General features: G+C 38.1%; 1 long non-coding RNA gene across 1 annotated transcript; it reads right to left on the reverse strand.

Annotated features, from left to right (window-relative positions):
* Window positions 1-34,758: 34,758 nt before the first annotated feature.
* On the reverse strand, window positions 34,759-36,070 carry LOC149192534 (uncharacterized). Its single transcript, XR_016254890.1, has 2 exons — window positions 35,510-36,070; window positions 34,759-35,430 (listed from the first exon to the last, which is right to left on the reverse strand). It is a non-coding gene; the product is annotated as an uncharacterized LOC149192534 (long non-coding RNA).
* Between the last annotated feature and the right edge of the window lie 36,019 nt (window positions 36,071-72,089).

Raw genomic sequence — 72,089 nt, forward strand, 5'->3', positions numbered from 1 at the left:
ATACCTGTGAACCAACAGATCAAGGCAAGTTAGAATCAATGGATAATGCAAATGTGCTTATGCTAAGAAAAAATAATTATCAAAAATGGAAAGGAAATATGAAGAATAATCTAATGAATCTCGATGTCTAGCATCTAGTGTGCAATGGTTACACCAAGTTTCCTGCATCAGAAAAGGAAGTGCAAAATAATAGTAAAGCTTTCAGTAAGAGCCATCATGGTAATGTTACTCTTGGAACTAATGTTTCAACAAAAGTTCTAGAACAAGGAAAAGCGAGAATTAATAATTAACTAGTGCAGTGACTGATGCTTTATTAGTTTAAGGGATAAATAATAATATTCCAAGTGTAGGATAAATGGAAGATAAGGGAAATATAATTTTGTTTACATTAACCAAGAGTAAGGTTACAAATGAAGTATTTGGAAAAGTCATAATAAGAGGATATAGAAATTGAGAGAAATTATGTGTTTGAAGAATCGAATTCTCATAGATATGAGAAAGGTTCAGACTAAGAGTAAAAGAAGATGGTGCCTATTGCAGTCTCTTATTATTAAATGAATATTTCTAAGTTTGACTGTAGAAGTGGTGAGAGTTACTTGATGTCATCAAAGCCGAAGATAATTATCACGTCCTCTAGATCAATGATATGTAATCTCAGAGGGAGTAATACATGTGTTGGCTTGATGATGACTCCCATGGTTGATTTTTATTTTCATGCTTCTTATCCTACTGACAATGGCTCTGGTGTAGTAACAGTGCATACGTAGAGACATAACAGACTTAGGGGGAGCTAAAGGTGTGGAATTTCAGTATTTCACTTTCTGTATGTGGATCCTATGAAGAAAAGTTGTGTGTATATGCAAGTTCTGAACTGAACAGTCATGTATATCTTGGTTTGATGAAGAAACAGTGGGACAGACTCAAGAGAAGGGTCTGATATGCTTTAGTCAATTATTGTTTGGCTTTTTTTCTTTGATGGTTGATGGTTACAGTCTGTTGATGCTATTTAGAAGTGATTTTGGTCTTTATAAGTTGTTGATACCTTGATGGATGATTGGTTGATGAAGATACTTTGATGTCCTAACTGATGGATGAAATGATATGATCAGATCTGACAATGAACAATTGGCATAGGTTCAGGGGGAGCATTTTCTATGCTTCTAATAATGCATTGTTGGAATTATGTTTGTTTCATACATAATGATTCTTTGGTGATGCTTCTTATGAAGTTCTTGAATGATGAACTTGTTATCTCATACTATGATGAATAGTTGATTATGTCTTCTTAAGTTGCATATTGATGAAATAGCTCTTGATGAAATGGTGTTGGTGTGATAATTCTTCATTATGAAGAATTTGGGCCAAGAGAATGATGTTGCGAAGACATGGTTATATGCTACTGCTACATCTGTTGGATGATACTTGGAAACATGGCATATTGAAGAATGATGCTACATTGTCCTATCTTACTTTATGATGATATTCTTGGTTCTCTCTTATGATGTTGTGGCTGCATATTTGGTCACATGTTGGTGATATTGAAACTACATTATCTTATCTTGCGAATTGATGATGGAAACGAATAGTTTGTTGTTCTTGGTGCTATTGACAAATGCTTATGGTGAAAATATTATATGGTGTATGATAGTCGTTGATGAATATGATGATCTTATTGAGGTCTTTTGTCTTGGTTATAAATGTCTTATCTATCATTTGATGTAAGGGTCATGTAAAGACCTATGATGTAATCATTGTAAAATTTAGTCATGTATGGACTATATTAGTCAAGTCCTTTTGGACATGTGATGTAATTGTTAATACCTTTATCTTGGGGAGTTGATGTAATAATGATGTCAAATATGTAAACCCACTATGAGTGGTGCTTGATGTAAGTTTGAGTCGTTGGTGATAGGACAAGTCATAGAGTCATTTACTTTATTGTACATCCATGAGAAACTTCAGAATGTGCTCAGGTGGAGCTTGATCAATGCTCATACTCAGTAGTTCAGATATGGAAGTATTCATTCAACATTGGTTAGCCCTTTTCCCTTGATGTCAAAGGGGGAGAGTAGCTTTGTGTTTGGAGAGTAGCTTGGTTTGGTGCTTGGGTTTACAAGTTGTGGTCACCGAACACTAAAGTGGTTGCCATCAAGTCCAAAGGAGGAGATTGTTGGCAATATGAATTATGTGTTTTCCGTGATGGAAACCTACTTGATGAATGAAAACCTACTTGGTGAATTGTCTCTTGATGGAAACCTACTTGTTGAAGATGTAAACAAGATGTGACAGAGTGTTTTGACAAAGGCATAACAGTTTAGAGGCAGAGGTATGATAACGTTGAAATTTCAAGAAGTATACGCGAGTATGAAGCAACAAAGGTGTGCACAGTTTCTGCAGCATGGTATTCTAAATACAAAGGGTACTTACCATGGTATTTCCCTCTGGTATTGAGTCTAGTAATGAATGTTTTGATCCCATTTAAGAAAAACATTAGCTGGAGTATGTTTTTGACCTATGGTATTGGATAAAGGGTAAGCTATATAATGTGATGAACATCAAAGTGGTAGAGTGTGAAAGTGATGGAAAACTTATGAATAGTTAGATCTTAATCAAATATGCATGTAACGGGCTATTTATGCTTTTCTTGATCTAAAATTAAGTATCCACCTGGGAATTTGATGATGGATCATATCCAATAGATATGAGATGACAATCATGATTATGAGATGAGTTGATTTGTATTGATAACATCTTAAGGCATGATTTTCTGTGTATGCCTAGCTCTGGGTGTGTCTGAAGTTCTGTGTTGTAGCAAAGATTTGATTTTGAATTCGCAGATCTGTACACGAGTTTTATAGCTTGCAAGGCACGTACCCATGCTAGTGTGGTTCTGGTAAATTGCATACACACGAGTTAGTTTCCTGAAAATCACGCACACTCACATATATTCTTTAAGGAAAACGCACACAGAAAGTAGGGTTTTGATGAAAAGGATGTCTGATCAGTTTAATTATTCTTGATGTGTTTCTGTTGTTTGTTAATGACGTCTTCTATATGATTTGTGTTTAAACATTAATGTTTTGATTATGGATTGGTTGATTGAAGAATGTTGAAGTTACTTGCTGATTGTGATTGAACATAAGTGAAGTTTATGTGGTTATTTCAAAATGTTGTAGTAAATTCATGTATCATTCAGTGTTTGTTTTAGAGTGACAGTGGTCCAGTTTTCAGGTTTCAGTGGTTGAAGATCTGTACACAAGTATGCGTAATGAAAGGCGTGTACACACCTGTGTTTTCTACTCCAAAGTAGCGTACATATTGTTATAGATGGTTTATCAGGGTTTGCAGTAAGAAAATCTAATTTCTATGATGTGCAGTATGATGTTTAGTATTCTGGTTACATTGATGTGATTGTTCTAGTTAATAGGTTGAGTTTTGGTTAATTTAGTGATTGGGTCTCAATGATTGGTTTGTTCTATTGGTTAAGTCATTGGTTGGGTCAATGGTTGAGTTGCAGATATACGTTTCAGTTTTGATGGTTGATTTTGAGCTTAAATGTTGGTAGTGGTCCATTTTGAAAATTTGATGAAAGGTCACCTACAAGTTATGATGTTGTGTAGCAGGTGGATCTAGTATGAAACTTTATGAAACGTGGTCCCCAGAGATGGGGGAGTTGGAGATTCCTTCCAGTGGTGGTTGGTAAATAAGATCAGGAGGTTGGAGATCCCTTCTATTAGGACCTGGAAAAGGAAGGAAGGTTGTAGCCTTCTGCAATGGGTACTTGCATACTGGTATAAGTTTACACCAGTACAAGATTCAATGGGTTGGAGCTCCTTTCTAGTGGGAGTTGGAGAATGAGCGAAGGTTGTAGCCTTCTGTAGGTGGGTGTATGTGTACTAGTATGAGTCTGCACTAGTACAAGGTTGTAAAAACATTTCTTTATATTAAAAAGGAGGCAGAGATGACAACAACATGTCATTTTCTCTCGCATTAAATTTCCACCTTAAATCATGGTGTTCATGTGTGTTTCTTATGTGTGATGGTTTATTTTGTTCTTACTGCACAAGGTTACTGTTAGATCTGTTACAAGCTTCAGTAGTTGGGGGACAAAATACCAACTCCGCCGTGTTGTTTGTGATTAAAGAAAGCTTGCTGTAGTCTTTTCCTCCCTCCTCCTTCATTTTTCTCATACTCTCTTCACTCCCATTGTTTCTATTTTCCTCCAAAATCCTTCGTAAACCTATATTCCCCTTCGCTCCTGCTTAATCCTTTGAATTCCGCTGCCTTTGTTTTATCCTCCTAAAACCCTACGTAACCTTTTTTCCTTAAGCTCGGGCGCTTGACCCTTGAATCCGGGCCCATACGACCTTGCACGATTGCACGATTCCACGCTTCCTTAGCCCTTTGTCGTTCTTTAATCTCTGCCGTTGATCGCCTTGATCTAACGGTCTCCGCACTTTCCGCCCGCACGTTAAACCTCATGCATGTTCCCCTCCATCAGACTGTCTGTTGCATGATCTGACGGTGATCGCTCCTCCCACCGCCGAAACTTGCCTGCACGTTAGCCTGCGGGGTCGGTGGTTTTCGTCAGCCACATGTCATAGTTTTACTGGACGCGCCCTCGCATATGGATACCGCCTACCTCCCATAGGCGGTGCATGGAAACCTCTTACCGCCCGTAACCGCCATTCTCCCATGCACTATCTCCCGTGCACCTTTCGCACCCAATCGCTGTTGGATCTGCCCGACCGTGGTCTGACGGCTCATAATGATCTCTGCCCGCTTCCTCCCGATAGCTCCCTCCGATGTAATCTCAGCCATTCATCCCGTGATCTGACGGCCCACACTTGTTTGACCCGCTTCTGCCCAATTTTTCCCTTCGATAGATCCCCGCCGTCGATCCACGCGATCCAACGGCTGAGTTTTGTCCCCGTCGCAGTCATGTCTCCGCCATTCTGTCTCTGTCCATAGCCTGTCTCGTGTACCCGAGGGAGAAGGAGGCCAGAATCCAGTACCCTGTGTAATAAATCTTCAACAACTGCAGTTAAAGGAAAGCATGGCCGAAGAGGAAAATGCAGAGTTCGAGCAGTCAAAGGCATTTACCATTTTATGGAGTTTCACTCATATAGCACTCCACCTGCCCTAGAAGGACTGCAGAACACCAGAGAAGGTTGAATTCATGCGCAAACAAAGTCAAATCATGGCAGAGGCCCGTTCTGAAGAATTAATGTGGTTGTTGGTTCATTATGATCTTTCCTCGTATAGCATAGCAGAGTGCTTTTGTAATCAACCTCTATATATATCCAGAAGACAAAATGTAATAGGTTGATGAATGTTATTTTGATGTAAGGTTCAACTTTTGGAGACTGTAACTACTGTGATACCTCCAACGTCTGGTCTTCATTTTCAGCTAATACAAGCTTCGTTTGCTGTCAATTGCTCACTTTCCACTTCTTCTTTGTTCCAGGCTGTGCCTGTTATGCATTTTTCATGTGCTTTTGATGTTTGGCATTAGAGGGGCTGTCATCCCACCTCTGTGTTAGGATCTAGTAAGTATTATTGAATGTGTAAGCAGGTATTTGTTGTTTTAATGCCAGAGAGTTGTCATCCTGTCTGTGCATTAGGAGATAGATTTGCAGACCTCTTTACTGGTTGTAGCTGGCCATCACAGGGTCTTGTGCATCTGCTAGTGTGATCAATATTCTCCATTTCCATGTAAATCCTCAAACTGTGAGTAATTGGTGGTTTAAATCCTTGTAGTCTGGGGGTGTTCACCCATGTTCGGGGTTAAGCATAGTAGAAGTGGTTATCTGGCTTGAATATGCATCATTTCCTTGCATTCATCCACCATTTTCCAACATTTTTGTTGAGTTTGTAATGTTCCCGATCATCTCCGATATACAACCTACGAGAGTTTCTCGGGGTGATAACATTAATTGGCGCTGTTGCTGAGGGGAGGAGATTGAAGCTCAGCTTCCCCAGGAGAACGACACAGTTCCAGATTTTGATGATAGACAAGGTCTGGGCACATTTCTGGCTGTAATCATCTATCTGGCCACTCCACTGGAGGAAGACCAACCTTTGGCGACTCCACAATGCAGTTCTGGCTCAATTTGTGAGGTATGCTTGAAGAAATCCTCAGAAATCACCAGCTGAACCAGTGCCTGATCCTGAGAAGATCGTTAAGCAGAAGAAAGTATTGTAGAAAGGAGCATCAGGACTAGGTAAGCCTTAGATATTCCATGTATCTCTGTTAGTGAAAGTCACCTTCAGAGATTCATTTAGCTCCTTAGTCATTCATCTCCCTTTCGGATTTCAGTTCAAAGAAAGAAGCTTCCATGTTGTCCATCATATTCCTCTGTCTCTGTCATTCTTTTCATTGATTCATACCACTCAGTCCACCAGTATCCTTTCATATACCCTATCCATGGCAGGTCAGAAAGCCCTCACAAAGATAGAAAGAATAGTTGCTGCTAGGTATGGACCCCTGGTCTTGCCTGTCCCTTTGAATGCCATGCCTGTAGGAGATTATCAAGAATTTATGCCTAAGTTTACTGGTACAGAAGGAGTATTAGTTGAAGAGCACCTTGAATCCTTTTATAGTTATGCTGATAATCTAGATATCAATGAAGAGGATGTGTGGATGAGGGTTTTTGTCCAAAGCCTAGATGGGGAGGCTAGAAAATGGTTCAGAAATTTACCCCCTAGGTCTATAGCAGATATTGAGGCCTTAGATGATGTGTTCCCTGGGGAGATAATAAAGATCTGCTCTATTATTATACTGAGTTTGGGAACTTGCAGAGGGAAGAGGGTGAGCTACTGTTTGATTTCAACAAGAGATTCAACCATATGTACAGTAGAATACCGTGTGAAATAAAGCCTACCCCTACTTCTGCTATGATTACTTATGCCAATGCTTTCGATTCTTAGTTCTGCCTACTGTTGAGAGAAAGAAGATCTACTTCTTTGGCTGATATGCAAGATGCAGCCTTTGAAGTAGAATCAAATATCATAGCTGCAGAGAGGCTCGAAGATAATGCTGATAGCAGAAGACAAGGGGGTGAGTCCTCATCATCCTCAGATCCCGAGATCGATAAAATGTCCAGGATGATTGAGTTTTTGGCCTCTGAAGTTTCCAAATTAAAGGCTGAACAGTATTCTGAGGAAGTAGGAGCTCCTTGTTCCTTTACTCTTTCAAAGCCAAATCCATATAGAAGAGCACAGGAGAAATTGCAGGTTTTGCAGAGAAATTAAGATGCAAACGAAGATCAAAGGGTGAAGACCATTTTTCAGAATATAGTCATGGAAGAAGAGCAGCCTGAAGAGGAGGAGGTCCATGGTTTGGAAGATAAGGGAAATGCCCCTTTCTTAACAAGGGCTACTTGAGAAAGCAATATGCAAAGGCATTGCTCGTGAGCTTGTTGTAGCTGCAGAACAACAAGCTGATCAGCAGAAGCAGTCAGCAGTAGGTCCTACCAACCTCCAAGAATTTGTGCCCAAAGCCAGCTCATCTTCACATGGCTATGAAGATCTACAAATTTTCCGGCCTTCTTTGGTCCCTAGTCTAGTGATTAAAAAGGGAAAGGAATGCTCCCCATCATCTTTTGTCCCTCTACCTGCTCAAAAGACAATCCCTCAAAGTTGCCCCCTGAACTCTGAGGCAGGCCATAATTCAAAGCCCAAGGCTGATACTGATCATCTCAGTCTTGATATTCTGATGCCTGCTCAGATGGCCTTCATACAGATTGAAAAGGCAGCTGGTCAGGTGACAGAAGAATAGGATGCACAGTCTTGGAACTTCTACTTGGATGTGGACTGTTTTAAGAAAAATGGAGCAGATAATGTCTTTGTGTCCCTTGCACAAGAATACATTGGTTTGCCATTCATATTAATTGTGCAGGCCACAGATGACAAAGACAAGTACACAACAGCCATGATTATTCAGCGGGTGTACAAAAGCTCCCATGAAGAACACCCAAGGAGGAGAGCATACAGAAAGGGGATGAAATTTGATCCATATCTGCCTATTAAGGTCAAATGTTCTAAAATCTTTGAGGTAGAGGATCAAATAAATCCAGTTTTGCTACTTTTTTATCAACCGGATGAGAAGAGGAGAAACAGTTTTGATGGCCCAACAGATGGCCAGTTTTTGAAATTTTATGTTGTTTAAGGCTCTCAAGCATTAGTGATTGTAATCATGCTCTTTTACAGGTTTCTATTGCAGGCTTAGTTTGACTCCATGCCCAATGGATACTAGGCAAATGTTTTTAAGATGGTTTTGGAAAGGCATTGATCTGTAGGTTCTTGAGACCTCACAAGGAGGATCTCATCCCCGGAATGAGCCAGTGTTAGCTCTGCTACAAGATTCAGTAGTTGGGGGACAAAATACCAGCTCTGTCGTGTTGTTTCTGATTAAAGAAAGCTTGCTGCAGTCTTGTCCTCCCTCCTCCTTCATTTTTCTCATACTCTCTTCACTCCCACTGTTTCTATTTTCCTCCAAAATCCTTCGTAAACCTATATTCCCCTTCGCTCCCGCTTAATCCCTTGTATTCCGCTGCCTCTGTTTTATCCTCCTAAACCCCTGCGTAACCTTTTTTCCTTAAGCCCGGGTGCTTGACCCTTGAACCCGGGCCCATACGACCTTGCGCGATTGCATGATTCCACGCTTCCTTAGCCCTTCGTCGTTCTTTAATCTCCACCGTTGATCGCCCTGATCTAACGGTCTCCGCGCTTTCCGCCCACACGTTAAACCTCGTGCATGTTCCCCTCCATCTGACCGTACGTCACATGATCCGATGGTGATCGCTCCTCCCACCGCCGAAACCTGCCTGCATGTTAGCCTGCGAGGGCAGTGGTTTTCGTCAGCCACGTGTCATAGTTTTACTGGATCACGCCCCTACATACGGATACCGCCTGCCTCTCGTAGGCGGTGTGGGGAAACTGTTTACCACCTGTAACTGCCATTCTCTTGTGCGTTATCTCCCACGCACCTTTCGCGCCCGATCGCTGTCGAATCTGCCCGACCGCGATCTGACAACTCATAATGATCTCCGCCCGCTTCCTCCCGATAGTTCCCTATGATGTAATCTCAGCCGTTCATCCCGCGATCTGATGGCCCACACTTGTTTGACCCACTTCTGCCTGATTTTTTCCCTTTGATAGATCCCCGCCGTCGATCCACGCAATCTAATGTCTGAGTTTTGTCCCCATTGTAGTCATGTCTCCGCCATTTTGTCTCTGTCCATAGCTTTTCTCGTGTACCCGAGGGAGAACAAGGCCAGAATCCAGTACCCTGCGTAATAAATCTTCAACAACTGCAGTTAAAGGAAAGCATGGCTGAAGAGGAAAATGTAGAGTTCGAGCAGTCAAAGGCATTTACCATTTTATGGAGTTTCACTCATATAGCACTCCCCTACCCTAGAAGGACTGCAGAAGACCAGAGAAGGTTGAATTCGTGTGCAGACACAATCAGATCATGGCAGAGGCCTTTTTTGAAGAATTAATGTGGTTGTTGGTTCATTATGATCCTTCCTTGTATAGCATAGCAGAGTGTTTTTGTAATCAACCTCTATATATATCCAGAAGACAGAATGTAATAGGTTGATGAATGTTATTTTGATGTAAGGTTCAACTTCTAGAGACTGTAACTACTGTGATACCTGCAGTGTCTGGTCTTCATTTTCAGCTAATACAAGCTTCTTTTGCGGTCAATTGCTCACTTTCCACTTCTTCTTTGTTCCAAGCTGTGCCTGTTATGCATTTTTCATGTGCTTTCGATGTTTGGCATTAGAGGGGCTGTCATCCCACCTCTGTGTTAGGATCTAGTAAGTATTATTGAATGTGTATGCAGGTTTTTGTTGTTTTAATGCTAGAGAGCTGTCATCTTGTCTATGCATTAGGAGGTAGATTTGAAGACCTCTTTACTGGTTGTAGCTATCCATCACAGGGTCCTGTGCATCTGCTAGTGTGATTAGTATTCTCCATTTCCACTTAAATCCTCAACCTGTGAGTAATTGGCGGTCTAAAGCCTTGTAGTCTGGGGGTGTTCACCCATGTCCGGGGTTAAGCATAGTAGAAGTGGTTATCTGGCTTGAATATGCATCATTTCCTTCCATTCATCCACCATTTTCCAACATTTTTGTTGAGTTTGTAATGTTCCTGAGCATCTCTGATATACAACCTAGGAGAGTTTCTCAGGGTGATAACAGTTACTATCTATCTAATGTTTAATAAAATATTGATTCACTAGCGCAAGATAAGCAGATGATGAATTAACTGAAACATAAGTCTTTTGGATATATGGTAGTTATCTTAAGAACAATCGTGTAGGCATGCAAGATCCCTTCAGTAAAGTTGCATACATAAATTAGGAAATAAAATTGAAAAGTTTAGAATTTTAAAATACTGATTCACCCCCCCTCTTAGTATTTGTCCCAAGAGAAGGTACTAGAGTAGGTTCTTTGACTAAATCTTGATCGCTTGAAGGAGATCGGTCAAGATTTGTAGTCACAAAGGAGTATTTTCTATCAGACCTCCTATATTTAATGGAACTAATTTTGTCTTTCGGAAAGTTAGGATGAGAACATACTTGCAGGCATTAGGAGCTTATTTATTGGAGATTGTTGAAAGTTGATATCAATATCCAACCTCTATTTCACCAGTTATTGTAGGAAAGAAATAGTATGAAACCAATGAAAAATTTGTAAATACCATCTTCGGAAGTCTAGCTAAGACTGAGTTCGTGAAGATAATGTAGCTAAACAAAACCAAGGGAATATCGGATAAGATTATCTAAAGTTATGAAGGCGACACCAAGGTAAAAAGTGCTAAACTTCAAACATTCAGAATACAGTATGAGACATTGAAAATGCATGATAATGAAAGCATTGCAACATTTGTTATTAGAGTAGATTAGCTTGTGAATTCCATGAGAAATATTGGTGAAGAAATAAAAGATGCTTCTATTATTGAAAATATTTTGAGACCTATAACTTTGAAGCTCAAAACCAAAGTATCTGCTATTGAAGAAATGTAATATCTGAAAAGTCTCACACTTGATCAACTCCATGGAATATTGACAAAATTTGAGATGAGGAAAGGTGCTCCTTTAGATATGAGAGAAGCAATGTTCAAAGCTACTGCAAAAGGAAAAGAAAAGGAAGAATCTAGGTATGTATTAGAAGAAGAACATACAAACTTCATAACGAAACTCCAAATGGTTACTCGAAGATTCAAAGGTAAACTTCCTTTCAAATATTTTTCTTGTGGTAGATTTGGTCATTATTCTGCTAAGTGTCCTTATAAAGAAAATTAGGAGAAAGGAAAAGAAGCTTCCAAAATAAATAGGAAGAGGTTTGAAAACAGGGGAAGCTTTTATACACATGAAGACAGTGATGGTCTTTCAAATGGTGAAGAAGGTGAGTCTGATCAAGATTGCCACTTACTTATGGAATTTAAAGATAAAAGTAATAATAAGTTTTATGGTCTAGAAGAAAAGGGTACTTTTATTGAAAACTTTGACAAGAATATATCATATGCAGTAATAGTTACAGATGCTAGCAAATATTCATCTTTGGGAGCAACCCGCTTTCTAGTGCTCAACAATGAAGAAGATGAAGCATCATTAGGTATGGATTTTTGTTCAAAATGCGATTCATTTTCTTATCTATGCAAGAATGACAGTGATGATGATAGTGAAACCACTGAGCTTGCACTTATGGGTAAAAGTGAAAGCAATCCTCTTGAAGCAGCAGATCAAGGCAAGTCAGAATCAATGGACAATGCAAATGTGCCTATGCTAAGCAAAGATAATTATCAACAATGGAAAGGAAATATGAAGTATAATCTAATGAATATCGATGTTTGGCATCTAGTGTGCAATGGTTACACCAAGTTTCCTCCATCAGACAAGGAAGTGCAAAAGAACAGTAAGGCTTTGAGTAAAATCTTTTGTAGCATATTTGATTCAATATTGAATAAGGTTATGCATTATACTACTGCAAAGAAAGTGTGGGATAAGTTACAAGAAATACATGAAGAACTCCCAAAGGAATATTTCTCAAGTAATCTTATATCTAACAATGTGTCCAAAATGACATATGGAGTTTCTTTGAAAAATATTTTTAATATTAATGATAAGTTGCAGGATTACGACAACAAGGATCGTGTTGGCATGGTATCTAACCAATATTAAAAAGGTCATGAAGATGAGGTTGTATCTCTAAGAGCAGATCTTGAAAAATCAAATAAGTGGAATGAAGAAGTACTTCAATCATTTGAAGAACAAAAAAATGGGGTGAAAGAAGAGAGTCTCAAATTAAAACAACAAGTGGAGGAGAGAAGAAAGATTGAAGAAATTATGAAGAAGTAGGAAAAGTAATATCAGGTTGAGGTAAATATGTTGAAAGGTAAATTATAAGAAAAGGATAAACATTTGAGTTTTCAAGATAGCACTAATATTTTGGATAATATTCTTAATAATCAAAGGTCTCATGCCATCAAATTTGGTCTTGGCTTTCATGAAACTGTTGAAGGAGAATCTAGTTCACAAGATGAGGCAATGAATTCTAATGAAAAATCTATAATGCTCAACAAGGAGATAAGAAGTCAACCTCATCAACAACCAAGGAAAGAAAATCTTCAAAGGAAACCATTTTGTCATTACTATAGAAGTGTTAATTGATTTTCTTCTCTGGTCAATAATGTTGAATGTTATATATGTCATAATTATGAACATGTTGTAGAATATTGTAGGAGTAGAATGTTTGAAGCTAGTAACCGTCTCCCAGAAAGATCATCATCTTTGAGGTACTTTAAGGAATATTGTTTTGCTTGCAATATTTTTGGTCATAAGGGCATTAATTACAATGGAATAAATATGAAACATATAAGATGTTATTCTTGTAAAAAGTTTGGGAATGTAGAAAAAGAGTGCAGGAACAAGTCTATGGATCGTCACAGACAACATGGTAAGAAATCAAATAAGAACATTAATATCAGAAAATATGAAAAACTGGATCCACCAATAACCAAGAAAAAGAAGAACATATAATGTGTGGTCTTTCTCTTTTCTCATTTGAAGATGAAGATGAATGGTACATAGATACTAGATGTTTTCATCACATGACTAGATATAAGAGTAAAATGGAGTCTCTAAGGAAGAACCATCATGGTAATGTTATTCTTAGAACTGATGTTTCAACAAAAGTTCTAGGACAAGTTAAAGCCAAAATTAATAAACTACAACAGAAACTGATGCTTTATTAGTTCAAGGGCTAAAGAAGAATATTTTAAGTATAGGAAAAATCGTAGATAAGGGAAATATAATTGTGTTTACATAAACCAAGAGCAAGGTTATGAATGAAGTAACTGGAAAAGTCAGAATAAGATGATATAGAAATTGAGACAAATTATATGCGTTTCAAGAAAATAAATCCCATACATATGAGAAAGGTTAAGACTTAGACTCAAAGAACATGGTGCCTATTGTAGTCTCTTATTCTTAAATGAATATTTCTAACATTGACTGTAGAAGTGGTGAGAGTTACTTGAACTCATGAAGATAGAAAATAATTACCAGGTGCTCAGGATAGTTGATATGTAATCTCATGCGGAGTAAAACTTGTGTATTCTTGATGATGACTCCCATGGTTGATTTTGATTTTCATGCTGCTTATACTACTGATAGTGCCTCTGGTGTAGTAACAATACACAGGTAATAACATAATAGACTTAGGGGGAGATGAAGGTGTAAAATTTCAGTTTTCACCTTTTGTATGCGGATCTTATGAAGAAAAGTCCCATGTATACGCGAGTTCTGAACTGAACAGTCACGTATATCTTGGTTTGATGAAGAAATAGTGGGAGAGACTCAAGAGAAGGGTCTGATATGCTTCAGTCAATTATTGTTTTCCTTTTATGCTCTAATGGTTGATGGTTACAATCTATTGTTGCTATTTACAAGTGATTTTGGTCTTTATAAGTTGTTGATACCTTGATGGATGACCGGCTAATGAATACACTTTGATGTCCTAACTGATGGATGAAATGATATGATCATATTTGACAATGAAAATTTGGCATAGGTTCGTTCAGGGCACAGGTTCAGGGGGAGCATTTTCTATGCTTCTAATAATGCATTGTTGAAAGTATGTTTGTTTCATACATAATGATTCTTTGGTGATGCTGCTTATGAAGTTTTTGAATGATGAAATTGTTATCTCATACTATGATTAATAGTTGATTATGTCAGCTTAAGTTCCATATTGATGACATAGCTCTTGATGAAATGGTGTTGGTGTGATAATTCATCATTATGAAGAATTTGGGCCAAGAGAATAATTTTTTGAAGACATGGTTATATACTACTGCTTCATCTGTTGGTTGATATTTCGAAACATGGAATATTGTAGAATGATGCTAAACTATCCTATCTTACTTTATGATGATACGATTATTTCTCTCTTATGATGTTGTGGCTACATATTTGGTCATAGGTTGATGATATTGAAGCAACATTGTCTTATCTTGCGAATTAATGATGGAAATGTGCAAGTTGTTGTTGTTGGTGCTGTTGATAGATGCTTCCGCTACAGATCATATATGGTGTATGATAGTTGCTGATGACTATCATTATATTATTTAGGTCTTTTGTATTGGTTATAAAAGTCTTATTTATAATTTGATGTAAGGTTCATGTAAAGAATTATGATGTAATCATTGTAAAATTAAGTCATGTATGGACTATTGTGGTCAAGTCTTTTTCAAGATGTGATGTAATTTGTAATCCCACTATGTTTGGGAAGTTGATGTGATAATGATGTCAAATATGTAAGCCCATTGTGATTGGGTGCTTCATGTAAGTTTGAGTCCTTGGTGATAGGACAAGTCATAGATTCATCTACTTCATTGTACATCCATTAGAAACTTCAGTATGTGCTTAGGGGTAGCATGATCATTGTTCATACTTAGAAGGTCATATGTGGAAGTCTTAATTCATCATTGGTCAACCCTTTTTCCTTGATGTGAAAGGGGGAGAGTAGCTTGGTTTGGTGCTTGGGTTTATAGGTTGTGGTGAACAAACACCAAAGTTGTTTCCGTCAAGTCCACGACAGATTGTTGGAATTATGAATTATGCATTGTCCTTGATGACAACCTACCTAATGAATGTAAACCTACTTGGTGAGTTGTCTCTAGATAGAAACCTAATTGTTGAAGATGTAAACAGGAGGTGACAGAGTGTTTTACAAATGTGACAAAGTGTTTTGACAAAAGGCATATAAATTTATAGGCAGAGGTATGATAAAGTTGAATGTTCAAGAAGTATATATGGGTTCTGTTAAGCAGAGCCACCTGCACACACAATTATGAATAAGCAAAGGTGCATATAGTTTCTACACCATGGTATTCTAAATACCAAGGGTACTTACCATCGTATCACCCTATGGTATTGAGCCGAGTAGCAGATGTTTTGATCCTGTTTAGGAAAACCATTGGTTGTAGTATGGTTTTGACTTGTGGTATTGGATAAAGTGTAAGCTATATAAGGTGATGAAGATAAAAGTGGTAGAGCGTGCAAGTGATGGAAATCTTATGAATAGTTAGATCTGAAGAAAATATGCATGTAATGGGATATTAATGCTTTTCTTGATCTAAAACTAAGTATGCACCTGGGAATTTGATGATGGATCATATCCAATAGATATAAGATGACAATCATGATTATTAGATGATTTAATTTGTATTGATAGCATCTTAACATGTGATTTTTGGTGTATGATGAGATCTGGGTATGTCTAAAGTTTTGTGTTGTAGTAAAGATTTGATTCTGAATTTAGAGATATGTACGTGATTTTTATAGCCTGCAAGGTGCGTAGACACACTACTATGATTCTAATAAGACATGTACACGGGGGTTAGTTTCCTGAAAAGTGCATACACACGTGGATATGCTTTAACGAAAGTGCATACAGAAAGTAGGGATTTGATGAAAAGGGTTTCTGATCAGTTTATTCAGCCTTGATGTGTTTTTGTTATTTGACAATGAATTCTTCTTGATGATCTAGTTTTAAACTTTGATGTTTTAATTATGGATTGATTGATTAAGGAATGTTGAAGTTACATGCTGATTATGTTTGAAGGTCATTGAAGGTTCTGTGGTTCGTTTAGAATGTTGTAGTAAATATGTGTATGATTCAGTGTTTGTTTCAGAGTGACACTGGTATAATTTTTAGGTTTTAGTTGTTGAAGATTTGTAGGTGGGTATGCTTAATGAAAAGCGCGTACATATGTGGGTTTGTTACTGCAAAGTAGCGTACATATTTTGACAGATGTTTGATCACGGTTTGCAGTAATAGAATTTGATTTCTATGATCTGCAGTATGATGTTTAGCATTCTGGTTACAATGGTGTGACTGTTCTAGTTGATTGGTTGTGTTTTGGTTATTTCAGTGATTGGTTGGTTTTTTTGGTTGAGTGATTGATTGGGTCAATAGTTCAGATACAGAGATAAGTTTTAGTTTCAATGATTGATTTTGAGCTTAAATGTTGGTAGTGGGTCCAGTCTAAAAATTTGATGAAACATGGCCTACAAGTTATGATGTTGTGTAGAAGGTGGATCTAGTATGAAAATTTATGAAACATGGTCCCCGAAGATGAGGGAGTTGGAGCTTTCTTCCAATGGTGGCAAGTAAATAAGATCAGTGGGTTGGATCTCTCTTCCTGTAAGATATGGAAAACAAGTGAAGGATGTAGCCTTCTGCAGGTGGGTGCCTACGTACTAGTATGAGTTTACTCTAGTACAAGATTCAGGGGGTTGGACCTCCCTTCGAGTAGGAGTAGGAGAACGAGCGAAGGTTTTAGCCTTCGGAAAGTGGGTGCCTGGATATTGGTATGAGTGTGTGTGAGTACAAGATTGTAAAAGCTTTTATTTATATTAAAAAGAAGAAAAATATGACAAGAGCAAGTGGGCTTTTCCCACATTGGGTTTCCACCTTAAATCTCGGTGGTGATGTGTGTTTCTTATATGTGATGGTTTATTTTTTTCTTATTACACATGGTTACTATCTATCTAATTTTTAATAAATTACTTATGCACTGGCTCAAGATAAACAATTGATGAATTAACTCAAACATAAGTTTTCTTGATATACGTTAGTTGCCTTAACAACAGTCGCGTACACACACGGGTTTCCTTCAGTAAAGTTGCATAGAAAAATCAGGAATTAAAATTGAAAAGTTTATGATTTGAAAACACTGATTCACCCCCTCCCCCCTCAATATTTTTCCCAACATTAAGGTCAATCAAGTATATCACAATGAACAAATTTACCACAATTTAAGAAAAATATTCTTATCTAGTAACTTCTTACAATAGCTATCGAAATAACTTGGAAAGAATGATTTTCCTCCCAACCATCAACCTTCTCTTATGGTTCTCCCCCATGCTAAGATCCTCCTTCTTCTAGTATCAACGACCCCTATTTTTCTAGTAAAGGAATTTTTATGCCTCACTTTCCCTAACAGACTTTCCATAACGACGTCTGGTTTCTCTGGGTTGTGTCAATCCCTATAGCCTAGGATTTTCCTATTTCTTTTCTACAATGATTTGTTTTCTTCCTTTAAAGCCCATATTTTCCACCACGGTTCTTTATACACCCATTCTAGTGTTTTTTTCCCCAGAGTGGATGATTTTCCTAGATTTTTCACTCCTGATCTAGTCAATCACATAATTTGGCTCCAAGGTTATTTTTCTTTTTTTGGAGTGTTTTGGGAAAGTTTTATTTCCATACTATCCATTCACCTTGGACCATGGATTGGAATAATGGTAGGTGTTATTTATACATTTTTATTATTAATCATTATTTAATTATAAAAATTTCACCAATTAGATTATATATATAGTAAAATTCATTGGCCAATCTTAAACTATAAATAAGCTATAATAAAAAAATTGGTCAAAGATAACTAATAAATAGTCATTAAAAAATTAAATGGTTTATACATTTCCTATGGCATGATTAATAACAACCAATGGTATCATTAACTACACTAAATATTATTTTAAGGCTTAATATAATAAAGTGAAGGCCATTAATAGGTAGAGTTGGTTAACGCAGATGTTGAAGATAATGGAGAATATCCTAGAATAGGTAGAGTTGGTTCAGGTAGCCTCAGGATAGGAATTAGTTTCTATTTCTTAGGATGTTGTTCTAACTTCCCTAAAACCATGTATTCTATTTAATGTGTAATGTTGATGAACAATGTAGAGCGTTCTACAGAGCCAGACTCTCCTGGTTCAGACTCTCTTTCGTAGAGTTGACCAGTGGGTTTTATTTTAATACAAACATTGCCATTTTTATCATGGTATCAGAGCATCAGGGCTGACGAACCTATACACTGGCTGGTGGGTGGTTCTTTGAACCGAAATCGTCTCAGATTTTGAGTGGATAGCTGTGACGATAACATTATTATACTTCTCAAAAATTTTAATTTTCGATCGTCGTAGTTTTTCAGTGTATAGCTAATTTCGATCGTCGTAGTTTTTTAGTGTACAACTGCAACGGTCTCAGAAATTAGTGTATTTCTGCAATCGTCTCGGATATTGGGTATATATTTGTGACTAGTCTCAGAAAATTGGTGTATTTCTACATGGTCTTTGATATTGGGCATATATCTGTGACGATTGCATAAATCAAAGAAACTGCATGAGGGAGCCAAGAACAAGGCTATAGCTGTCAGAGAAGCTGAGTGGGGAAGCCAAGAACAAAGCTATAGTTGACAACAGGAGGTTGTCTGGAGGATGAGAAGAAAGCCACGGTGATCTGCGCTTGTGTTGTGAGATCAAAAAATAGTGATCTATCTCTGTCACAGATCTGGGGTAAATTTAACATCTTTTACCTATCAATATTTTTTGTATATTTTTTATTTTTTTATTTTATTTATTTTTTATTTTTATTTATTTTTTATTTTTTATTTTTATTTTTATTTTTTATTTTTATTTTTATTTTTTTATTTTTTTTATTTTTATTTTTATTTATTTATTTTTTTAAATTTTTATTTTAATTTTAATTTTTTAATTTTAATTAATTAATTAATTAATTTTATTTTTTTTCTGAATCACCAAGATGAATAACAACATATTTGAAGCATGCATGAATGAGCATAACAAGCTTGATGGTTCCAATTATGCAAATTGAAAGTTTAAGATGCAGACTCTACTAGAAGCGCAGAGTGCTTGGACGATTATGAATGGGGATGAGCTGAGACCTGCGGCTAGATCGACAACAGTCCCAGATTGGGAGAAATGAGAAATCAGAGCAAGGACAACGTTAAATATGTCAATGAAATACTTCATTATACTGCACATCAGAGAAGGTAAGTCAGCTAACGAGATCTAGGGAATTCTAAAGGAATTGTATGAGATCAGTAATTCAAATCGTCTTTTGTTCCTCAAGAGTAAGATCCTATCCATGAAGATGGAGGAGAATGAAATGATTGCTTCATTCATAGCAAGGATCAAGGATCTAAAAACAAAATTATCAGATATTGGTCATACAACGGACGATACAGATCTTGTAACCATTACAATGAATGGTGTCACTTACAATTATCAGATGTTCATCATAGGGATCAATGCCAGAGAAAAGATCGCGCATTTTGAAGAGCTGACAGGTATACTGATGTAGGAAGAAAAGAGGAGATCGACTCTAAAGCGCCAGAGTGCCGATCTTGCATTGGTGGCAAGGAAAAACTTCGACAAAGGGAAAGGAGGTCCACAACGGTGAAACAGAGCAAGTTCACATAAACGGCCAAATCTGACCCAAGGTATGCACCCGAATAAAAACTACTATGAAACTAAATGTTTTTATTGCGGAAAATTGGGTCATATTGCCAGGGAATGTAGGAAAAAGAAGTATCATGAATAACAGTAGAAGCCAAAGAGACATGTAGGTCGTCTCATGAATGGTGATCAGGTGCAGAATTTGAGGTTTTTCATGGCAGATCGTGATGAAAATGTTGATGTAGACATCTGGTATGTAGGTTCAGGAGTGTCAACACACATGACAGGGAACAAGAACTGGCTGGAGGATTTTAAAGAGATCAACGAAGGTGCACAGATTTACCTAGGTGATGACAGAAGTCATCAAATCAAAGGATGTGGGAAAGTTTCTGTCATTCTACCTGATGGTAATATCAAACAAATTTATAATGTAATGTATGTGCCTGGCATAACAAAGAACTTGATTTCTGTATCAATGATTACGGATCAAGATTTGAAAGTTGAATTTTTAAAATCTAACTGTTACATTAAGGATCTGCTAGATGGAATGAAGACAATTGCTATAGGAATCCGAATAGGAGGACTGTACAAGTTGGATGTGAGACCTGCATCGGTTTGAGCATTGACAGCAGCGAGCCTAACTACAGAAGAGATTTGGCACCAGAGATTCGGCCACATCAATTACAAGAATTTGTTGTTACTACAGAGGAAAGAAATGGTAAGAGATCTTCCTATGCTAAAGCAAGTACATAATGATTGCGATGCTTGTACTTTAGGAAAAATGCATAGAGAAGAATTCCCTATTAGAGTAGAAAAGAAACAGAGGGATAGACTGGAGTTAGTGCACACAGACCTTTGTGGTCCCATGAAGACAAAATCATTAGGAGGTGCAGTGTATTTCCTAAAATTTATTGATGACTCTGCAAAGTTTTCTTGGGTGTATTTCTTAAGTAAGAAGAGTCATACATTCGAATACTTTAAGCAGTTTAAAAATATGATTGAAAGACAAATAGGGAAACAGATAAAAATTCTCCGTTCTGATCAATGGGGAGAATACAGGAAATAAGAGCTTATGAGATATTGTAAAGATCATGGAATTTTGTAGCAGTTCACAGTACCCCATACTCCACAGCAAAATGGAGTGACATAAAGAAAGAACAGAACATTGGTGGAATGTGCTAGAAGTATGCTAAAAGGTAAGAATCTTTCAAATGGTTTTTGGGCTGAAGCAGTGAATACTGTGGTTTATTTAAAAAATAGGAGTCATAGAAGAAGTCTTGAGTTTAAAACTCCTTTCGAAGCTTTGTATGGATATAATCCTGCAGTAAAACACTTAAGAATATTTGGATGTAAAGCATTTTCCCACATACCCAAGGAAGATAGAAAGAAATTAGACCCAAAAGCCATCAGATGGACTTTTATAGGGAGTTGTTCCTCATATAAAGCATACAGATTATTTAATCCCTCTACCCACAAGATCTTTGTTAGTAGAGATGTTAAATTCCATGAGCATGATAGTGAAGAAACTGATGAGCACTATGATGGATGGGACATTCCGTACTTTGAAGAAGAGGATGCAGAGAACAATCAAGATCAACAGCAAACAAAGGCAGAGGATGAAGAACAGCAGCAACAGCAACAACAACAACAACAACAACAACAGCAACAACAACAGAAGCAACAGCAACAACAGTAGCAGTAGGAAGAAATAAGGTTTAAAACCACCACCCCACCACTCAGGAGATCAGGTAGGAAAGCTCAAATGCCTGCAAGATATAGGGAAAATGCATTTATAACCAGTATGATGAATGTTGTTGAACCATCTAGTTATAAAGAAGTAAATGAAAGTAATGAATGGAAAATAGCCATGGAACAAGAATATGATTCAATAATCAGAAACAACACTTGGGAATTGGTAGAAATCCCTAGAGGAAAACAGGTCATAGGTTGCAAATGGTTATATAAATTGAAAATTAATGCAGATGGAACTATAGAAAAACTGAAAGCTAGGTTGGTTGCAAAGGGGTACACACAAAAAGAAGGGATAGATTATGAAGAAACCTTCACCCTTGTAGCTAAATTTAATACCATCAGAATGTTAATTGCTTTAGCTACCAAGAAACATTGGATGATGCACCAATTAGATGTAAAGTCTGCATTTCTGAATGGAGAACTGAAAGAAGAGGTTTATTTAGAGTAACTGGAAGGGTTTGTCTAGAAGGGAAAAGAACATTTAGTCTGTAGGTTGAAGAAAGCACTCTATGGACTAAAACAAGCTCCCAGGTCGTGGTATGAGAAAATTGATTCATTTTTTCCACAAGTTGGCTACAATAGAAGTAAGAATGACCCTAATCTTTAGACCATGAAAGATGAACAAGGGTGTGTAGTGCTGATTTCATTATATGTAGATGATTTGATAATTACAGGTGATGCTATATATCTAATTAATGAAATCAAGCAGCAGATGTCACAGATGTTTGAGATGAAGCATCTCGGTGAACTCAAATACTATTTAGGTCTCGAGATCTAGAGAGATTCAGGTCAAACATTTCTGTCTCAAGCAAAGTATGTCAAAGGCCTGTTAGAAAAGTTTAGAATTGATCAGTGTAAGCTGGCACCAGTACCATTGCAGCAGAACATCAAATTGCAGTGTGAGGATGGCTCAAAAGTGGCGGATGCAACACTTTACAGACAGCTGGTTGGGAGTTTAATCTACCTAACCACCACTAGACCTAATTTGGCTTATGCAGTTAGCGTGTTAAACCAATTTATGTCTAAGCCACTTGAAAGCCACTAGAATGCAACGAAGAATGTTTTGAGGTATCTACAAGGTACTGTAGATTATGGAATTATTTACATTGACTCTTCTGATGTTAGACTGGCAGGATTTGCAGATTCAGATTGGGCGGGAAATGTAGATGATCGCAAATCTATAACAGGTTATGCACTCAGTCTTGGATCCGAAGTGATCACTTGGAGCAGCAAGAAGCAGAACACAGCCTCCTTTTCCTTAGCAAAAGCAGAGTATCAAGCCATGTGTGCAGCAATGTGCGAGGCGGTTTGGTTGCGGAGACTTCTCTAGGATGTTGGGGAAGAATAGACAGTCGCAACAACAATCAGATGCGACAATCAAAGTTCAATCAAGCTGGCCAACAATCCGGTGTTTCACAAAAACACTAAACATATTGATACTCAATTCCATTTTGTTAGGGAGAAAGTGCAATCTAAAGAAATTCATCTGGAATATTGTAATACATGTGATAATGTTGTGAACATTTTCACTAAGCCCCTTGGAAAAGTAAAATTTCAAATGTTTAGGGAGATGTTAGGCATATATGTGAACCCATTCTCCATTAAGGGGGAGTGTTGAAGATAATGGAGAATATTCTAGAATAGGTAGAGTTGGTTCACATAGCCTCAAGATAGGAATTAGTTTCTATTTCTTAGGATGTTGTTCTAACTTCCCTAAAACCATGTATTCTATTTAATGTGTAATGTTGATGAACAATGTAGAGCGTTCTGCAGAGCTAGATTCTCCTGGTTCAGACTCTCTTTCGTAGAGCTGACCATTGGGTTTAATTTTAATACAAACATTGCCATTTTTATCATTTACCACATAAAATCATTTTGTGTTAATGTGTGTTTGCATTCAGTTTCCATTGGGTTTTTTCTTCCATGTATTTTTCTTTGGTGTTTAATCTTATTAAATAGATTAAAGTTCAAGATCCATTTTCGTAGCTAGTTTCTTTGATAGGCATTGATGTAGAGAATTATAGTGATCTTCTATTTGCATTTAACTGTTAAAAAATATGAATGAAAAGTGTGATTGGTGAATGTCAGCATATCTAAACACGCACATTAAACCTTTTACCATCACAATTTCTTCATTTATATCACAATTTCTCTCTCACACAGATGTTAAGATACTCCTTAGGATCAAGAATCCATCATCTCACATGAGTGTGAGGATATTAAGGTATTATTCGAGATTTATATATAGACGCATGTGAGGTTATGTAAAGTGGAAACACATAACGTTGTGTGACATCTCAACATTGTTCAATGGCTAATTCAATGTGGAGTGTTGAAACAGCCACATCACACCACATGATTTCATACTGACAAGTCTCGATTGAAGGCCAAAGATACCACATGACACCACATGATTTCATACCGACAAGTCTCAATTGGAGGCCAAAGCCACCCGCCAGCTTATATAGTCTAGATAGCGAACATCTAGTAAAAGGGTTGAATTCTAGTTTGATCATAGAAAAATATTAATACTTCTTGATTGAACCATATGTAGCGGTATATTCACTTCCATAATATAAATGAGTCAATGGCTTTTATGAAAAAAAAAAACCAAAATATGTAAATCTATTTTTTAAATGCATTTTACGTGAAATGATATATATATATATATATATTATAGATTGTAATAAATTTTTAGATATATTAATAACCATTATTATTTTATTATTGTATATAAATAATTAAAATATTTAATTAATAAAAAAAATATTATTATAATTTTATTACAAAAATAAGAAATTAAATTTCTATACAATAAAAAAATAAATAAAAAGAAACAGCAATTAACTTTCAGTGACCTTGTACTATCAGGTCGAATACATTGCAAAGTTGTCATTCACCATGACTAAATTTTTATAATATAATATGATAAATCATTAAACTATCCCTTGCATGTCGATGATGTCATTCACAATAAATAAATTTCATATGATTCGATAGGTCCATCATAATAGAAATTAAACATATCTCATATATAAAAATAAAAGTAATAAATATTTTTATTCATATAAAAAAAATAAAACGTGGCGAGTACAAACCTCCCTATTAGCCATGAGAAAGCGGCTCACATGTAAGCATTATAAAAAAACAAAGTAAATGTCTCACAAGCATTTATTTGACATTCTGGTGGAGGCACTCGATATCCTTATTTATCTTCCCAGTAATTGTGTATCATATGGTTTTTTTTCACCGAGTCAAGCTTACTATTTTGAGCAGGTGTTAAGGGCTCCATGAACGATGCTGCTAATTGCGGTAACCCGGGACAAACGGAGTGTAATACCAATCGATTTTTACAAGACTTCATTGACTTGCATAGCTGTCCCCATTCTATATGCTTGAGAAAAAACTCTAAAGGCACCTCATCAACCATAAATATGCAAGTTTATCCAAACAAAAAATTATATATATATATATAGAAATGAATCTATAATTTTAAATAGAATTATTTTATAAATATTATACATGGATTAATCACAATATAATATGTCTAGAAACTTAAACCCACCAAAAAAATACTTAAATGAAATCTAAATCTTTTAATATGTTATATATAAATTAAACATTATACACATACAAATATGCAGCGTTTCAGATAACACCGTAGGTGTGGAATTTAGTGGCTAAAATCTTTAGACTTGTTATATGTAAATTGAACATTATATGCATACAAGATATATGGAGCGTTCCAGATAACACTGTAGGTGTTGAATTCAGTGGCTAGATCATTGGTTACACAAATGGAAAGGCGACTCCGAGCATCTCTCATCACACGACTCGAACCACTAAGCACTAGATTCTGAGTTTCAGGGGGATAAATCTGGACAGTCAATCAATCTTCAAACTCGGCGAATACACCTTGAAGTTTTCATCCCAATTCTAAAAGTAAGTATATTTTTAGTTGTAATCATTGTTATTACAGATGGCAGTTTCTGGATCAAAAAAAAAAAGCTATAATGCAATTTTCCCTAACAACAACCACCCAAAAAAAATATCCAATATACTTACACTTAATCAAATTAATATAAAAAACAAGAATCTTGAAATATTACTAACATAACAATTAAGAGGAAAAAAAATCCAATAGAATTTAGCTTTCATCATAGTATAACCCATAATAAAAATCATCAAATAAAACTGATATTTACAGTGAATTTGCATTAAGAAAAAATTGTTCTCTAAACTGTTCAATCCTAATTCACTTTATGAATGTGAAGGAAGAACTTCCTGTTGTATGGAGCAAGCCTCCAAATTATGTCTGCGCATTCAAATTCCTTTTTTATCAGAAGCGCCACATAAAACCACCCCTTCTCTACCTTGTACCTTACTGATGTGTTTCATGGCACCCACGTATATAGTTACAAGAAATCACAACCTCAAGATTTGAACCTGAAACCCGCGTATATGGTTGAAAGAAATCACAACCTCAAGATTTGAACCTGAGACCACAATAGGGAAATAGCACATAGTCACTTAGAGATCTCATAACAGAGCATAGTGTTGAAGGTAGGGTAGGACGGACACCCTCAACCATAAAGAAGGAAAAAAAAGGGGCGCAACGAATAACAGAGAACCAATCGTGTCGCATCACAGCCCGAAGCAGTCCGAAATGTTAGAATCGGCGAGTCGTCTCTCCCGCACAGAAATGAATATGAGTCTTTGAAACAACATGCAAGAACTTTCCCTGTAGTAAAGATTGTTGCTTTCCTAGAAAGGTCGATCTCCCAATAATGATATTTGGTATGTGACACTCAAAATATGTACCAGAGAAATGTTTTTATGGAGTAATCATCAAAAAGCCCGTTAAGCTATCAAAAGAAATTTAGCGAGAATAAACTCAAACTGTTAGGTTTTTCGTAACTATTAAGTAATTAACTATTAAACTCATGTTTTAGAAATCTTCAATGGTGTAACATTTCATCCAAGGATGCATGAGTTGTTTTCAAAGGCACATCTTATTAAGATAATATGTTGGGTTTGTCAATTCATTTCGTGTATAATATTAATCCCTTGGGTTTTTATTTCCTATTGTTATTAATATTAATTAATTGAGTTTATTGATGACTTGTGTTTATAATTCCTAGAGCTTATAATATTAATTCCTTGGGTTTATAATATTGATAATCCCATGGATTTATCAAACCTTTTAGTTTGTAATATTAGTCCCTTGGATTTATTAATCCCTAGCTTTTAATATTATTTGTATTAGTTTCTAATCTATTTGGTTTTCTAGTATGAATAATCTCTTGGGTTTGTAATATTCATGTCTTGGGTTTATAGTATCAATCCAAGTGATTTATAATATTGATCCCTTTACTAACAATATAATCTCTAGGGTTTATAATATCTTGGGTTTATAAATCCCTTAGATTCTCAAGGATTTATAATGTTAATCGAGAGATTTATGATGTTAATCCATCGAGTTTATAATATTCCTAATCCAATAAGTTTATTAATCGATTGATTTTATAATATGAATCCCCTAGGTTTATGATTAATATTAATATATGTGGCTTTACTAGACCTTTCCAATTCTCTATTTGTTTATGATATTAGTCCCTTGGGTTTTTAATCTTCAATGTTTATAATATTAACGTCTTGGGTTTCTTAATCTCTTTGGTTTAAAATATTAATCCCTTAGACTTTCAAGCAGTTGAGTTTATAATATTAATTTCTTTAATTTATTATTATTATTATTATTAATTATTGTTGTTAATAATAATTAATATTAACTATTTTTATTATTTATTATAAATTAATTATTGTTCTTATTTATTATTATTATTATAGAATGTTTAATTATTAATAATAAATATTAACTATTTTTATTACAAATTAATTATTGCTCTTATTTATTATTATTATAATTATTATAGAATGTTAGAATAATATTAGAAATCACATTTATTATTTATTGAGAGCAGATTTAGGGGAAAATCACATCATCATTCTTTTGTCCACTCGTTTCGAACCAATAAGTGTGGTATAAGTGTGGTTCATCATGATGACTCGATGACCACACTTGTTGGTTCGAAAAGCCTCCACAAATGAATGATGATCCTCACGATGAACCACACTTGTTAGTTCGAAAAGCCTAGACAAATGAATGATGATGTGATTTTGGCCAAAACCCTTCTCAATAAACTTGTTATGGATCACAAAAGCCTAAATTCAACAATCACATTTATTATTATTATTATTATTAATGTGAATTTAGGAGACTTTTTCTTTTTTTTCCAAAGGAAAAATCTGTAACCCTTTATTTAAAAAATGAAAAGTTACAATTGCAGATGCATTGAAGCATTTCCATAAGCTGCCCATTGGGCACAGGTGCTTTCGCACCCTTCACAATGTTGTACAGCTAACGTGCAAAAATGAAGAAAAAGAAAGAGAGAGAGGGGGAATAGAAGGAAGCAGAAAAACTGAATTTCATATGTGAGTAAGACTCACTCTTCAGGTTTTCCTTCCCTTTTTCTTTTCGACCTTGCGCCATTCACCTTGTGTGGGCTCGATCGAAGCTATGACTAATTGTGTTTCTGCTTTCTGCGTGCCTAATTCCTTATCTGAATCTGAGGAGTCTGATTGGTGAAGCTGTTTGATCCCTCCCATGCTCTGATCCTCGTTTGTCTTCTCTGCCTGATTTGGGTGAAATTGTGAAGCCTTGTTGTCTGATGTATTTTCCTTCTGGGTCCCTGTTTCTTGGGAAACCGTAGCATTCTCTGTGGGGATATCATCCTCTTCTGCTTCTGATTCTTCATCCTCTGAATTAGGGGGGGAGAATTGCCATCCTTTCCTCTGCTTCCCTTTCTGCTTTCTTCTGTTGTTTACTTTCTTGGCTTCTGGACATGTACTTTGCAAGTGTCCTGTTTGTCTGCAGAGCCTGCATCTGAAAGCGGTATTTTCATAGTCTAATGCTTGCAGCCAGTTTTGTTGTTTGTAGATCAGCCTTATGTTGTCTGGCAGCCCTTTGCTTAGATCTACTTCCACACATATACGTGCAAAAGTGAAGACCCTTTCATCAATCCTCTCCAGATCTGTTTTGATGTATTTCCCTATGCTGTTTCCGATTCCTTCCAAAACTCGTTCACCCCAAAAGTGGAGAGGAATGTTATATAGCCGAAACCAAACCGGTACTTTGGATACAGTCATTTTGTTTGGATCAAAATCTGTAAACCATGGGGTCATGAACAGCCTCGCCGTTCCCCAGAACCAAGGCCCAACACTGATGATTGTATCTCTGACTTCCCTGGATGCAAATCTAACTATGAAGAACCCTTTGGAACATAAATGTATGTCACATTCCATGGTCCAGGTGGTATAAATCCAATGAAATAGGTTCGATGGTTTTGGCCAAAAGCTGTTGAAACGGCATATTAGAGCCTGCGTTTCATAGGACTTGACATAATCATCAAGCCCTGTGGAATCAAAGTTAAGGGCTGGAGTTTGCCCTAACTGGTCTACTATGTATGGCCTGGGTGTATATCCACCCTGATCTGGAGAGGATCGAGATTCTCTATTACCTTGAAGAATGTTTTTGTAGGAGATACCTCCCTTAGTTTGATGCTGGGGTGCTGTCTTTTTCCCCTTGTCTCCTCCTGAGCTACTTGGCTGTCCCTGAGGTTGAGCCCCTCCTCTCAGCCTGAGGTTCAAAACAATGGTGTCTCCTGGACTAATCTCATAGCTTCCCAGGGTTCTGTTGTCCTGGAGAGACCACCTGCCACTAACTAAATGTTGGATCTGACCAGGATAACCATTCAATGCCCAGATTTGCTGCTTTAGCTGCATAATATTGCTATCTGCATGTACCCAAACCAAAAAAGATTTCTTCTCAGGGGTTTTAATGAAAATCTGAAAACGGGATTTGGTTACCTGTTGTTCACGTTTTGGCTGAGTTTATGCTTTGCCTGAATCGGTGTCGTTGCAGATTGCCATATGATCTGGCTGTATGCAATCTTCCAGATCTGGCCTCCTATTGGTTCGATCTTCCATTTGCATGACAGGGTCTGCATACCCTCTGCTCAATCTATGCATTTTCCCACCGATCCGCTGCCTAGGTTCTGGGTAAACTTGAGACTTGCTCAGATCGGGTAGATCCGGCCTGTGGCTACAGAGATTGGGCCATGCAGTTGTGTGATGGAGCAGATCTGCTACATGCAAACCCCCATCTTTGCATGCAAGAGACGTCAGCAGGGAGATAAGCCGGATGGACGGCAGGCTGTCGTATCCTGCATAAAACGAGCCAAAACCTAATGATTTTCCGCCCCCGAGATGGGTTTTGAACCCAGAAACGCAGGTTGTCCGCGAATCTCTGATCTCGTACTGCTTGTCGAACTTCGCCTTCAGGTCATCCTTTAAAATGTTTAGCCCTTCAAGCAAAGCTGCTATGTCGAGGGCGTCGAGTATTTTCCTGGCGTTGGGCCATAAAAACAAAACCATACCGGCTGTTTGAAGGGATTCAGAATGATCCAGCGTCGCGTTCTTGAGGCCGCTCCTGTAGAGAGCTATGGCTGTGGCCGACCCTGCCTCGCCGCCTCCAACGACCGTATTGCCGTTGAATCCATTCCCATGGCAGGAGAAGCTCGCTGCGTTGGCCATCTTCAGAACCCTCCTGTGTAGTTCGGCCCCTTCCCCTTTAGATTAAGACTTCAATTTAGGAGACTTTCAATTGTACATCTACTTCTAATATTAATTTTTTGAATTTATTATTATTTGTTATTACTATTATTATTATTAATCCCTATGGTTTATAATATGAATTTCTTAGATTTATTATTATTGTAATATTTTTTATTTTTTATTCATTATTAATATGTGTATTTTAATTGTTATTATTATTAATTAAATTAATATTATTTATTTTTTAATAATAATAGTAATTTATTATATAATAAATACTTTTATATTATTTACATTATTGTTGTTATATATTTATCAATATCAAATAATAATATTAAATGTATAGCATTAAATATTATTATTGTGATTAATTAATTAATATTATTAGTATAATTAGTTAATATTTAATTTATTATTATTATTATTATTATTTTTGTTGCATCATCATTATCAAAATTATAATATAATATTAGCAATTATTTTATATAATAATAATAATTATTATTATTATATATTTATCAATAGCAATTATAAATTAATAGTAAATTAATATTATTAACCTCCGGATGTGGGTGACTGAAGCGGTTTTAAACTTGACAGGACTGGGGTGGGGCGAGGCGGCTCGACACCTGCCCACCCAGTACAAGGTGTTAAATGTTGGTGATAGGAGTTACGCCTGGCATGCGCGCAAGCAGGTTTATTACATCCCCCCGTCAGGTGATTCAGGCTCATTCTCTCTGCCCACTGCAATGGATCCTCCCTCCACACGCTGCTACTTGCAAGAGATGACGGCGATCATCAATGCAACAGTTATGAATGTGGTTTTTCGTGACAGGTTTGGCAAGCTTAAGGAGTGGCAATGCCCTGCGCTCAAGCTCATTCCTTGCGAATTGTTAGTTTGGGATCATCCCATCGCCTCTGTTCGAACTCCGGTTCTTTCGGAAGTTCCTGAGCCTTTGATAAGGAAGCTCTATTTGGCCTTCCAAGGGCAGCTCCTTTGGCACATACCTTTCCATGGGAGGGCTCTGGGTCTAAGTCTGAAGATTCTCGGGTTGGTTTATTATCTTGTTTTCTCTGTCCTGGCCGCCGGTTCTTATGGAATGCGTCTGAGTAATCCTTTTACAGTTTGCGTCCCCCTGTTCCACTATTTTGTCTTCTGCCCGGTCTTCAAGCTGGGAGGGAGGGAGATTGGTCTAGGCAATTTATCTGGTATTCTAAGGCATTCTCCCGGGTCTCCGCGCATTTGTTGTTCTGAGCACCAGGCGGACTGCAACCTTCCCATTACCCCTTCTTCAATGGCTCGTCTACGTCAGAGAATGGGGTGCCGTAGAGGGAAACCCTGGCGCGCTCCAACTGGTTCTTCCTCGGACTCGCCCGCCCCCACCAGTGAACTCTTCACTGGTCGTTATCTTGGAACCCGAAGTGGGCGCGGGAGACGGCAGGCTTCCAGCCATTATCGTGGGCCTCCATCCTCGACAGGCTCAGCCATTTTCACTTTCAATAGCTCTCTGCATCAGCCCCGGATAACTGCCCACATATCCGTGTTCTTCTATGAAACAACTTAGTTGGAAGGTTCAGATTCTCATTCGGTGGGCTCGGGAGCAGTTGCTGGTCCTTCCTCTGCGATTCAATTCGGCATTGGAGTGGCGCCGCTGCATGTTCAGGAAGCCCCAGGATGCAGCACTCAGGATGTTGAGATGGTGCCAGCGGATCCCAGACCCTCCAATCAAATCGTTGCTCCTGTTGATGATGTGCCAGATTTCGGTTGGTGCCAAATCGTGGAAGAACCGCCTGGTGACTAGTCTGTTTTGTTGTCGAAAGACGATGGTCTGGCTATGTTTTTGCTGTTTGGGTTCATGTGGTTCTCCAGAAAAGCTTCATCCCACGTCTGCTACTAGTTTCATATCTGCATTGTTGGGAATTTTGGCTCTTTTCAGAGCAATGCATTGACTTCGGTCCTTATGTAGATATTTTTCCTCTTTTTTAATAGATTTAACTTTACTAAAAAAAAAATAAAAATAAATTAAAAATAAAAAATTAATATTATTAATTTTAATGGTGGTATTTCAATCACATTAGTTAATGTGGTTGTAGTTATAATATTTTTTTTTGATAATTTTATTAATAACCAATTGATTTGCATTAAAAAAATCATAATTAATGATATTGGAATAACAACTAAATATTTTTGTATTTCAAGAAATTTATGTATAAAAAGAAAAAGAAATTAATATACAAAAATTAAATAAAATGCATGAAACAGATTTAACCTAAATATTTAAACAAAATAATGAACATATTGAACAAAAATGTTTACAGCGAACTTTTACTATTTATTAGGAAAATGTCTAAGCTTTAACCAATCATGATGATTTTTTTTTTTAACTTTTTATTTCTTAGCCAAGCTAAACAAGAAATTCCAGGTTGTACATAATCATGATCAATTTTTCCTTCATTCAGAATCTAAACAAGATGAAGTCTAAACCTCAGGAGGGCAAAGATGAAGTTTTTTAAATTTTCCAGCAAAAATGCATTCTAACCTTACAAAAACTTTAATATTTAAGTTATAAACCTTTAATAATTTTAATCTACAATTTCCTTCATTTTGAATAAAGGGTATCTAAACCATAGTTACCAAGTTCGAATTCGAATACGAATACGAATTTGATTCGATACTTCGAATCTCTAAAATTCTACAATTTTTTTCATTCTAAATAAAGGGTATCTAAATCATAGTTACCAAGTTCGAATTCGAATACGAATACGAATTCGATTCGATACTTTGAATCTCCAAAATTTCTTAAACTATTATTAATAATATTTTTTCTTAAATTTTTAATAATCTAAATTAAAATTAAATTAAATTATAGAAATTACAAATAAAATTAGATATTGAGATTGGTAGACACCAGTCCTCTTCAATGGAAGTGAACTTCCTTTGACTTATATTATAGAAGTGGCAAATAAAATTAGACATTGAAATTAGTAGAAACAATTCCTCTTCAATGAAAGTGAATCAGATATTGAACTTAGTAGAAACAACTCCTCTTCAATGGAAGTGAATAAGATACAATGAGGAGAACAAACTTTTTAACATTAAAAAAAGGAACCCTTAAAATTCTCAGTTGGTCAATCAAAAGATAGTAACTAATGTTGTAGTTTTTTAATGATAAATATTTAGGCAATTTCCTAATTACTAAAATAAAATATAGATAAAAAATCATCAAATTACAACTATCAAAAATCATCAAATTAGAATTCTTGTAGTTTTCCTAATTGTTCAAATGGAAGTGAATACGATATCGAAATTAGTAGAAACAACTCTTCTTGGTCAACCAAAAGATAGTAACTAATGCTGTAACTTTTAATGATAAATATTTAGACAATTTCTTAATTACTAACTGAATAATATATATATATATATATATATATATATATAATCATTAAATTAGAACTATCTTTTTTTCCTAATTAGAAACCATATAATAGATTTTCCTTACAATTTTTTTAAAAGCAAAAAACTAAATTACAACCAATTTTATTATGAATAAATAGTTCCGATTTCATTATTCACTTGTCAAAAAGTTATATGAAAAAAAGATTAAAATTTAAAACAATAGGTAAAAATATATTTTATTGTGAAACTAAGAAATTTAAATTTTAAAAAGACAAAAAATTAATTTATTATGAAAATGAAAATTTAATATGCCAATTATTTCTTTAGTTTTTATATCTATTTTTAGAGAAATTTTTTATTTTTAATATAAAAAATAAGAAACATTTTTTTTTCAGGACAGAAAAAGCATGATTGTATTTATATAAGATATATAAAAAAGCCAAAATGTACATTCTCTTGAACATAGTATATGTCCCAAAAGATCTGGATCAGCACAGAAAAGAGCCATATTCAGAAAACCACGGAGCTAGAGCAGAAACACCAGCACCATGATAAAGCCATATCAAGAGAAGGCCATCACAAAACAAAATCTGGACAATTAACCCGCAGCATGCTTCCGATGAGAAACATAGGATACAAGTATGAGTCGTAAGTTTGAGTAGAAACCTGCGGAGGAGAAACAAGAACCATGGAAACAGCATCATATATAACAAAAGAAAAAACAGACATGGAGAAATATGTAGCAGAAGAGAAAACCAGAGAGAATCCCATGCTCTGCAATAGAGAACTAAAAGTCAGGAGGATAGAATTCCTGAATGGGAAAGATTTTTCCTCTAGAAAAAGAAACCTGTAGATACCAAAACCTGTAGATGCCAAAACCCAGGAAATGCTTGGAGACCCTTTTTAGATAAAGTGAAAAAAAAAAAAAAAAAAAAACATTAAACAAACGATGTAAAAATTAATAACACGTCACAGTTACTAACACATCAAAATTAACTTTGATAGAAGTGCGACTATAAATTTTTTAATCATTAATCACACCTGTAGTTGCAAAACAAACCGTCAGTAACATCCTTGTTCCTTTATCTTCAGTATTGTCTAACTGGATACATCTATCTATATAAATGGAGAATTACGTTCAGCCGTTCAAACGTTCAGCCGTTCAATATCTACAACTGCATGACGAAACTCATGCACAAGTCAATAACATCCTTGTCCCTTCTATCTTCAGTATTGTCTAACTGGATCCATCGACCACCAGGGAGAATTAAGTTTTAATGGCTGAATATTCTTAAACATCTATATAATGGAGAATTACGTTCAGCCGTTCAATATCTACAACTGCATGACGAAACTCATTCACAAAAAATGGAGGACGACTTCTTGAACAACACAAATGGCAGAAAATTAAAAAAATAATTTTGAGAGACTGTGATGTGTCCTTACCGAATTTTAGGGTATTAATGGCCGAATCGGACCGAATTGCCGAATTTTCGAATTCTTCAGCCCGGTTCGGCCGAATTTGGTAACTATCATCCAAACCAACCGACATGCGACTCCAACTTCCCTTGTTTGTGATAACATCTTGATTAAAATAAACTGTACAGAACCATAAGAGTTGAGCTCATCCAAGGCATACAATGATAACGGCCGCTGCTCTATCTTCATCGTCCATCGTTTGGGTTCAGTGGCGGTACTCCCTAGACGTGTCTGGAAAAGTTTAAATCATATCGGTTTGCCGAACACCTAATATTTCCTGACAAAGGAGCCCTTCGAAACCTAATATTTCCTGACAAAGGAGCCCTTCGAAACCTTTCCAGTCTCGATTCTGCAATCACACCAACAATTTTGATAAAGAAACAATCATACCCATTAATAATATCAATTAACTACACAAATTATGTTACCGAATAAGTTATCTGTTCAAAAGGCTCCGAAACACCAGACGCAAACGCAATGAATACCGATTCGTTCACAGAGCGTTCCATTATCTATTTTTATCGTACTCGCCTGTTTGAACGAAAAGGAGGTGGAGTAGGAGCTCATACCCATTATTAGTACGGATCTCAAACAATCTCAACATCTCTCACTCACCGTAAACCCTTCGCTTCCACTGTGTCGAGTTCTCTTCAATTCATTTTCCCATTATTCAAATTATCCATAACACAGAACTGAGAAAATGAAAAAATTGAACAGAAGCTGGACATAGTGTACGTCAATCGAGATGTTTATGATCCCGTCCATAATATTGGCATGGATGCGCTGCCCCTCCGCCTCCGCCTCCTTTCCGTTCAAACGGGCGACCACTAGAGCTGGGCACGATGAGAAAGGAAAACCATGAGCAAAGAATGAAAATCCAGGCACTGTTCAGTTAGATCGGGTAGACACAGATTTCAAACGCAACCAAACAACACCACACCTGTGCAGGCTAACTCCGAGATATACATAGATATATAGGAAGAATGGGATTTAGGGAGAATATTAAAGTAGAGATATGGAATATATTATAAAAAAATTATATTAAGTTTTAAGAAAAGTTTTATTTAGATGGAGTAGACGGACTTCAAACTCGAGCAAACAAGTACATCACACTTTTTTTTTTTTTTTAATTTAAGTTATTATAGTTTATTATTTATATATTTTTTTTATTTATTTAGGTTTTTTTTTTTTATGATGTGGGTTTTAATAGTTATTATCAAAATGGGGTGGGCGGAGATATTAAGTTATTCTAGTTTATCATCAGTATTTTTTTATTTACTTAAAATTATATTTGTTTGATGATATGCTTTTTAATAGTCATTATCAAAGTGGGGTGGGTTGATATGAGGTTGTCTGATGAGAGTTTTAAGAGTGAGGTGGGTTGAGATATTATCATCAGTATTTTTTTATTTACTTAAAATTATATTTGTTTGATGATATGCTTTTTAATAGTCATTATCAAAGTGGGGTGGGTTGATATGAGGTTGTCTGATGAGAGTTTTAAGAGTGAGGTGGGTTGAGATATTATCATAAATTTAATACTAGGTTGTTTGATGATAATAATTTTAGTAATACTAGGTTGTTTGATGATAATAATTTTAGTAGTCATTATCAAAAGTGGGGTGGGTTGAGATATTTATTAAAAACTTATAGGAAGAGTGAATCGTGATCATTAAGATGTGTACCTTTAAAGGGAAAGATATGACACATTACTAGCCACTTTAAAACAAAGTACAATTTATTTATTTATTTTGTATACTTATTTTAATAATTAATGAGTTTTAGTGAACCATATAAAAATAAACTTAAAAGAGATATAAAGATAAATTTATATAAAAATAAAATAATAAGGAAAAAAATATTAAAGCAAATTTAACTATGGAAAACCATTTGTTATAAAAAAATATGAATTTAAAAAAAAATATTATATAAAAAGCCTAGTCTAACCATTATGTTTTTTTGCCTTTAAAGTTATGGAAATTAAGGTCATATTTTGAAAAGTTTTAGTAAATATTTTTGTAAATCCAAGTAAAAGCTTTCAAAATTCTTAATTTTAGGTACTCTAGATGTTTTGATGTTTTTGGTGGTCCTGAATTCATTTCCACCATCAAAAACATGCTTCAAACACTAAGTGTACATGATTTTTTTGAAAATTTTTGCACAGATTCTGATCATTTTTAACCGTCCTCACAATTCCTCAACTCCATGTAAAAATAAAACTAGAAATGATACTTTAAAAATTGTTATAAACTTAACAATGTAAATAAAAAATATTATAAAAAGTGTAAATGTTAAGTGTGAAGCCAAACTCATGAACATTGTGCCGATGACTGCACCAATTCTCCGACAGTCCGTAGTCTCAACCATCACTGCCACACTCACGTGAACCTACTACACTGCCATTAGTTTCTAGATCTCCATCTGAATCACATGCAGGATTCTAGATCCTCCTTCAGCCTCTATAAATTTGTAATTTCTCTGGCCAAAGCATGCAAGCCAAGGGCGAGGCCTGTTATGTAATGTTAAGTGATTTCTACCTCCAGTGATTGTTTTATCTATTCTGCTATTTCTGACTGAGTAATCTTGTTGTTTCTCTATTTGTTTGTCTCTGTAATTATTCTTTGCTATTGCCATCTAAGTCTCTGAATATAAATCTGTTGTGCGTTATGTATGCTTTGAACTGACAACTGGTATCAGAGCCAATGTGTGAGGGATTAGTGAAATCAAACCAGTGTGTGTTGACAGTATACCTTGGGTTACAGTGTGTTGCATACTTGTTGGAGGAAATGTAGCCCGCATTGTCAGCTGTGAGAGCCCGCTGTGTGGAGAGATTGTTGTGCAATTGCATTGGCGATGCTGTTTGGAGCAAAGAATTTCTATTGCAAATTTGGTGGTCCGAAAGTGGCTCTGAAAACATTGATGGTTATCAAATTGTATCGGTTGTTGTAGTTCTACCACCCAAAAATATGCACTTGTAGAGGCTAATTGACCAAGGGAATCGGCATATAAAGAAATCGTCTACCTATTGTGAAGAGTTTTGTTGAAGTATTCTTCGCCGAGCTGACAGCCCGTTTGAGCTTTCATGTGGAGGACGGTTGTTGTCCTTGGAGTGCGAAACGTGGAGTTCTTAAGTGTGGTGGAGTATGAAACGTGGAGTGCGTAAGTGCTTTATGTGGAGTTCGTAATTGTTTTTTTCACATCAGGCTGGCACTTATACGTCAAGTTTTTTCTCAAACCAACATATGTATGTGTTAAATGTGAAAAGGTTAAAACATTATATATGTTTTTTATATTTAATATGAAACATATATAATTATATGTGGAAATTTTGAAAAGTATATTTTTAAAGGGGGGACAGAAATTTTGAAAATGATATTTTAAAATGGAGGAAGGTTATTCTTTTTAAAATTTTAAAAGAGATAATTAAAATTTTACTTTTAAGTGGAGTTTTTTTTGTGTTTTGGGGCACGAATTTGATTGAAAATGGAGACAACAATTATAGATATGGAGAAGTTGAGCGGGGCTAATTTTTCCCTATCGAAATCACAGATGGAGGATATATTGATTTTAAAGGATCAGTATTTGCCGACTAAGGGCACAACAAAGAAACCCTCATCAATGACAGATGAAGAGTGGTCTAAGCTAGATAGAAAGGAGATTGCAACAATCTGCCAATATTTAGCAAAGAATGTGTATTTCAATGTGTCCAGAGAAAAGACGGCAGAAGGATTATGGAAGAAGCTCCATGATCTCTATGAGAAGAACACAACATCAAACAAAGTGTTCTTGATGAAGAAGCTTTATAATCTCAAGATGAAGGAGGGTGCTTCAGTTGCTGAGAACTTGAATGCATTTAATATTATTACTAATCAGCTTGCCTCTATTAAAATAATTTTAGATGATGAAATTAGAGCTATTTTGCTAATGTGGTCTATGCCAGACAGTTGGGAAAATTTAATTGTAGCTATGAGCACTTCAACAACTACAGGGACCCTAAAGTTTGATGATGTCAACAGCAATTTAATGAATGAGGAATTGCAACGCAAGTCAATTGTGGAAAAGCAGGGAGGAGAAGCTCTAGCTCTAACTGATCGTGGTAGGAGAATGGATCGAGGCCAACAAGGGCGATCAAGTTCGAGAGGCCAATCAAAATCAAGGAGAGGCAGGATCATCTGCTTTCATTGTGGCAAACCCAGTCACATGAACAAAGAATGTCGATTCTGGAAGAAAGGACAAAAGGATTAGAGACCGTCCAGTACAAATCACAAGTCATCTAGCACAAATGAAGGTGAGACTATTGCTGTAGCCACAGATGGTGATGTGTTGTTTATTGTTTTAGTAGAGGATGCATGTGTATATACATCTAGCAGTATCTTTGATTGGATCCTTGAATCTGGGGCATCTCACCATGTAACCCCATGCAAAGATAGTTTTGTTTCATGTAATCCTGGTGATCATGGTAGAGTGCATTTGGGGAATAATCATTTTTGCAGTATTTTTAGAGTGGGAGATGTCCAGATCAAGATGAAAGATGGAAAAGATACATTGTTGAAACAGGTTAGGCATGTACCAAAAATGCACATGAGTTTAATCTCTATGGGACGACTGGATGATGAGGGCTATTCCACAAGCTTTGGAAAAGGAGGCTGGAAAATTAGCAAAGGAGCATTGGTCGTGGCCAAAGGACCCAAGACAGGAACATTATACACATTGAAGGCACTGATAGGAAAATCAGATTTGGTTGTTATCACAAAAGAAGGAATTTCAACAGATCTGTGGCATAAGCACTTAGGTCACATGAGCGAGAAGGGATTAAAAATCCTTGTTGATAAAAATTTATTGCCAGGTTTGAAATCCTACAATATTGATCTTTGTGAGCATTGTATATATGGTATACAAAGAAGGGTTTCATTCCATAGAGGTGGCCATGATAGAAAGAAAAATGTGTTAGAATTGGTACGCTTAGATGTGTTTGGGCCTGTTAACATCAAATCATTAGGAGGAGAATCATATTTTGTAACATTTATAGATGATGCATCCAGGAAGGTTTTGGCATATCCTATGAAAAATAAAAGTGAAGTGTTTGGAATATTTCAAAAATTCCATGTTGTTGTTGAAAGAGAGACTCACAAATTGCTGAAGTGTTTAAGAACAGATAATGTTGGAGAATATTGCTCAAATGCATTTAAGGAATATTGTAACAAGTTTCACATAAAGCATGAGAAGACTGTGCCTAGTACTCCTCAACAAAATGGTGCCACAGAAAGGATGAATCGCACCATTATGGAAAAGGTGTGAAGTATGTTGTCCAATTCTGGTTTGGAGAAGAATTTTTGGGCTGAAGCAGTCAAGACCACTTGCTACCGCATAAATAGATCTCCAACTACAACCTTGGATGGTGGTATCCCTGAAGAAGTTTGGATTGGTAAGAAGTTGAATTATTCTCATTTGAAAATCTTTGGATGTGAAGCATTTGTACATATTCCCAAAGAAAATAGAACTAAGCTAGATGATAAATCTATGAAATGCATTTTTTTGGCATATGCGAATGAAGGTTTTGGTTATCATCTATGGGATCTAGTCAAACATAAAATTATTAGAAGCACAGATGTTATATTTAATGAGTCAGAAATGTTCAAGAGGATTGTAGGTGAGTTGGAGGTCAAGAATGTTATTGACAGGTTTGAAGAGCAACAGGAAAACATCCCACCAATGCAAGAAAATGAATAGCAAATTCAGGAGCATGAAGAACAACAAGTGGAAAATGATGAACAACAAGAAGAAGAAATCTTGCAGGAACCCTTACAGGAGATTCAACCTGATAATGCACCACCACAGTTGGTTCACAGATCTTCTAGGCCTCATAAGCCTTCACAAAGGTATCCTCCTTCAAACTATATTTTGTTGACTGATGAAGGTGAGCCTAATTGTTTTCAAGAAGCTTGTAAAGTTGGGCACAGTAAAGAATGGAAGAAAGCAATTAAAGAAGAAATGAACTCTTTGCAGCAAAATAAAACTTGGGAGTTGGTAAACCTCCCGAAAGGAAGAAAGGCTCTACAAAACAAATTGGTGTATAAGATTAAGCATGAAGGTGACGAATGGAAGGACAGGTATAAAGCATGGCTAGTGATGAAAGGATTTGCCCAAAAAGAAGGTATTGACTTCACTAAAATTTTCTCACCTGTTGTTAAAATGTCATCCATTAGAGTCATTCTTGGTATAGTTGCTACTTTAGACTTAGAATGTGAACAGTTAGATGTAAAAATTGCTTTCCTTCATGGTGAATTGAAGGAAGAAATTTATATGGAGCAACCAGAAGGCTTCATAGAAAGAGGAAAAGAAGACCTTGTTTGCAGGTTGAAGAAGAGTCTTTATGGGTTGAAACAGGAACCTCAACAATGGTACAAGAAATTTGATTCATTCATGTTGGAACATGGTTTTCAAAGGTTGGAAGCGGACCATTGTGTCTATATCAAGAGGTATGATCAAGGAAAGTATATCATATTATTGGTATATGTGGATGACATGTTGATTGTTGGGCATGATAAGAATAAGATCAATAGGTTGAATAAAGATTTGGATAGCAAATTTGCAATGAAGGATTTGGGACCAGCACAACGGATATTGGGCATGCGGATTATGAGTGACAGGAAAAACAAAAGGTTGTGGCTGTGAAGGTGCTCGACAGGTTTAATATGAAGGATGCCAACCCAGTTGGTACACCCCTTGCAACCCACTTCAAGCTAAGTACTGAATTATGTCCTAGTGATGACAAGGAGAAAGAAGAGATGAGCAAGATTCCTTATGCTTCAGCAGTTGGCAACTTGATGTATGCCATGGTATGCACACGACCAAACATTGCATATTCAGTGGGAGTAGTGAGTAGGTTCCTTTCCAATCTAGGCAAATAACATTGGCAAGCAGTAAAATGAATTTTGAGGTATCTCAAGGGTACTAGTCATTATTGCTTAAGTTTTGGTCATGATGACACTGTGCTTGAAGGATTTACAGATGCAGATATGACTAGAGATATGGACACCAGAAAGTCCACTACAGGTTATTTGTATACATTTGTAGGTGCAACAGTATCTTCGGTGTCAAGGCTACAAAGAAGAGTAGTCCTCTCTACAACAGAAGCAGAGTAAATAGCTGCAACAAAAGCTTGTAAAGAGATGCTGTGGATGCAGAGATTCCTAGGAGAGATAGGAATAAAGCAGGACACGTATGTGTTATATCGTGATAGTCAAAGCGACATCCACTTGTCGAAAAACCTAGCATTTCATTCAAAAACCAAGCACATTGACTTAAGGTACCATTGGATTTGACATGTGTTGGAGGAAGAACAATTATCCTTGGAAAAGATTCATATAGATAGGAATCCTGCTAATATGCTCACTAACATTCTACCATGAAATAAACATTAGTTATGTAGAGGCATGGTAGGACTTGTTGTGACTTGATTCATGACTCTTATTTGGCTTCAGTGGGAGAATGTTAAGTGTGAAGCCAAACTCATGAACATTGTGTGGATGATGGCACCAACTCTCTGACAGTCCACCATCCCAGCCGTCACTGCCACACTCGCGCCGAACCTACTACACCGCCATTGGTTTCTAGATCTCCATCTAAATCACAAGCAAGATTCTAGATTGTCCTTCAGCCTCTATAAATTTGTAATTTCTCTAGCCAAGGCATGCAAGCCAAGGCCCAGGTCTATTACGTAATGCTAAGTGATTTCTGTTCTCCAATGATTGTTTTATCTATTCCGTTGTTTCTGACTAAGTAATCTTGTTGTTTCTCCATTTGTCTGTCTCTGGAATTATTCTTTGCTATTGTCGTCTAAGTCTTTAAGCGTAAATCTTCTGTGTGTTATATATACTCTAAACTAACAAAAAATTAAACTAGAAATGATACTTTAAAAACTGTTATAAACTTAACAATGTAAATAAAAAATATTAAAAACTCTAAAAAAAAGTTGATTAAATATATGAATTTAGTGATACCCACTATTAAGTATATTTAAAAGCTTATACTAAAAAATTGACATTGACATAAAAAGACTTTAAAACTATTTGATGATTTACACATCCACATCCACATCCACATTACATTTAAAGTTGTTAATTTAACCTGTATGTAAGTGGGCATTTAAAACACCTGCTGTCAAATACCTTTTAATTAGGACAATACGTCCCACATGACGTCAAAAGCGAAGACATGGGGCAGCTGTGTGCGCATGACGGTTTCGCTCTATTTGTACACGATTTTGTTTATCATTAAGATGATTTATTATAATATTTAAAAGCGGGTCCATAGTAATATCTGGATGATTTATATTAATATTTAAAAGCGGGTACGTAGTAATATCTGGATGATTTATATTAATATTTAAAAGCCGGTAGATAGTAAGATTTGAATGAAGATATTTTTATTTTTACAAAAGGAGATTTCGTTTTGGGTTGGAATTATGTGGCATATTATTTTGATATTGGTCTTTTTGAAGTTAGAATGAGATTTTTTAGGTGGAAGTAAATGAATTTCATGATCATATTTACTATTTAAAATTTTAAATTATTTTTTCTATTTTTAGATGGCTATTGATCTAAGCAAACTCTACAAGTTTTTCTATTTTTAGATGGACTATTGATCTGAGAAAATTTTGCAAAAGGATATTTCACTTTTTTCATTGAGTGGCTTTAGAGAGGGAATTGGACACTTCGATTCACAAGGTCATATTTGACAAACAAGTTGATCATTATCAATTATTTGGATGATACGAGGAGATCAAAAGGACCCTCAACATCATAAGGTACAACTTGGATGACTTAGTCTCCACAATGAAGCTTCATGGTATGTGACTCACATTCTCACTGGCACTCCAAATGAAGGCATGAGCATAAGAAATACCTCAAGGAAACTCTAATGCAATATGTGTAGTTATTGTCTTAGACTAGTACCTAAAGGCATATCTAATGCAATCTCTCTAGTTATTGTCTTAGACTAGTACCTTGATGCAGGAGCATCCAGCTAAGGGCACCATGACCGAGTGTTTGGTCTCATCCAAGGAGGAGAGGTTCATCATCATTTGATTTCATTTATGTTTGTTGGTTAAAACAGTGTTAGGAACTTGTTTTTTTAATTTCATTATTAGTTAATAGATATTTAGGGATAGCACAGTTAGGTGAAGGTGGTTACAGCCACACTGTTGTTTTTTTTTCCTTTTCTTTTATTTATTTTACAGTTGTTTACTTTAAGAAAAAAAAACAAAAAGATATATATCATCTATGTATTCCACATAACGAGAAAACTCAAACAGCAAAATAGTTATCAACTATGTAACTGAAGAAACAACTGCAAACAGTTTGAATAACTGTATTGTAACAATACTAAAGCAAATGTACCACATTGTGGAAAAGGTTCGAGATACCAGCACAGGAAAAGTAATACAAAGAGAGACAATTTCATTTTGAATCCATCTGTCCGAGACTTGTTGTTTTATCTAATTACTATCATCTGTAACAAATAGACAAACTGTGTATTTTATTTTACTAGAAATCCTTCCAGACAAGCAGTGACGAAGTTCTAGAAATCGAGTGACAAGCAGAGACGTAATTACAGAAATCGAATGATAGGCAGAGACACCATATTAACGCGAGACTGAGCAGGCAGTTCCAGCCACATCAACAATTATAGAAATACAAGAACAAGCAACAACTGTAGTCGCTAACTAAACAAATAAAACCACAGTGAAATGCATTCATAAGAAAGGTAACCCTGTACCTTGAAATTTCTTTTTTATTCATCTTTAAAAGCCTTTCAATGTCAAGACCAACATATAGTGTATAAGTACAAAGTTCTAAAGTCCAACAAGCCATAACGCCGAACAAACCCTCTTCCGAGAGAGAGACTGTGAACGAACGTTAGGGTTATAACCCTGAACAACTACAGTCCGTCAAAAAACAAACAAGATTATTTGCAATTGGGCCCGAAGGCCATTTGACATCAACCAATAAACAAGACAACAGAGTCTCAGTTCCTAGCCTATCGACCGACTACACCAAAGAAGAAACTGACTTGGGAAACCCTCAAACAAACAAACTGTAATAGGGAACGATTCTACCGGTTCTGTTTGGAGGAAGTCCGAGTAGCGGTCCGACTAGGAGCCATAAAAAACCTGCATAGAGACCACAATAGAGTATTAACGTTGTCATACTGAAAGTTAAAGGAATGAACAATAGACGATGAGGGAGAAGAAACGCCAAGAGAAATTACCAGCTTATTAGTTAGCGTTGGACGAATGAACCCACATTTAGGTCACGGCCCCTGAAGGGGAGCCTACTCATGAGGAGAAAAAATTGTTAGTTCTTTAGAAAACATGAGGAAATAAATTTTAGCAAGGAAAGAGTAGTTTACCTTGCCAGAGCCAGACGATGTAGAGGAAAGGGTCCTTCGTGGCCACGCCCTGCGTTCACAAATAAATTGTAGACAAGTTAAATAGATAATGTAATGATATAGGTAGCAAAAAAACAAATGCCGTTGAAGAATCCCAGCAGAATGCATTAAGGAACAAAAGGAGAAACAGTGACCACCGGAAGAGCACCAGACCATAGTGAAAATAGAGAAACCCTTGCTTAAAATCAATGAAGCCAACGACATAGTAACAGAGCCGAACTAATAATATAACGAAGACAAATACTAAGCATAGTTATCCAACCAACCAACAAACGAACCCATATCCAGGTTTAGACAGAGCATCGGGCTCGAACTCATTACAGTCAACAACAAACCAGCAGACGGAGCTCTCACCACTGAACAATGCAAAATGGAAAATGCCAGAGTGAATGAAGTGAGGGTTAGGGTTTATTCCGAGAGTGGGAAGGAAACCCGAGACCAGGACAGTTGTCCTCTCACCTACCGACATACCAATCATCAATACAACCATTAATACCAACAAAATATCTGCATTAAACTTTGAATATCGACTAATCACAAATTCGTTGATTAAATCATTTGTGTTAATCATTATTGTTAGTGTTAAACCTTAAGTCAAGGGCTGGTCCCATCATATTGTGGTATCAGAGCAGGATTTGGAGTTTTCCTAAGAAATGGAGGTTGGAAGGTGAGGTCATGGAAGAGGTGCTTGGAGAGCAGCAAAGGAAGGATTGCGGGAGGAAATCAAGATCCTTACTGCCCGTTTGGAGGTAGTTGAAGCAAGAAGGAGAAGGGATCCAGAGGTAGGAGATGATAACGAAGAAGAAGCCATAGTTACAAAAGATGGATCGGATGGAGAAGGGCCGAAAATGAGATTGTTGAGGTTAGTCCTATTGACTAGTAGCAAGCCTAAGCCATAAATTCCAAATTATAATGGAAGCTTGTCCACAGAAGTTCTGTTGGACTGGATCAACGAATTGGATAAATATTTCGAGTGTGAAGAGGTTAGTGAAGATCGGAGAGTTAAGTTCACTGCAACAAAGCTGAAGGGACACGTAGCCTTGTGGTGGGACAGTGTCCAAGCGGAAAGAAGAAGGATGAACAAGTTGCCAATAAAGAAATGGCCAAGAATGGTGGCCAAGTTGAAGGGCAGATTTTTGCCCAAAGATTACCAGATTGCACTGCATCAGCAAGTGCAGAATTTGAGGCAAAAAGGGATGATAGTGAGAGAATATACTGAAGAATTCTATGGGTAAATTTAATAGCTGGTTACATGGAGGACACTCTGGAAAAAAACAACAAGATATGTAAATGGTCTGAGATTGGAAATATTCGATGAAATCAACATTCTTTCCCCGAAAAATATAGAGGAAGCCTATCAGAGTGCCATGAAGGCAGAGGAGAATATCACCAGAAAACAAAATGCTAGGAGAGTACGGAAAACCGACAGAGGAAGAGGACAATCCTATCGCAGATGACAAACTCCCAGCAATAGTGAAGAAGGAAACAGTTCCAAAACTTCTGGGAAAACAGAAAAAGGAGATAACACTAGGGGTGGAAGGCCATATCGGTGAGGAAGAGGAAATGGCCGAGGCAGAGGAGCTAACTATTAGTGCTACAGGTGCCACAGTGGGGGCACAGGACTTTTGAATGTCCTGAAGTGGAACAAGCTGGTCAAAGAGGAGCGTTTGTTGCACAGCTAGAGGAAGCAGAGGCACCACCTCAGGAAGTAGAAAATGTGCCGTAAATAGGGGAAGCCTTAGTTCTGAATAAAGTGTTGTTAAAACCAACCAAGCAAACAACTGAACAAACTCAAAGGAAAGCATTATTTCAAACAATTTGTAAGTTGCACGAAAAATGATGCAAGTTTCGACAGTGGGAGCACAGATAATCTAGCTGCCACAGAGATGGTAGAGAAGTTGGGTTTGAAGCAGCTGAAGCACCCCACTCCCTACAAGGTATCATGGTTTTTAGAAAGGCCATCAGCTATTGGTTGAAAAACAGTGTGAAGTTGAGTTCCATATTGGAAGGTATAAGGACAAGGTTATTTGTGATATTATGCCAATGGATGTATGCCATATACTGCTAGGAAGGCCATGGCAGTATGACCGAAAGGTAGTGCATGATGGGAAGACAAACTATTACAAGTTTGTCAAAGATGGGATCAAGCACACACTTGTGCCCATCAAGGAGGAGGAGACAACAGAAACAAGCGGGACGAAAGTGTTACTAATGGGTGGAAAATGGTTTTTGAAGCAGAATGAAGATAGTGAAGTGAACTATGCTATTGTGAGAAGGGCAAAAACAGTGTTGTTACACACAGAAGTGTCTGATTTTCCTACAGAAATTCAGAAAATGCTGCAGGAATTCAGCGATATAGTAGTGGATGATTTACTAGATAAATTACCTCCTAAGAGAAGTATAAGTCATCATATTGACTTTATACCTGGAGCAAGTCTACCGAACAAGGCAGCATACTAGATAAGCCCCAAAGATAATGAGGAAATTAGAAAATAGGTGCAGGAATTGCTAGATAAAGGGCTGATACGGGAGAGTTTGAGCCCCTACGCAGTTACGACAGTTCTCGCTCCCAAGAAAGGAGGAGAATGGCGAATGTGCACAGATTCAAGGGCCATCGACAAGATTACCATCAAGTATAGATTTTGACTGCCATGGATGGATGATATGATGGACTGCCTTAGCGGGGCAGCATACTTCTTTAATATTGAATTGAAGAGTGGCTATCATTAAATTCGAATCAGGGAAGGGGATGAGTGGAAGACAACCTTCAAGGCCAACGAAGGGCTGTATGAGTGGCTAGTAATGCCATTCGGATTAAGTAACGCCCCTAGTACCTTTATGCGACTGATGAACGAAATGCTGAAAGAGTTCATTGGAAAGTTTGTAATAGTGTATCTTGATGATATATTAATTTTTAGCAAGACTAAGGAGGAACACTTTCAACATGTTCGAAGTGTGCTAGAAAAATTGTTGCAGAATAAGATGCTGATAAATCTGAAAAAATGTACTTTTCTTCAAAGAGAACTAGTTTATCTGGGTTTTGTGATTGCAGAGAAAGGGTTGAATATGGACACAAAGAAGATTGCATCAATCGTTAACTGGCCATCCCCAAAAACTCTGTTTGAGGTACGTAGTTTTCATGGGCTGACAAGTTTTTACCATAAATTTATAAGTAATTTCAGTGAGATTTGCGCACCTATGCTGGACACTATAAAAAAGGAAATTCAGCCTTTTCATTGGACTGAGGCAGTGAAGAAGAGCTTTCAGCTACTGAAGAAGAAGATCACAGAAAGACCAATCCTAATATTGCCAGATTTTTAAAAGTTTTTCAAGTTCGCTATGATGTAAGTTGTACGGCCATTGGAGCTATACTTAGCCAAGAAGACAAGCCTATTCCGTTTTTCAGTGAGAAGTTGAATGAGATTAGGAAAAAGTATTCATCCTATGACAAAGAATTCTATGCTGTCGTCCAAGCACTGAAGCATTGGAGACACTATCTGCTGGGAAGTGAGTTTGTTTTATTTTCTGATAATTCTGCCCTGCAATACATGATGCAACAACATATGCTGAATCACGAGCATGTTAAGTGGGTTGAATATTTACAGAGTTTCACCTTTGCATTGAAACACATTAGTGGGCAGGCCAACAAGGTGGCAGATGCGTTGAGCAGAAGAACATTTCTCTTGCAGGAGAGTACGATACAAGTACTGGGCTTTGAGCATTTGAAAGACTTATATCAGACCAATGCGGATTTCAAAGAGGCTTATGAATCTTTTTAGAATCCTTTGCTAAGAAACAATAGTCCATGGTTGGACTATAATTTGCAGGAGAAGCTATTATTTAAAGGGGGATAGTTATGCATTCACGATTGTTTGATGAGAGAGAATATCATTCATGAGAAGCACAGTGGAGGTTTAGCCAGACATTTCGGCATAGACAAAACATTAGATCAGCTGAGCCATTTTTATTATTGGCCAAGAATGCGGAGGGATGTGCAGAGATTTGTGACCAGATGTAGAGTGTGTCATTTGGCGAAAGGACATAGTCAAAATACGAGACTCTACACACCATTGCCCATTTCGAGTAGACTGTGGGACTCAGTTAGTTTGGACATCGTCTTGGGTCTACCAAGGACATAGCGGGGTTATGATTTGGTGATGGTAGTAGTAGACTGGTTCTCAAAGATGGCACATTTCATCCCTTCTAAAAAAACCAGTGATGCCACTCATGTGGCCCACTTATTTTTCACAAAGATCATCAGGATACATGACCTACCTAATTCCATTCTTTCCGACAGGGACATGAAATTTACAGGGCACTTCTAGCGCACCTTGTGGAAAAAGATAGACAAACAGTTAAGTTTCAGCTCTTCTTATCACCCGCAGACCAACAGGAAAATAGAGGTGGTAAACAGGAGCTTAGGGAACCTGCTACGAAGTTTGAATAGGGAAAATTCGCGAATGTGGGATCGTGTACTCCGGAATTTTCCATTTTGCATTGTTCAGTGGTGAGAGCTTCGTCCGCCGGTTTGTTGTTGACTGTAATGAGTTTGAGCCCGATGCTCTGTCCACACCTAGCTATGGGTTCCTCTGTTGGTTGGTTGGATAACTCTGCTCAGTATTTGTCTTCATTATCTGGTTAGTTCAGCTCCATTACTATGTCGTTGGCTTCGTTGATTTTACGTGAAGGTTTCTCTATTTTCGCTATGGTCTGGTGCTCTTCCGGTGGTCACTGTTTTCTCCTTCCGTTCCTTAACACGTTCTGTTAGGATTCTTTAGTGGCATTTTATTGTTGGTTTCCTGTATGATTACATTCTCTGTTTGACTTTTCTACAATTTATTTGTGAACGTAGGGTTCTTTCCTTGCTAAAATTTATTTCCACGGGTTTTCTCAAGAACTAACAATTGTTGCTCCTCGTGAGCAGGCTCCCCTTCAGTGGCCGCAACCCAAATGTGGGTTCATTCATCCAAATCTAACTAATAAGCTGGTAAGTTCTCTTGGGGTTTCTTCTCCCTCAATGTCCATCGTTCATTCCTTTAAGCTTCAGTATGGCAATGCTAATACTCTGTTGTGGTCTCTGTGTAGGTTTGTTATGGCTCCTAGTTGGACCGCTACTCGGACTTCCTCCAAGTGGAACCGGTAGGACCATTTCCTGTTACAGTTTGCTTGTTTGAGGGTTTCCCAAGTCAGTTTCTTCTTTGGTGTAGTCAGTCGATAGGCTAGGCACTGAGACTCTATTGTCTTGTTTATTAGTTGATGTCAAATGGCCTGCGGGCCCAGTTTTAAATAATCTTGCCAAGATTCTCTCCTGAGCTTAGTCTTTCGACATCTCTCTAATTCCCTCCTCTTGAACCAATTGAGCACTCCTGCTCTAGTTTTTCTACAATCTTCTCACCTTCACAAAATAAAATAAAAATTACAAGCTTACAAATTTTCAGCAAAACTGTACCTCTTCTTTCTTCGCATCCAAAAACTCCTTTCCACAGGAAATCTTTTCCCACTCTGATACCAATTGATGGGGATGGAATTCTGGTATCAGAGCAGGATTTGGATTTTTCTTGTGAAATGGAGGTTGGAAAGCGAGGTCATGGAAGAGGTGCTCGGAGAACAGCAGAGGAAGGATTGCGAGAGGAAATCAGGATCCTTACTGCCTGTTTGGAGGCAGTTGAATCAGGAAGGAGAAGGGATCCAGAGGTAGGAGATGATAGAGAAGAAGAAGCCATAGTTACAATAGATGGATCGGATGAAGAAGGGCCAGAAATGAGATTGTTGAGGTTGGTCCTATTGGTTAGTAGCAAGCCTAAGCCATTACGATGGCAGCTTGTCCATAGAAACTCTGTTGGACTGGATCAGCGAACTGGATAAATGTCTCGAGTGTGAAGAGGTCAGTGAAGACCGAAGAGTTAAGTTCGCTGCAACAAAGTTGAATGGACACGCAACCTTGTGGTGGGACAGTGTCCAAGCGGAAAGAAGAAGGATGAACAAGTTGCCAATAAAGAAATGGCCAAGAATGGTGGCCAAGTTAAAGGGCAGATTTTTTCCCAAAGATTATCAGATTGTACTGCATTGGCAAGTGCAGAATTTGAGGCAAAAAGGGATGACAGTGAGACAATATACTGAAGAATTCTACAGGGTAAATTTAAGAGCTGGTTACACAGAGGACACCCTGGAAAAACAACAAGGTATGTAAATGGTCTAAGATTGGAAATATTGGATGAAATCAACATTCATTCCCAAAAAAATATAGCGGAATCCTATCAAAGTGCCATGAAGGCAGAGGAGAAGATCACCAGAAAACAAAATGCTAGGAGAGGACGGGGAACTGGCAGAGGAAGAGGATAGTCCTATGGCAAAGGACGAACTACCAGCAATAATGAAGAAGGGAGTAGTTCCAAAACTTCTGGGACAGCAGAAAAAGGAGACAACACTAGAGGTGGAAGGCCATATCAGCGAGGAAGAGGAAATGGCTGAGGCAGAGGAGCTAACTATCAGTGCTACAGGTGCCACAAGTGGGGGCACAGGTCTTTCGAATGTCCTGAAGCAGAACAAGCTGGTCAAAGAGGAGCATTTGTTGCACAGCCAGAGGAAGCAGAGGCACCACCTCAGGAAGCAGAAAATGTGCCGGAAATAGGGGAAGCCTTAGTTCTAAATAAAGTGCTGTTAAAACCAGCCAAGGAGATAGTTGAACAAACTCAAAGGAAAGCATTATTCCAAATAGTTTGTAAGTCGCATGGAAAATGCTGCAAGTTGATTATCGACAGTGGGAGCACGGATAATCTGGTTGCCACAGAGATGGTAGAGAAGTTGGGTTTGAAGTGGCTGAAGCACCCCACTCCCTACAAGGTATCGTGGTTGCAGAAAGGCCATCAACTGTTGGTTGACGAACAGTGTGAAGTTGAGTTCCATATTGGCAGGTATAAAGACAAGGTTATTTGTGATATTATGCCAATGGAAGTATGTCATATACTACTAGGAACGCCATGGGAGTATGATGAGAAGGTAGTGCATGATGGGAAGACAAACTGTTACAAGTCTGTCAAAGATGGGATCAAGCACGCACTTGTGCCCATCAAGGAGGAGGAGATAGTAGAAACAAGTAGGACGAAAGTGTTACTAATGGGTGGAAAACAATTTTTGAAGTAGATTGAAGATAGTGAAGTGAACTATGCTATTGTGAGAAGGGAAAAAAATAGTGCGGTTACATAGAGAAGTGTCTGGTTTGCCTGCAGAAATTCAGAAAATGCTACAGGAATTTAGCGATATAGTAGTGGATGATTTACGAGATAAATTGCCTCCTAAGAGAAATATAAGTCATCATATTGACTTTATACCTGGAGCAAGTCTATCGAAAAAGGCAGCATACTAGATGAGCCCCAAAGATAAGGAGGAAATCAGAAAACAGGTGCAGGAATTGCTGGATAAAGGGCCAATAAAGGAGAGTTTGAGCCCCTACGCAGTTCCAATAGTTCTCGCTCCCAAGAAAGGAGGCTAATGGCGAATGTACACAAATTCGAGGGCCATCAACAAGATTACACTCATGTATGGATTTCCACTACCACGGATGGACGATATGATGGACTGCCTAAGCGGGGCAACATACTTCTCGAAGATTGATCTGAAGAGTGGTTATCATCAGATTCGAATCAGGGAAGGGGATGAGTGGAAGAGAGCATTCAAGACCAATGAAGGGTTGTATGAGTGGCCAGTAATGCCATCGAATTATGTAACGCCCCTAGTACCTTTATGTGACTAATGAATGAAATGCTGAAAGAGTTCACTGGAAAGTTTGAAGTAGAGTATCTTGATGATATATTAATTTTCAGCAACATTAAGGAGGAACACTTTTGACATGTTCGAAGTGTGCTGGAAAAATTGCAGCAGAATAAGCTGTTGATAAATCTGAAAAAATGTACTTTTCTTCAAAGAGAACTGGTTTATCTAGGTTTTGTGATTGCAGAGAACGAGTTGAAGATGGACCCAGAGAAGATTGCAGCAATCGTTAACTGGCCATCCCCAAAAAGTCTGTTTGAGGTATGTAGTTTTCATGGGCTGGCAAGTTTTTACTGTAAATTTATAAGGAATTTCAGTGAGATCTGCGCACCTATGTTGGACACTATAAAAAAGGAAAGTCATCCTTTTCGTTGGACCGAGGCAACAGAGAAGAGCTTTCAGCTACTGAAGAAGAAGATCACAGAAATACCAATCCTGAGATTGCCAGATTTTAAAAAGCTTTTTCAGGTTCGCTGTGATGCAAGCGGTATGGCCATTGGAGCTGTACTTAGCCAAGAAGACAAACCTGTTTCATTTTTCAGCTAGAATTTGAATGAGAGCGGGCAGATGTATTCATCCTACGACAAGGAATTCTATGCTATCGTCCAAGCACTGAAGCATTGGAGACACTATATGCTGGGAAGTGAGTTTGTTTTATTTTCTGATAATTCTGCGCTGCAATACGTGGTGCAACAACATAAGATGAATCACAAGCATGCTAACTGGGTTGAATATTTACAGAGGCCAACAAGGTGGCAGATGCGTTGAGCAGAAGAACCTTTCTCTTGCAGGAGAGTATGATACAAGTGTTGGGACTTGAGCATTTGAAAGACTTGTATCAGACTGATGAGGATTTCAAAGAGGCTTATGAAGCCTGTCAGAATCCTTTGCTGAGAAACAATAGTCCATGGTTGGAATATAATTTGCAGGCGAAGCTATTATTTAAAGGGGGACAGTTATGCATTCCCGATTGTTCGATGAGAGAGAATATCATTCGGGAGAAGCACAGTGGAGGTCTAGCTGGACATTTCGACATAGAAAAAACATTAGATCAGCTCAAGAATTTTTATTATTGGCCAAGAATGTGAAGGGATGTGCAGAGATTTGTGACCAGAGGTAGAGTGTGTCAGGTTGCAAAAGGACACAGTCAGAATACGAGACTCTACACACCATTGCCCATTTCGAGTAGACCATGGGACTCAGTTAGTTTGGACTTCGTCTTGGATCTACCAAGGATGCAACAAGGTTATGATTCAGTGATGGTAGTAGTAGACTAGTTCTCAAAGATGGCACATTTCATCCCCTGTAAGAAAACCAGTGATCCCACTCATGTGGCCCACATATTTTTCACAGAGATCGTTAGGCTACACGACCTACCTAAGTCCATTCTTTTCAACAGGGACGTGAAATTTACAGGGCACTTCTGGCACACCTTGTGGAAAAAGATGGACACATAGTTAAGTTTCAGCTCTACTTATCACCCGCAGACCGACGGGAAAACAGAGGTGGTAAACAGGAGCTTGGGGAACCTACTACGAAGTTTGATCGGGGAAAATTCACGAATGTGGGATCGTGTACTTGCCCAGGTGGAGTTCACTTACAACGACTCACCCAATCACAGCACGGGTTACAGTCCTTTTCAGATCTTATATGGCATGCATCCTCGCAGAGTGCATGAGTTACGAGATCTAGGACAGCAGGAAAGACGGAGTGCTGATGGGGAAGATTTCGCCAAAGCAATGAATGATCTACACGAGCAGGTAAAAATGAAGTTGCAGGACAGCAGTCAAAAGTATAAGCAGCGGGAAGATCTGAAATGGTGAGAGGTACAGTTTAATGTGGGGGATGAAGTCCTCACGCATTTGCGCAAGGAGCATTTTCCTAGAGGTGCATACAACAAACTGAAGTACAAGAATATTGGCCCTTGCAAAATTCTCCGAAAATTTTCAGCCAATGCTTATGAATTACAGCTGCCACCAGGAATAGGCATCTCACCCATCTTCAATGTGGTAGACTTGTTTCCATATACTTCCAGTCCTGAGGAAGACAGTATAGCACGACCTACACGGGACACACAGGAAGGGAGTGAGACTTGGATGAGACAAATGCCTTCAGCTCAGCCCCTTGAGATCGAGAGAATCCTCGACACTCAGGTGGCCAGGCGAACTCAGCGGAAGGAATACCTACAGTATCTGGTCAAGTGGAAGAACCGTCCCATTGAGGACAGTTCATGGCTTAACGCCAGACAAATACAGCAGGCAGGCTATTCAGTCGAGAAGCTCATGGACGGGAGTCATGAATATTTCTTACCCCGGGAGCCTAATGCAGGAGCACCTAGCTAAGGGCACCATGACTGGGTGTTTGGTTTCAGCCAAGGAGGAGAGGTTCATCATCAATTGATTTCATTTATGTTTGTTGCTTAAAACAGTTTTAGGAACTTGTTTTTTTTATTCCATTATTAGTTAATAGATATTTAGGGACAACACACTTAGGTGAAGGTGGTTACAGCCACACTGTTGTTTTTTTTTCTTTTTTTTATTTATTTTACAATTGTTTACTTTTAAAAACAAAAAGAAAGGAAAAGATATATATCATCTATGTATTCTACAGAACAAGAAAACTCAAACGGAAAAATAGTTATCAACTGTGTAACTGAAGAAACAATTGCAAACAGTTTGAATAATTGTATTGTAAAAATACTAAAGAAAATGTACCACATTGTGGAAAAGGTTTGAGATACCAGCACAGGAAAAGTAATACAAAGAGAGACAATTTCATTTTGAATCCATCTGTCCGAGACTTGTTGTTTTATCTAATTACTATCATCTGTAACAAATAGACAAACTGTGTATTTTATTTTACTAGAAATCCTTCTAGACAAGCAGTGACGAAGTTCCAGAAATCGAGTGACAAGCAGAGACGTAATTACAGAAATCGAATGACAGGTAGAGACACCATATTAACGCAAGACTGAGTAGGCAGTTCCAGCCACATCAACAATTATAGAAATACAAGAACAAGCAACAGTCGTAGCCGCTAACTAAACAAATACAACCACAGTGAAATGCATTCATAAGAAAGGTAACCATATACCTTGAAATTTCTTTTTTATTCATCTTTAAAAGCATTTCAATGTCAAGACCAGTATATAGTATATAAATACAAAGTTCTAAAGTCCAACAAGCCATAAGGCCGAACAAACCCTCCTCGAGGAGAGAGACTGCGAACGAGGGTTAGGGTTATAACCTTAAACAGCTACAGTCCGTCGAAAAATAAACAAGATTATTTACAACTAGGCCCGAAGGCCATTTGACATCAACCAATAAACAAGATAACAGAGTATCAATGCCTAGCCTATCGACTGACTACACCAAAGAAGAAACCGACTTGGGAAACCCTCAAACAAACAAACTATAACAGGGAACGATCCTACCAGTTCCGTTTGGAGGAAGTCCGAGTAGCATTCCAACTAGGAGCCATAACATACCTGCATAGAGACCATAGAAAAATATTAGCATTGTTATACTGAAGATTAAAGGAATGAACGATGAACAGTGAGGGAGAAGAAACCCTAAGAGAACTTACCATCTTATTACTTAGTGTTGGATGAATGAACCCACATTTGGGTCGCGGCCACTGATGTGGAGTATGCTCACGAGGAGCAACAATTGTTAGTTCTTGAGAAAACCTGAGGAAATAAACTTTGGCAAGGAAAGAGCAGTTTACCTTCCCAGAGCCGAACGATGCAGAGGAAAGGGTCCTTCGTGGCCACGCCCTGCATTCACAAATAAATTGCAGACAAGTCAAACAGAGAACGTAATCATACAGGCAGCCAACAAATAAATGCCACTGAAGAATCCCAGCAGAACGCGTTAAGGAATGGAAGGAGAAACAGTGACCACCGAAAGAGCACCAGACCACAACAAAAATAGAGAAACCCTCGCGTAAAATCAATGAAGCCAACGACATAGTAAGAGAGCCGAACTAACTAGATAGCGAAGACAAATACTGAGCAGAGTTATCCAACCAACAAACAGAGGAACCCATAGCCAGGTGTGGACAGAGCATCGGGCTTGAGCTCATTACAGTCAACAACAAACTGGCAGACGGAGCCCTCACCACTGAACAATGCAAAATGGAAAATGCTAGAGTGAATGAAATGAGGGTTAGGGTTTAGTCCGGGAGCGGGAAGGAATCCCGTGACCAGGACAGTTGTCCTCTCACCTACCGACATACCAATCATCAATACCAACAAAATATCTGCATTAACATTTGATTACCGAATAATTACAAATTCGTGGCTGAGCCAGAGGAACTAACTATCAGTGCTATATGTGCCACAAGTGGGGGCACAGGTCTTTCGAATGTCCTGAAGTAGAAACAAGTAGTGACGAAGTTCCAGAAATCGAGTGACAAGCAGAGACGTAATTACAGAAATCGAATGACAGGCAGAGACACCATATTAACATGAGACTGAGCAGACAGTTCCAGCCACATCAACAATTATAGAAATACAAGAACAAGCAACAGCCGTAGCCTCTAACTAAACAAATACAACCACAGTGAAATGCATTCATAAGAAAGGTAACCCTGTACCTTGAAATTTATTTTTTATTCATCTTTAAAAGCCTTTAAACATCAAGAGTAGTATATAGTATATAAATACAAAGTTCCAAAGTCCAACAAGCCATAAGGCTGAACAAACCCTCCTCTCGGAGAGAGACTGTGAACACAGGTTAGGGAAGGATTGCGGGAGGAAATCAGGATCCTTAGTGCCCGTTTGGAGGTAGTTGAAGCAGGAAGGAGAAGGGATCTAGAGGTAGGAGATGATAGTGAAGAAGAAGCCATAGTTACAACAGATGGATCGGATGAAAAAGGGATGGAAATGAGATTGTTGAGGTTGGTTGTATTGGCTAGTAGCAAGCCTAAGCCAGAAATTCCAAATTACGATGGCAGCTTGTCCACAAAAGTTCTGTTGGACTGGATCAACGAATTGGATAAATATTTCAAGTGTGAAAAGGTCAGTGAAGATCAGAGAGTTAAGTTCACCGCAACAAAGCTGAAGGGACATGCATCCTTGTGGTGGGACAATGTCCAAGCGGAAAGAAGAAGGATGAACAAGTTTCCAATAAAGAAATGGCCAAGAATGATGGCCAAGTTGAAGGGCAAATTTTTGCCCAAAGATTACCAAATTGCACTACATCAGCAAGTGCAGAATTTGAGGCAAAAAGGGATGACAGTGAGAGAATATACTGAAGAATTCTACCGGGTAAATTTAAGAGTTGGTTACATGGAGGACACCCCAGAAAAAACAACAAGGTATGTAAATGGTCTGAGATTGGAAATATTGGATGAAATCAGCATTCTTTCCCCGAAAAATATAGAGGAAGCCTATTAGAGTGCCATGAAGGTAGAGGAGAAGATCACCAGAAAATAAAATTCTAGGAGAGGACGGGGAACTGGCAGAGGAAGAGGACAGTCCTATGGCAGAGGACAAACTGCTAGCAATACTGAAGAAGGCAGCAGTTCCAAAACTTCTGGGACAACAGAAAAAGGAGACAACACTAGAGGTGGAAGGCCATATCAGTGAGGAAGAGGAAATGGTCAAGGCATAGGAGCTAACTATAAGTGCTACAGGTGCCACAAGTGGGGGCATAGGCCTTTCGAATGTCCTGAAGTGGAATAAGCTGGTAAAAGAGGAGCATTTTTTGCACAGCCAGAGGAAGCAGAGGCACCACCTCAGGAAGCAGAAAATGTTCTGGAAACAAGGGAAGCCTTAGTTTTGAATAAAGTGCTATTAAAACCAGCCAAGGAGATAGCTAAACAAACTCAAAGGAAATCATTATTCTGGAGAGTTTGTAAGTCGCACAAAAAATGTTGTAAGTTGATTATTGACAGTGGGAGCACGGATAATCTGGTTGCCACAGAGATGGTAGAGAATCTGGGTTTGAAGCTGTTGAAGCACCCCACTCCCTACAAGGTATCGTGGTTGCAGAAAGGCCATCAGCTGTTGGTTGATAAACATTGTGAAGTTGAGTTCCATATTGGCAGGTATAAAGACAAGGTTATTTGTGATATTATGCTAGTGGATGTATGTCATATACTGCTAGGAAGGCCATGGAAGTATGACCGGAAGGTAGTGCATGATGGGAAGACAAAATGTTACAAGTTTGTCAAAGATGGGATCAAGCACACTTGCACCCATCAAGGAGGAGGAGACAACAGAAACAAGAAGGACGAAAGTGTTACTAATGGGTGGAAAACAATTTTTGAAGTAGATTGAAGATAGTGAAGTGAACTATGCAGTTGTGAGAAGGGAAAAAATGGTGTTGTTACACACAGAAACGTCTGATTTGCCTGCAGAAATTCAAAAAATACTACAGGAATTCAGCGATATAGTAGTGGACGATTTACTAGATAAATTGCCTCCTAAGAGAAGTATAAGTAATCATATTGACTTTATACCTAGAGCAAGTCTACCGAACAAGGCAGCATACTGGATGAGCCCCAAAGATAAGGAGGAAATTAGAAAGCAGGTGCAGGAATTGCTGGATAAAGGACTGATAAGGGAGTGTTTGAGCCCCTGCGCAGTTCTGATAGTTCTCGCTTCCAGGAAAGGAGGAGAGTGGCGAATGTGCACAGATTCGAGGGCCATCAACAAGATTACCATCAAGAACAGATTTCCACTGCCACGGATGGACGATATGATGGACTACCTGAGCAGGGTAGCATACTTCTCGAAGATTGATCTGAAGAGTGGTTATCATCAAATTCGAATCAGGGAAGGGGATGAGTGGAAGACATCCTTAAAGACCAACGAAGGGTTGTATGAGTGGCTAGTAATGCCATTCGGATTAAGTAACGCCCCTAGTACCTTTATGTGACTGATGAATGAAATGCTGAAAGAGTTCATTGGAAAGTTTGTAATTGTGTATCTTGATGATATATTAATTTTCAGCAAGACCAAGGAGGAACACTTTCGACATGTTCGAAGTGTGCTGGAAAAATTGCAATAGAATAAGCTGTTGATAAATCTGAAAAAATGTACTTTTCTTCAAAGAGAACTCATTTATCTGGGTTTTGTGATTGTAGAGAATGAGTTGAAGATGGACCCAAAGAAGATTGTAGCAATCGTTAACTGGCCATCCCGAAAAATATGTTTGAGGTAGGTAGTTTTCATGGGTTGGCAAGTTTTTACTGTAAACATATAAGGAATTTCAGTGAGATCTGCACACCTATGTTGGACACTATAAAAAAGGAAAGTTAGCCTTTTCGTTGGACCAAGGCAGTGGAGAAGAGCTTTTAGCTACTAAAGAAGAAGATCACAGAAAAACCAATCCTGAGATTGCCAGATTTTAAAAAGCTTTTTCAGGTTCGCTATGATGCAAGCAGTATGGCCATTGGAGCTGTACTTAGCCAAGAAGACAAACCTGTTGTGTTTTTTAGTGAGAAGTGGAATGAGAGCAGGCAGAAGTATTCTTCCTATGAAAAAGAATTATATGTTGTCGTCCAAGCACTGAAGCATTGGAGACACTATCTACTGGGAAGTGAGTTTGTTTTATTTTTTCATAATTCTGCGCTACAATACATGATGCAACAACATAAGCTGAATCACAAGCATGATAAGTGGGTTGAATATTTATAAATTTTCACCTTTGTGTTGAAACACATTAGCAGGCAGGCCAACAAGATGGCAGATGCGTTGAGCAGAAGAACCTTGCTCTTGCAGGAGAGTATGATACAAGTGCTGGGCTTTGAGCATTTGAAAAACTTGTATCAGACTGACGCAAATTTCAAAGAGGCTTATGAAGCCTGTCAGAATACCTTGCTGAGAAACAATAGTCCATGGTTGGACTATAATTTGTAGGGGAAGCTATTATTAAAAGGGGGACAGTTATGCATTCCCGATTGTTCGATGAGAGAGAATATCATTTGGGAGAAGCATAGTGGAGGTCTAGCCGGACATTTCGGCATAGAAAAAACATTAGATTAGCCAAACCATTTTTATTATTGGCCAAGAATGCGAAGGGATGTGTAGAGATTTGTGACCAGATCTAGAGTGTGTCAGTTGGCGAAAGGACACAGTCAGAATACGGGACTCTACACACCATTGCCCATTCCAAGTAGAATGTGGGACTCAGTCAATTTGGACTTCATCATGGGTCTACCAAGGACACAGCGGGGTTATGATTCGGTGATGGTAGTAGTAGATCGGTTCTCAAAGATGGCACATTTCATCCCTTGTAAAAAAACCAGTGATGCCACTCACGTGGCCCACTTATTTTTCACAGAGATCGTCAGGCTACATGGCCTACCTAAGTCCATTCTTTTTGACAAGGAAGTGAAATTTATAGGGCACTTCTGGTGCACCTTGTGGAAAAAGATGGACACACAATTAAGTTTCAGCTCTGCTTATCACCTGCAGACCTACGGGCGAACATAGGTGGTAAACATGAGCTTGGGGAACCTGCTACGAAGTTTGATTAGGGAAAATTCGTGAATGTGGGATTGTGTAGTTGCCCAGGTGGAGTTTTCTTACAACGACTCACCCAATCATAGCACGGTTTACAGTCCTTTTCAGATCTTATATGGCATGCATCCTCGTGAAGTGCATGAGTTACAAGATCTAGGACAACAGGAAACATGGAGTGCTCATGGGGAATATTTCGCTAAAGTAAAGAATGATCTATAGCAGAAGACAGTATAGCACGACCTACACGGGACACAGAGGAAGGGAGTGAGACTTGGATGAGAAAAATGCCTTCAGCTCAGCCCCTTGAGATCGCGAGAATCCTCGACACTCAGGTGGCCAGGCGAACATGGTGGAAGGAGTACCTACAGTATTTGGTCAAGTGGAAGAACCGTCCCATTGAGGATAGTTCATGGCTTAACGCCAGACAGATACAGCAGGCAGGCTATTCAGTCGAGAAGCTCATGGATGGGAGTCATGAATCTTTCTTAATCGAGGAGCTTGATGCAGGAGCATCCAGCTAAGGGCACCATGACCGGATGTTTGGTCTCAGCCATGGAGGAGAGGTTCATGACCATTTGATTTCATTTATGATTGTTGGTTAAAACAATGTTAGGAACTTATTTTTTTTAATTTCATTATTAGTTAGTAGATACTTAGCGACAACACAGTTAGGTGAAGGTGGTTACAACCACACTGTTGTTGTTTTTTTTTTCTTTTATTTATTTTACGACTTTTTACTTAAAAAAAAAAACAAAAAGATATATATCATCTATGTATTCCACAGAACGAGAAAACTCAAACAGCAAAATAGTTATCAACTGTGTAATTGAAGAAACAACTGCAAATAGTTTAAATAACTATATTGTATCAATACTAAAGCAAATGTACCACATTATGGAAAAGGTTTGAGATACCAGCATAGGAAAAGTAATACAAACAGAGACAATTTCATTTTGAATCCATCTGTCCAAGACTTGTTGTTTTATATAATTACTATCATCTGTAACAAATAGAAAAACTGTGTATTTTATTTTAGTAGAAATCCTTCCAGACAAGCAGTGATGAAGTTCCAGAAGTCGAGTGAAAAGAAGAGACATAATTACAGAAATCGAATGACAGATAGAGACACCATATTAGCACGAGACTAAGCAGGCAGTTCCAGCGACATCAACAGTTATAGAAATACAAGAACAAGCAACATCCGTAGCCGCTAACTAAACAAATACAACCACAGTGAAATACATTCATAAGAAAGGTAACCCTGTACCTTGAAATTTCTTTTTTATTCATCTTTAAGAGCCTTTCAACGTGAAGACCAGTGTATAGTATATAAATACAAAGTTCTAAAGTCCAACAAGCCATAAGGTCAAACAAACACTCCTCTTGGAGAGGGACTGTGAACGAGGGTTAGGGTTATAACCCTGAACAGATACGCTCTGTAAAAAAAAAACAAGATTATTTAGAACTGGGCTCGAAGGCCATTTGACATCAACAAATAAACAAGACAATAGAGTCTCAGTGCCTAGCCTATCAACCGACTACACCAAAGAAGAAACTGACTTCAGAAACCCTCAAGTAAACAAACTGTAATAGGGAATGGTCCTATCGGTTCTGTTTGGAGGAATTCCGAGTAGCGGTCTGACTAGGAGCCATAACAAACCTACACAGAGACCACAACAGAGTATTAGTGTTATCATACTGAAGGTTAAAGGAATGAACGACGAACAATGAGGTAGAAGAAACCCCAAGAGAACTTACCAGCTTATTAGTTAGTGTTGGACGAATGAACCCACATTTGGGTCGCGGCCATTGAATGGGAGCCTTCTCAAGAGGAGCAACAGTTGTAGTTCTGGAGAAAACTTGAGGAAATAAATTTTAGCAAGGAAAGAGAAGTTTACCTTGCTAGAGCTAGACAATGCAGAGGAAAGGGTCCTTCGTGGCCATGCCCTGCGTTCAAAAATAAATTGTAGACAAGTTAAACAAAGAACGTAATCATACAGGCAGCCAACAAACAAATGCCACTGAAGAATCCCAGCAAAATTCATTAAGGAATGGAAGGAGAAATAGTGACGACCGGAAGAGCACTAGACCACAGGAAAAATAGAGAAACCCTCGTGTAAAATCAACGAAGCCAACGACATAGTAAGAGAGTCGAACTAACAATATAGCAAAGACAAATACTGAGCAAAGTTATCCAACCAACCAACAGAGGAACCCATAGCCAGGTGTGGACAGAGCATCGGGCTTGAACTCATTACAGTCAACAACAAACCAGTGGATGGAGCTCTCACCACTGAACAATGCAAAATGGAAAATGGTGGAGTAAATGAAGCGAGGGTTAGGGTTTAGTCCAAGAGTGGGAAGGAATCCCGAGACCAGGACAACTGTCCTCTCACCTACCGATGTACCAATCATCAATATAGCCATCAATACCAACAAAATATTTTCATTAACCTTTGATTACCGACTAATCACAAATTCGTTGATTAAATCATTTGTGTTAAACATTATTGTTAGTGTTAAACCTTAAGTCATTCATTAGTAGCATAAAGGTACTAGGGGCGTTACTTAGTTCGAATGGCATTACTAGCCACTCATACATCCCTTCATTGGTCTTGAAGGTTGTCTTCCACTCATCCCCTTCCCTGATTCAAATATGATGATCACCACTCTTCAGATCAATCTTCAAGAAGTATGCTACCCCGCTCAGGCAATCCATGATATCGTCCATCCGTGACAGTGGAAATCTATACTTGATGGTAATATTGCTGATCGCCCTCGAATTTGTGCACATTCGCCATTCTCCTCCTTTCTTGGGAGCGAGAACTGTTGGAACTGTGCAGGGGCTCAAACTCTCCCTTATCAACCCTTTATCCAGCAATTCCTACACCTGTTTTCTGATTTCCCCATTATCTTTGGGGCTCATCTGGTATGTTGCCCTGTTCGGTAGACTTGCTCCAGGTATAAAGTCAATATGATGACTTATACTTCTCTTAGGAGGCAATTTATCTGGTAAATTGTCCACTACTATATCACTGAATTCCTGCAACATTTTCTGAATTTCTACAGGCAAATCAGACACTTCTGTGTGTAACAACACTATTTTTGCCCTTCTCACAATAGCATAGTTCACTTCACTATCTTCAATCTGGTTCAAAAATTGTTTTCCACCCATTAGTAACACTTTCATCCCGCTTGTTTCTGCTGTCTCCTCCTCCTTGATTGGCACAAGTGTGTGCTTGATCCCATCTTTGACAAACTTGTAACAGTTTGTCTTCCCATCATGCACTACCTTCCGGTCATACTGCCATGGCCTTCCTATCAGTATATGGCATACGTCCATTGGCATAATATCACAAATAACCTTGTCTTTATACCTGCCAATATGGAACTCAACTTCACATTGTTCGTCAACCAACAGTTGATGGCCTTTCTGCAACCACGATACCTTGTAGGGAGTGGGGTGCTTCATCCGCTTCAAACCCAACTTCTCTACCATCTCTATGGCAACCAGATTGGTCGTGCTCCCACTATCAATAATCAACTTGCAGCATTTTTTGTGCGACTTACAAACTGTCTGGAATAATGCTTTCCTTTGAGTTTGTTCAGCTATCTCCTTGGCTGGTTTTAACAACACTTTATTCAGAACTAAGGCTTCCCCTGTTTCTGGCACATTTTCTGCTTCCTGAGGTGGTGCCTCTGCTTTCTCTTGTTGTGTAACAAACGCTCCTCTTTGACCAGATTGTTCCGCTTTAGGACATGCGAAAGACCTATTCCCCCACTTGTGGCACTTGTAACAGTGATAATTAGCTCCTCTGCCTCGGCCATTTCCTCTTCCTTGCTGATATGGCCTTCCACCTCTGGTGCTGTCTCCTTTTTCTGTTGTCCCAAATGTTTTGGAACTATTGCCTTCTTCACTATTGCTGGCAGTTCGTCCTCTGCCATAGGACTGTCCTCTTCCTCCGCTAATTCCCTGTCCTCTCCTAGCATTTTGTTTTCTGGTGATCTTCTCCTCTGCCTTCATGGCACTCTAATAGTCTTCCTCTATATTTTTCAGGGAAAGAATGTTGATTTCATCCAATATTTCCAATCTCAGACCATTTACATACCTTGCTGTTTTTTTCGGGGTGTCCTCTATGTAACCAGCTCTTAAATTTACCCAGTAGAATTCTTCAGTATATTCTCTCACTGTCATACCATTTTGCCTCAAATTCTACACTTGCTAATGCAGTGCAATCTGGTAATCTTTGGGCAAAAAATTGTCTTTCAAATTGGCCACCATTCTTGGCCATTTCTTTATTGGCAACTTGTTGATCCTTCTTCTTTCTGCTTGGACACTGTCCCACCACAAGGCTGCGTGTCCTTTCAGCTTTGTTGCAACAAACTTAACTCTCTGATCTTCACTGACCTCTTCACACTCAAAATATTTATCCAATTCGCTGATCCAGTCCAACAGAACTTCTGTGGACAAGATGCCATCGTAATTTCGAATTTCTGGCTTAGGCTTGCTACTAGCTAATAGGACCGACCTCAACAATCTCATTTCCGGCCCTTCTTCATCCGATCCATCTGTTGTAACTATGGCTTCTTCTTCGCTATCATCTCCTACCTCTCGATCCCTTCTCCTTCATGCTTCAACTTCCTCCAAACAGGCAGTAAGGATCCTCATTTCCTCCCGCAATCCTTCCTCTGCTGCTCTGCGAGGACCTCTTCCACGACCTCACCTTCCAACCTTCATTTCTAAGGAAAACTCCAAATCCTACTTTGATACCAGCACAGGAAAAGTAATACAAAGAGAGACAATTTCATTTTGAATCCATCTGTCTGAGAGTTGTTGTTTTATCTAATTACTATCATCTGTAACACATAGACAAATTATGTATTTTATTTTACTAGAAATCCTTCCAGACAAGCAGTGACGAAGTTCTAGAAATTGAGTGACAAGCAGAGACGTAATTACAGAAATCGAATGATAGGCAGAGACACCATATTAATGCGAGACTGAGCAAGCAATTCCAGCCACATCAACAATTATAGAAATACAAGAACAAGCAACAACCATAGCCACTAACTAAACAAATACAACCACAGTGAAATGCATTCATAAGAAAGGTAACCCTGTACCTTGAAATCTCCTTTTTATTCATCTTTAAAAGTCTTTCAATGTCAAGACAAGTATATAGTATATAAATACAAAGTTCTAAAGTCCAACAAGCCATAAGGCCAAACAAACCCTCCTCCGGGAGAGAGATTGTCAACAAATGTTAGGGTTATAACCCTGAACAGCTACAGTCCGTCGAAAAACAAACAAGATTATTTACAACTGGGCCCGAAGGCCATTTGACATTAACCAATAAACAAGACAACAGAGTCTCAGTTCCTAGCCTATCAACCGACTACACCAAAGAAGAAACCGTCTTGGGAAACCCTCAAACAAACAAACTGTAACAGGGAACGATCCTACTGGTTCCGTTTGGAGGAATTCCGAGTAGTGGTCCAACTAGGAGCCATAACAAACCTCCACAGATAACATAGCAGAGTATTAGCATTGTCATACTGACGGTTAAAGGAATGAACGAGGGACAATGAGGGAGAAGAAGTCCCAAGAGAACTTACCAGCTTATTAGTTAGCATTGGATGAATGAACCCAGATTTGGGTCTCGGCCACTGAAGGGGATCTTGCTCACGAGGAGAAATTATTTTTAGTTCTTGAGAAAACCTGAGGAAATAAATTTTAGCAAGGAAAGAGCAGTTTACCTTGCCAAAGCCGAACGCTACAGAGGAAAGGGTCCTTCGTGGCCACGCCCTGTATTCACAAATAAATTGTAGACAAGTCAAATAGAGAATGTAATCATACAGGTAGCCAACAAAAGGATGCCACTGAAGAATCCCAACAGAACGCGTTGAGGAACGGAAGGAGAAACAGTGACCACTGGAAGAGCACCAGACCACAGCGAGAACAGAGAAACCCTCGCATAAAATAAAAGAAGCCAATGACATAGTAACAAAGCCAAACTAACCTGATAGCAAAGACAAATACTGAGCAGAGTTATCCAACTAACCAAAAGAGGAACCCATAGCTAGGTGTGGACAGAGCATCGGGCTCGATCTCATTACAATCAACAACAAACCGGCGGATGAAGCTCTCACCACTGAATAATGCAAAATGGAAAATGCTGGAGTGAATGAAGTGAGGGTTAAGGTTTAGTCCGAGAGCGGGAAGGAAACCCGAGACCAGGATAGTTGTCATCTCACCTACCGACGTACCAATCACAAATACAACCATCAATACCAACAAAATATCTGCATTAACCTTTGATTACCGACTAATCACAAAGGTTTAACACTATCAATAATGATTAACGCAAATGATTTAATCAACGAATTTGTGATTAGTCAGTAATCAAAGGTTAATGTAGATATTTTGTTGGTATTGATGGTTGTATTGATGATTGGTACTTCGGTAGGTGAGAGGACAGCTGTCATGGTCTCGTGTTTCCTTCCTATTCTCGGACTAAACCCTAACCCTCACTTCATTCACTCCGGAATTTTCCATTTTGCATTGTTCAATGGTGAGAACTCCGTCTGCATCTTTGTTGTGTACTGTAATGAGTTCGAGCCCGATGCTCTGTCCACACCTGGATATGGATTCCTCTGTTGGTTGGTTGGATAACTCTGCTCAGTATTTGTCTTCGCTATCTGGTTAGTTCGGCTCTGTTACTATGTCGTTGGCTTTTGAACCAAAATCCCATTTCCCCAATAAAATCATTCTTCAAGCCTATGGGTTATGTGCCCACGAAGCCTATCTGAAACTTCTCACAGTCTCAATTTCCTTATGGGCCAATGAGTGCTTTGTTCTTGGAACACTGAAGGCCCTCGCCAAAAGAAACTAGGTGACATTCTCATCGTTCTTCATCCACACATGAGCTTTCTCTTCAAGATTCTTTGTTGCTGTTACTTCCGCGGATTTCTTGCTACCACCCCTTCTTCAACAATTCTTCAAAATCTTCAGATTCAACAACACGTGCAATAGGATGGCATCTATGATACTCATGAATCTCTTTCAGACGACCATAAAATGCAGTGAAGACGTTCTGCCCACTCACGCCTTGTCTGTAAGTTGCCTCAATGTTGTTTTACGCTGCGGCGGCGTACCATTCTTAACCTTAAGCAACAGCTTCATTATCTTGTGCTCTTTCTGCTCGTCCGGTGAAAGCTCCTCCTCATCTTCCTCATTCAGCAGCACACCAAAGTATTGATAATCCTCAGGCTTCATGAAAGGTAGCCCACCAGGCGCTTCCTTTGGAACATCAAACTGTTGGCCTCGATTTTCTTCAGTTCGCGACTGTCCTTATCGCAGCACAGATAGGAGCCTTGTCTCCTAGAGCTTTGAGCTTTCCTCATTTCAGCGATGGCTGCAGAGAATCTAAATCGCTGGCAAACAATTCAAACAAGAAATACACAGACACAAATTCTCATAAGAAGCATTTTTATTATTTACAGAGTCGATTACAATTTAAGGCCTCTCAGCCTTAATCAAGAATTCTCCAGCAACTACATTTTTCCCTCTCTCACACGCACAGGGTTTTCCTCCTCTTTCTTGATTCACTAATGAATCCTTCAGTTCTTGTTATACATACATTCAGTTTTAATTGATTTTTTAACTAAAATTTGTTCATTAACCGAATTCTGTTCAAGGTTGGCCTGGTTGTCCATGTGATTATCCCCGTGTCTTCTTTCTCTAATTTTTTTTTGCTGTGGTGTTCGGATGCCCCTCCATCAGACTCCTGAGGGACAAAAATTATGACCTCCTGGTCATATGTGTTTCCTTGTGCTTAGAAATTCTACCCACTGTTTCACTTCATCAGTGGAACTGCCTTCATGGTCTTCTATGAGCTGCAACCAAACCTCTGCAATAGCAAGTCCTCCTTGCTACCAGATGCCTTACCAAGCTTCTCTCCTGAGCTTAGTCTTTCAGCATCTCTCTGGTTCACTCCTCTTGAACCCATTGAGCACTCCTGCTCCAGGTTTGTTGCAATCTTCTCACCTTCACAAAATAAATTAAAAAATTACAAGCTTACAAATCTTTAGCAAAATGTACCTCTTCTTTCTTCGCATGCAAAAACTCCTTTCTGCAGGAAATCGTTTCCTGCTTTGATACCACAATATGATGGGACCAGCCCTTGTCTTAAGGTTTAACACTAACAATAATGATTAACACAAATGATTTAATCAAAGGTTAATGCAAATATTTTGTTGGTATTGATGGATGTATTGATGATTGGTACATCGGTAGGTGAGAGGACAGTTGTCCTGGTCTCGGGTTTCCTTCCCACTCTCAAACTAAACCCTAAGTCTCACTTCATTCACTCTGGCATTTTCCATTTTTCATTGTTCAGTGGTGAGAGCTACATCTGCCGTTTTGTTGTTGACTATAATGAGTTCAAGCTCGATGCTCTGTCCACACCTGGCTATGGGTTCCTCTGTTGGTTGGTTGGATAACTCTGCTCAGTATTTGTCTCCGCTATCTGGTTAGTTCAGCTTTGTTACTATTTCGTTGGCTTCATTGATTTTACGCGAGGGTTTCTCTATTTTCGCTTTTCTCTAGTGCTCTTTTGGTGGTCACTGTTTCTCCTTCCGTTACTTAACGCGTTCTGTTGGGATTCTTCAGTGGCATTTGTTTGTTGGCTTCCTGTATGATTATGTTCTCTGTTTGACTTGTCTGCAATTTATTTGTGAACACAGGGCATGGCCACAAAGGACCGTTTCCTCTGCATCATTTGGCTCTGGCAAGGTAAACTACTCTTTCCTTGCTAAAATTTATTTCCTCAGGTTTTCTCAAGAACTAACAATTGTTGCTCCTCGTGAGCAGGCTCCCCTTCAGTGGCCGCGACCCAAATGTGGGTTCATTCGTCCAATGCTAACTAATAAGCTGGTAAGTTCTCTTGGTGTTTCTTCTCCCTCAGTGTTCATCGTTCATTCCTTTAACCTTTAGTATGACAACGCTAATACTCTGTTGTGGTCTCTGTCAGGCTTGTTATGGCTCCTAGTCAGACTGCTACTCGGACTTCCTCCAAACGGAACGGTAGGATCGTTCCCTGTTATAGTTTGTTTGTTTGAGGGTTTGCCAAGTCAGTTTCTTCTTTGGTGTAGTTAGACGATAGGCTAGGCACTGAGGCTCTGTTGTCTTGTTTATTGGTTGATGTCAAATGGCCTTCGGGCCTAGTTGTAAATAATCTTGTTTGTTTTTCAATGGACTGTAGCTGTTCAGGGTTATAACCCTAACCTTTGTTCACAGACTCTCTCCCGGAGGAGGGTTTGTTCGGCCTTATGGCTTGTTGGACATTAGAACTTTGTATTTATATACTATATACTGGTCTTGATGTTGAAAGGCTTTTAAAGATGAATAAAAAAGAAATCTCAAGGTACAGGGTTACCTTTCTTATGAATGCATTTCATTGTGGTTGTATTTGTTTAGTTAGTGGCTACAGATGTTGCTTGTTCTTGTATTTCTATAATTGTTGATGTGGCTGGAACTGCCTGCTCAGTCTCGCGTTAATATGTTGTCTCTGCCTGTCAGTTGATTTATGTAATTACGTCTCTTCTTGTCACTATATTTCTTAAACTTTGTCACTGCTTGTCTAGAAGGATTTCTAGTAAAATAAAAGACACAATTTGTCTATTTGTTACAGATGATAGTAATTAGATAAAACAACAAGTCTCAGACAGATGGATTCAAAATGAAATTGTCTCTCTTTGTATTAATTTTCATGTGTTGGTATCTCGAACCTTTTCCACAATCTTGTACATTTTCTTTAGTATTGTTACAATACAGTTATTCAAACTGTTTGCAGTTGTTTCTTTAGTTACACAGTTGATAACTATTTTGATGTTTGAGTTTTCTCGTTCTGTGGAATACATAGATGATATATACCTTTTTCTCTTTTCTTTTTAAAGTAAAAAACTATAAAATAAATAAAAGAAAAGAAAAAAAAACAACAGTGTGGCTGTAACCACCTTCACCTAACTGTGTTGTCCCTAAACATCTATTAACTAATAATGAAATTAAAAAAAAAAACAATTTCCTAACACTATTTTAACCAACAAACATAAATGAAATCAAATGATGATGAACCTCTCCTCCTTGGCTGAGACCAAACACCCGGTCATGGTGCCCTTAGTTGGACTATCCTGCACCAGGGTCCCAGGGTAAGAAAGATTCATGACTTCCATCCATGAGTTTCTTGACTGAATAGCCTGCCTGTTGTATCTGTCTGGTGTTAAGTGATGAATTTTCCTCAATGGGACAATTC

The sequence above is a fragment of the Pinus tabuliformis genome, chromosome 2_2 (genome assembly GCF_031772625.1).
Source record: "Pinus tabuliformis cultivar Carrire ecotype Pingquan chromosome 2_2, CPIR1, whole genome shotgun sequence".
In the NCBI taxonomy this organism is placed as follows: Eukaryota; Viridiplantae; Streptophyta; class Pinopsida; order Pinales; family Pinaceae; genus Pinus; species Pinus tabuliformis.